This window comes from Musca autumnalis, unplaced genomic scaffold (genome assembly GCF_047663935.1).
Source record: "Musca autumnalis isolate F117 unplaced genomic scaffold, ASM4766393v1 scaffold_1, whole genome shotgun sequence".
NCBI lineage: Eukaryota > Metazoa > Arthropoda > Insecta > Diptera > Muscidae > Musca > Musca autumnalis.
In genome coordinates, this window is record NW_027411644.1 from 182217200 (window position 1) to 182289288 (window position 72089).

A 72089-nucleotide genomic window follows, 5' to 3' on the forward strand; every position below is an offset into this window, starting at 1 on the left:
AGCGATGTGTGTCCGTCCATTAAAAATTGAAAACAAGCTTAAGGCCGCAATTATGGAATTTTTTAAGGAGGTTGGGTTCGGGCCAGTATAGAAATGATTAGTTTTTGGTGATGATCGTGAAATGTTCAGGGCATGAAATGGACAAAAAACTAAATTTTTACCAATTTTGTAGCGGCTCTGTAGGTCAAAATAATAACCCGCAAAATTTTAAACAAAGTTTGAGTTTATGATGAAGAAGAAGCGTACAAACCAACGTGAAGATCTGATAATACTTAGCGGGTTAACGGACTGAAACTTTTGTGTGAAACTGGTAAAAATTTCAATAACGTAGCGGTTATACAACGGAAGTAGTAGTACTACATAAGTGGGTTTCATTACATTTTAGTTTGTGTAAATTAAATTTTGCTTTCCTGCTAAAAAAATGTCTTTGTCATGCTAGATAACTTTTTGGTTTTGGTCATAAGTATTATACATTACATCTCTGATATTTGATAATTAAATTTTCACAATCATTGAAAAGAAGTTCCGTTGAGAGCGATTGTCCAGGAATAGTGGTATAGGGTATCCCATGGTCGGCTCCGTCCGACTATAGACTTTTCTTACTTGTTTTTTTTTTTGATTTTTCTCGTCTACGAACATTGTAGTTTCAGAATCCGCATAAATTTCCCAGGTGTAAGCACTTTCCATTTAAATTTGGTTCAAGAGCACAGTGTGCTATTACCCAAATAAATATTCTACTCGTTCAGTTTACAGATTTTAGAGAAATAACAGATGCTACCTTGGCTTAAGTAAGCAGTTTAAAAACAAAGCCCCATCTCGTCAAACAAAAATAACGCTTTACAAAACACTGATATTACCCGTGCTGATGTATGGTTCCGAAGCCTGGTAAGCTGACAAGGCAGTGCTTGGTTTGTTTTAGAGAAAATTTCTTCGAAAGATCTACGGTGAATATCGACGTCGTATGAACCACGAGCTATATCTGCTATACAACGACATCAGTATTGCGTTGGCTAGGCCATATCATAAGAATGAGCGATAATGAACCCACTAAAAAGGTAAATAAATATTCCTTAATCAAAACTCTTACTTCGTGCCAGAATGCTTCAATATTGAACTATAACTGTGACCTCTAGCTTTATTATGGTTACACTAAACACAATTAAAACTCTGGAATCGCTATATATACTACGCTGTAACTCTGTTATCTGACCACGTATGTACATTAACATACTTTGCATCAATGGAAAGGCCAAGAGTTCCTCTTCTAAATACAAATTACGTGGTTGGAACATATTTTCTATGAATAAAAATATAGTCATTATACTAAAAGTATTACCAATTTTCACACAAAAGTTTCGGTCCACTTCACCCGCTAAATATTGTCTGATCATCATGTTAAATCGCAAGCTTCTTCTCATATCATACTTAACATTTTACGTCGACCAAACCATCATCATTGCGATCTACAGAAGCGCTACAAAATCGGAAAAAAATTAATTTTTGGTCCATTTCACCCCTAAATATTTCACGACCACCACAAAAAATCGTTTCTATTCTGGAACCCGACCTCCATACAAAATTTCGTGACAATCGGTCTATAATTTCGGACTGAAGTTTGATTGCAATATTTACCGGACGGACACACAAAAACAAAGTTATACCCTTTTCAGATTGTGGCGTAGGGTATCAAAATAGTTAACTTCGGCCGGGTCGAACTTTTTACACTTTTCACCACAAACTTTTTTCGACCACGGATACCCCAAATGCCTTAATTATCTCAGAAAATGTATCTAATAATGTTTTCAATCGGATGGCACCTTTATATGGGTCCTTATCAAAGTGTGGACCTATGTTATCACATTTTGGTAAATAAGTTTTGTAACCTCAGGGAACCTCAAATGTTAAATAACAAATAGTTCGGTCAAAAAATATAGCTAAATTCTCAAATTACCGAGGTACCGATATATACGAGGCTATATCAAAACATGGACCTATGCCGGCAATTTTCTGTGGAGAAATTTCGTGACTCAGGGAACCTTAAATAGCCAAAAACCGCTATGTCGATAAAAAATATCGCGATTATCGGGCCATAATTGTGCAGAGGGACTACAAAATAAGACAATCATTTTGTTTGGTCCACTTGACGCGCTGATATTTTCTGATCATCACCAAAAACTATGGAGGTATAATCTGGTTGGAATTTGACTTCCATTCAAATTTTTACGACGATCCGTCCATAATTGATGTCTTAAGTTTGTATACAAATTATAATGAAGGGACAGGCGGACACACAAAACTATATTGGTTCATATAGTCGAGGTATGACAAATGGTATACCACAATAGGGTTTTAGGAGGAATATTTAACGTTTTTTAGTTGAATTTTGGACAGAACAGACTTATAATTAATACCCTTCCTACCCAAAACTTAGTTTTACCCAAAGGGATGGTCCTTTTCTTAGGGTTATTATATTTTTATTCCAAGGCTTTTAAAATTAATACAACCAATTTAAGCAGCAACAACATTCTTCTGAGAACTTCATAACAACGTTTATATGCAATAAAACCTATTTTGTGGGTTGGCAAACCAAACAAATCAAATTATTCCCAATTTAAACCATAATATCTTTACCATTGTCATGGTCTTATATTTTTGGCTTTACTAAACAACCGTTTAATGTCATAAAAGAAAGCTAATGGCGATAGTAAACTGAAAATTTATGATTTTGTTAACAGCATCTAACCGCCCACATAGTGGTCGTCTAGAAGAGGCTTCGAAGGGTAAAGAATATGTTTCCTTTCCTCCTTCATTTGTTTAGCAGTAACAACCACCACTATAGACAATTTACATACAAATCAAGTTGCTGCTTTATTTGGCTTTTTTCGGTTTCTCTTCCATTGCGTTTTATTGTCAAATGGTGAGGCATTATTAGAGAATAAAGGACACCATTAGGTATTAAGAGCGTCATTAAGATGAATTTAGTGATTATGGTACAAATATGTTCAACAAACGTGACCTGTTGGTTATACTACGTGGGTAAGGAGGAGCGGTAACAAATTTATTATCATACAGACAACTAAATTTTGATCAACTGATGACTATTTCTGTATATTTTTGGGTGGAGAGTGTCTTTATTATAAGTTGGTTTTGGTCAACAAATTTGTTCTTTGTTCATAACTTACCTTTTGGCACATTTTTGGAGTCACCCTGCAGAGTGAGATGTTTTGTAAGTGCCTACAATTCAGCAAAATTGGGACACCTATACCTAAGGACGATGATCGAATACCATTGATTAGTAATAAGTTTTGGCCAACGTGCAACCGTGTTCCGATAATGTGATCATATTCCATCTTATCTACATGTGATAATGTGAAAATTTCTGAACTTCTGTGGGGGCAGTAGGCCGATATGACACATCTACGAACTTAAACTAATTTGGACAGCATATTATGAGGTCAAAAATTTGGATCAAATATGTCGATCTGTGCGAGAGTTATCCAAATTGTCTGGATCAAATTTTGTCCAAAACATTCTTGGGGTCTAAAACCATTATTTCGATGAAGCACGTTTCAATCGTATGAATGTGAATATACATTCTAATTTAAAGTCGGGCGTTACCGTTATAAATATGCTATACCAAAAAATTAGCCTATCTCCACAATTTTTGGTAGAGAAGTTCTTATACCCTCCACCATAGTATGGAGAGTATATTAAGTTTGTCCTTCCGTTTGTAACGCATTGAAAAAATCATTTGCCACCGTAAAAAGTATATATCAGCAAAAATGTCTAAAATCGTCTTTTCTATTTCAAAAAAATCAAAAAAAAATTTTGATACTACATCTATGATTTTTGGTACATAGATTAAGAAAAAAATCGTCATTCCAAATCTGTTTTCGTTACAAACTTTGATTGTTGCGCGCAAAAGATATGACCGTTTTAATTATGCTAATTAGAAAAAATTCTAAAAAAATCGCGGCTTAATATAGTAAGCTGTTATATCCAATTATGTTATTCTAATTTTATTTTTTTATGGTTTTATAGGAAAGGTTGAAAAAAAAATGTTTGAGTTCTTCGTCATTTTCATCCAAATTTCACGCAATAATGAAGATATTCCGTTGCAACAAATTTTTCGCTTATAGTTTTCCTATTAGCGAATACTTTTAGAACATTATATTAAATCACAAGGAATTCCAATTGTGGCATAACATTAAAATAATGTTATATTGAATATTACAACATTTGAAACGCATATAAACCGCGTAATAGTGAAAATGACATGATGCGCATCCGATTTTCCAAAACAGCGAATCAATCCCTCTTATTTGATATACACTTTGTGAAATTCCATTTGACGACCACGATGTAGCATCAGTTGCATGTTAGGGTGCAAAAAACAGTAAAATGCCCATAATTTCCACGAAGTACATTTGCATTTTATGCGCATCCGATTTCAATGATCACCATTAAAAAATACATCATCCTATGTCATTTCAATGCGATCCATCAAGAACCGTGGATGTAGCATCGCACTCAGTTTTTAGAAAAAATCTATTATATCTCCGGATTCGCGAACGTTTTTCAATATCTGTTTTCGCACATTTTAAATATGCGTTTCGCTCTATTTATCTAAGTAAGAATCACACATCTAAAACGCGTCTAAATACACGATATTTTCAAAAATATTTTTTGCATATTTTCGAAATTTGAGGGATTCATATCCGCCGATCTAGTGGATGGATTTAGACGCGCAAAGGCTTGTTAGATTCAGAACGTAAAAAAACTAAATTCACGCGGGTTTCCACTGAAATCGAAAGGCATTTGTAAGTTTTGAATCCAAAAAACTGGTTTTTTAAAAAAAAATACGCACAAAAATGTCGACTTTAAGCTGAGATTGTTGTGAACCTTTGAAGGCTACACGCCCTAGTTATACATCAAAAAATGCGTAATCGCGAGTACTACAATCTCATAATCAGTTTTTAAACGAGTACAGTTGCGCGTTCCGATTAGAGCAAAAATTCAAAAAACCCAATTTTTCAGTCTTCAAAATGTCAGCATCCGTTTGAGATTGATGCGGTGGTTATATTAAAAAATCATACATTAGAAACTTCATCTCTGAAGTGTATTCTTTAACTTCTTCTTTGAACATTATACTCTACATTGTATTGTAAAGCCACTAATTGAAAACTGACTTAAAAAAACTCGTTTCCTTCAACGATTTTTTTTCTATTTTTTTACATTAATATGACCACAGCTTCCGCTTAAATTATAATTTTAAGAAATCCATCGGCGAATCGTGGTAAAACAGTTTATTTTACCTAAATGCGTTCAAAAGTTATGGTATATTACAACAATTCGCGAGATACAATACCCCATACCTCAGTTTCAACAGAAGTAAATTTTCTACAAAAAGGCCGATATATATATTCTTGATCAGGATCAAAATCAGAGTTGATATAGCCATGTCCGTCTGTTTCTTAGTTATTTATAGGCAGGTGAAGTTCGAAGATTGGTTATGTCGGCCCAGTTTTTGGTACCTCTCGATTTTCGGTATTTTGCGGATTTTAGTTACATTTTTGGACCGAACTACCTCAAATTTACAAAACGTCATTGGCAACATAGATCCATGTTTTGGTATAGCTCCTATATAACGGTACCTCCCGATCTTCGGTATTTTGCGGATTTTAGCTACATTTTTGAACCGAACTACCAGTAATTAAACATTTGAGGTTCCCAGTGGTCACAAAATATCTCCGCCAAAAATTGTCAACATAGGTCCATGTTTTGGTATAGCTCCCATATAACGTTACATCTCGATTTCAATATCCCTGACACGATCTTGTAGGCAATCGGGAGTAGACTTATGCCCCTATAGTTAGAGCATACAGTCTTATCTCCTTTCTTGTGGACAGAGCACAGGATGCTCAGGTTCCAATCGTCGGGTACTTGTTCTTCCTGCCAGATAGTGCTAACTAGCTGATGAATACAGCTTATTAGGGTGTCGCCTCCGGTTTTAAACAGCTGGGCTGGTAAGCCATCGGCTCCTGCTGCATTATTATTCTTCAGCCGGTTCATTGCCGTCTTTACCTCATCTTGAATGGGCGGTATACATTCAATACCATCTTCGGGGATTGGATCCGTGGTATCTTCGTCGTCTTCGCTGTTATTTAATACCAACGGGTTTGAAAATTGTTCTTTCCATATCAATCATGACGAAACTACTTGTACCGCGCAATTTTCGATACTTTGCGAATTATATCTACAACATTGTCAACATTGGTGCATGTTTTGGTTTAGCTCCATGTAGAGGTTCCGACCGATTTAAGACATTTTTATATGCATTTTTTACTTTAGTTAGGTATCAATGTTCACCAAATTTCTCGGCCTAAATTTGTACACAGGAAATCACAAAGCAAATGACTTTTTCCCGCGTAGTGACAGATAGGTGGCTCATAGAGTCGGTGGTAGCTAGATTTGTTGACCGTAATCCACATCTACAGACTTCATCTGCATTTTCGTTTCCAATAATGTCGCTATGTGGGCTAACATTGGGCAACGACATAGTATGTGTGTTCCCGTACTTTTTTAATGGTAAAGGTAGTAAAAGTGCGAACTGTGAAAAATGAGATACACATACAACTTTATTCAAAACTTACGGGATCGGAAAATGGAGAAAATGTCAAAAACATTGGAACAAATGTCAACAACAACAACTTGACCAAAAATCATGAAAAATTCAAATGTTGTGTAGCGTTACGTAAAGCTATTCTAAGGGGTTATGGCCACTTATAAGCATGAGAAAAGCCATTTTCATGCATTTTTTTATAAAAAATCTATTTTTTTTTTGAAAAATCTTACATTCAAATGCCCGCTTATAAAGCAGTGTTTTTACTAAAGCAGTTTGCGGTACCCACTGTAGTTTGAAAAAGAATAAACCGATCAGCATATATTTTTGTGGAACAAAAACAAAACACTGTACAAAATTGATATTTTTCTTAATTCCGTCAGCAGTTTTTTTAAAGACTCTCTCGGTTAAGCACATATTTTATGTGCACAATAGTCCCACAAAAACATATAAAGTGTCACTTCGAGGAAAAGACGTTTTTAGTTTCTATGCTACATACAAAACACAATAAATGTTTCCCTTCGAAAGCTCATATCTCGGTAAATTTTTGTCTGATGGACTGGAAATTTTGGCACATATTCTATTCTATATTCTATTCTATATTTTATATGAAATAATGGTACAAAGTATATAAATTCAATAGAAAGAATTCATAATATTTAGTCCCAATGTACATTAGGCGAGTTTACTTGCGGCAAGTCTCAGTTTGTAGGAGAGACACGTAAGGGGTATGGAAGTGGAAAAAAATTGCTCGTACCGGCAATTTTCAGGCAATTCCTTTTATATTTTTCGTTTTTGACATTATTTTCATTGTTTTGAAAACAAAACTTGCAGAAACAGAATTGCCTGTATAAACGCAAGAGGCAAGTTTAAAAGAGAACGAGAAAAATGGTCGCAAGAAAAATCGTTTAATGTAAATTGGGACTAAGGATACAATTTTAAATATTTACAGAGTAGGATATTTAGAATGGAAAATAGACAATATCGGGCCACGTTCGGTAATGTCGCCATGTAAAATTTATTGAAGTATATTGAAGTTTTTAATCATACAGGTCCACGTTATGGTTTATCGCAGAATTTTACAACCACAAAGAAATGCCGTTGTCTTTGCTATAGCAAGATTTTCACTATTTCGATGATCTTAGCCTAATTTTTAAGAATATCGGCTGTCGTTGATATGTTTCCAAATGAAAACATTAAGAAAAATTTAACAGTTTTGGAGATATGGTGCGAAATGTATACAAATTATGGAATTTTTAGATATATTATAAAATTTATTATTTTTTTTTTTTTTTTTCATTTCTCCAAATATTTTATTTTGGCCCTTATCTACAAATTTGCTGCAAAGGTCAGAAGAAGATTTGCATTGGTTTCAGAGATATAGCCCCGAGTTGTTTAAAAAGTCGATATTTAACAATGTTTAGATGGGGCCATAAAATCCAAGCTGTATCTGACTCAACAAAACGGAACTAGGGCTTTTGTACTTTGGGTCTGTACTTTCAAAAAATCCTCACTTCAAATTATTTGCACAAGATTACCTTAAAAATGTTGCACAGTGTTATTTACCGAAAGAGATAGATTCTGATACTTTTAATATTATGTTACAAAAGAAGCGGTATAATTTGTTTTCTTAATTGTACGATTAGAAGTTTTTGGACTCGATGACAAACACTTTGATGGACTTAGTTCTATATAGTTTTGACAAATAACAATCGATGCTTATTGAACCCCACATAATTATTCACTAATAATTATTTGAGAGACATTCCTCTCGATAGTTACCGCGCCCATAAGCTTTTTAGTTGGCCACCGTAGTATTTAAAGCTTTGTCAGGAAGCATAAACTTGTCCACAAAAAGTAGGATATCGCTGTAAACAAGACTACAAAATGTCCAAAGAATCATCGAACAGACTTTAAACTGTAGTTATGTTAGACTTGTATAAGAGACCTGAAGATATTGTCCAAACATATTCTCTTGGACCTTGATGTACTTTTAGAAGTAATCTTGCGAACCATATTAGGTTCGATTTTAGACCGAATCGGTTAGTCCCATCGACCATTTTAGTGAACATTTTTGAACTTTTATGGCGGAGGTACCGATATGACTTAAATTTAATTTGGACAAAACATTACGAGATCCATAACTTGAACCGAGAGTTATCATGAGTTCCAACTTGCCAGACAAACAGAGATACAGACGGACGGACGGTGGTAAGTACTTCCATCTTGGCTGAAACGAATATCGTCCAAACATATGTTAAGTCTTAAATCATTATTTTGATGAAATCTATACGATACAATCCTAGTGTATATAATCTCGTAATCTAAAGTCTGAGGTTACAATTATACTTCGCTGATGGTAAGTAAAAACCAAGTGACGCACAAAAATTCATTTGTCTTCATTATTTTCTCATACTGTTTAGCAGCAAATTTATCTAAAAGAAAATAACAAAATTTTGGCGATGGCAGTAAAACAAATTTCTAATTGGCTTTCAATATGTAGTCCACGAAGGAACGACCCTTCATACATTTTATTCAATAGATTTTATTTATATATGTTTCCATTCCCACAATACTGAACTCGTTATTTTTGTTATAACCGGATGAGTTTTAAGCCTCGAGAGCTCTATACAGTTCGAATAAATAATAGACATGGGGTATATTCATTAAGGAATTAGCATTTGATAGTGGTATGATATGACATGAAGAAGTAATTCAGATTTCATTGGAAGTTTCTCTCAAAAACAGCTTACAAACAAACATTTTTAAAATATTTTCTTACAAAACTTGTTAATGATGTACATTTTCTGTTCAGAAACTTAAGAAAATATAAGTTTTAATTTGAAATCTTCAAATATACAAACATTTTTATGAGAAAAAAATATAATAACTAGTTACAGTAGCTTAAAAAATTTTGTTCGACCAAACCATTTCGTACCCTGCGTACGTCCCTGGTAGGTACTGTTATTGCACAAAATTATTTTAGGTGTATCTGTAGGAAAAAGTGTCCACGTTTAAATAGGGACACTGGTTTTAAATTTTAAAATTTTCCATTTTACATGTCTACCTCAAATTTTAGATATCCTGACAGTTTTAACCATAATTATTTTGGGCATTCGTGTTAACGGTTCTATTTAACCCACATATTATGTTATTATCTCAGTACCTAACAACAATTTGCTTCAATCTCTACAAATGAAACCCATGACTTAGAATAGTTTTAGTCCTTATAGTCTAGGTTTTTTATAGCAGTTCTTTGAAGAATTTCACAACAACAACAAATGATTCCAACTTGTGACAAACATAAATTAATTACTGTAAATATATAATTATACACATTGCATTTGTTGATGTGTTCTATAAAAACTCAAAACAACTCATTATATACCTATCCGACCGAACAGATTGCATATTATTAGCAATATAATCTATCACGTACAAACATCACTTTCCTTATGTCGCCTTACCGAATATGTTTATGTGTTATTTCATCGCTTTATAAGCAGACATGACAATGCCATTTTAATTTGTTTGACTATTAAGACACCATAAAAAGGCATCACAGGCATATGATGACATTCACTCGACACCTAATCATGAAATAGCTGGTGGTGGTGTTGTGGTGGAAGTGGTTCAAGAACGAAGCCTAAGAATCATGTCAGATAAAAACATTTCTGTGAAAATTTATATTCATTGTGGACGACAAGAGAATGAAATCCTAAATCAATAGAAATGATATCAGGACAGTGTATTGAATGTTAATGAAAAATCTGTTTTGTAAATAAGATTTGATTGGTATCATAAAATAAGACGTGTTGTCTCGTAGTGTTTACGGACATCTTGTGTATGTGGAATGAAATACATGAAACCAACCTATTTGGTATGGGTTTAGAGCTCAGGCGGAGGGTCTACTTTAATTATGTTGGGCTTGAAACATCGTTAAAAAATTAAAATGCCTAAAATCGGGCGATACCGTTATATGGAGCTATTCCAAACGTGAAGAATTTTTCTAACCACTTTACATTGCATCCAAATTGAACCGAAAACGTCGATAAAAAAACTTCTTCAAAATGCCTTAACGGCGGCTATTCTATTGGTTCGGATGCATCACTGTAAAGCGGAACTTTTTCTCTCTCTCTTTCGAGTTCGCTAGGCGACATCACACAAAGCCATGGGTCTGTCTTCCATCTTCATGCGATACGAAGACCCTGAGCCCCCAATTCAAGGCTGCGTGAACATCCTGGTGGAACTCTCTGGCAGTTGCAGCATCATTATGGGATAAGACGGAAATGCCCACCATTTCCACTTGGAAAGTGGCAACATCACTGTTCAATTTTATTTTGAAAAATATTCTCAGAATTTGTAACAGTGGAGCACGGCTACCTTCCATAATAGGGTTAGCGACCATGTCATTGACATAACCTTAACTTATATGGATGACTCCGCTTTCAATCACTACCTTATTCCTGTAGGGGAATAAGGGAAAACCTCATAGGAATCCGAGGAACAATTGTTTACAGTTTACGTATCCGGAAAAGAAATCTGAACCAGTATGGAAACGGGAACTGTTGCAAAACTCGCCGAGGCTTTCAAAACGCTATACACCAATAAGCTTTTCCTCATTTCCCCTAAAGACCTTCGAAACATTTTTGGACCTTGTAATTAGATCTTAGTTTATGCCAAACGCAGATCCGCAAATCACAGCATGCTTATACCAAAGGAAAGTCTATCGAAACCGCTTTACATAATGTATTGGGGTACATCGACAGTAATCTTGAGGGATGGTACTTCACATTGAATGCCTTCCTCGTTATTGAAGAAGTGCTTCAATATAAAGGGTGACGTAGGGGATGAAAGATACCAGGGAACGGTCCTGAAAGGCTTTAACATGGCAAATCCCAGGATTTATCATGTTCCCTCTTCCATCTCAAGTGGACACTGACCTCCTCGTGGTGTCACCTGGGGAACTGCCTTTAACACCCGTTAAAGGTAGTGAGCTAAAATGTGCCGCGCGTTCACCCACAGGAACGTTAAAAACTTGGGTTTGGGCGTCGGGCTAGTAACCCTCCCCTAGAAAAAGCAGCCTACTATGAAAAAAAGAAAGAAAAGAAAAACAAACCCCTCTAAAGTTGACGACCCCCGCAAACGCTTTGAGGACCATGATTTGCGAATCTGTACCTGGAATGTTCGCACTCTTTATAGAGGAGGTGTAGTTTACGTATTGACAGATGTACTTGAAAAGTGCAAGGCCGACATTACTGCCGCTTAGAAGAAACATATGACCATTGTCCTGCCCATGACGTTAAAATTATTCTAGGCGATTATAATGCCAAAATTGAAACAGTCGGCAAATTCAGTCTCCATATTGAAACGTCGAAGAATGGAATGAGGCTGATAGACTTCGCACCGGCAAAAAACATGGTAGGTAGCAGTACCACTTTTAAGCATCTCGATATTCATAAGGGCACCTGGCAGTCTCCAGATCAAAGAACAAGTAATCAAATTGATCACGTTGTGATAGATGAAAGACATTCATCGAGCGTGTTGGATGTGCGATCGTTCCGAGGAGCCAATATATACTCGGACCACCACCTTGTTGCAGAAAAGGTGCGTACCAGATTAAATGTAGCAAATAAGGTACGAACAGATACAACTCGGAAATTGGACATCGGTAAGCTGCAATCACAACAGATAGCCACAGCATATTCCACTCAACGGGCCCAATTGCTTAATCAAAGCACTCCTCGTCCCGATAGCATATCAGCACAATGGCAAATTATTGCCCACTCCATGCAAACAGCCTCAAAATCCATACTTGGATTCCAGAGAGCTCCACAAAGAAACCCATGGTATGACCAGGATTGTCGTGCTGCTACTGAAGAGAACAATGCGGAATATAAAGCTACTCTACAATCAGCTGCAACACGTAGAGCACGAGAGAGGAATCGGGAAAAAGGAAAGAAGAGAAACGTCTTTTCCGCAGGGAAAAAAGAGATATGGAAATGAGGGAGTGTGAAAAAATCGAATAAAGTGAAACATCAAACTGATGGCTTTGGTACAGGCACATCCTTCTGTACGAGCCAGCAAGGTAATTTGGTAAATGATACAGATGATACAGGTTATGGAAAGAGCACTTTTCTAAACTCTTGGTATCCAATAGTACCGAAGACGACGAAGATACCACAGATCCAATCCCAGAAGATGGTATTGAATGTATACCACCCGGCCAAGATGAGGTAAAGACAGCAATAAACATATTGAAGAATAATAAGGCAGAGGGATCCGATGGCCTACCACCCGAGCTGTTCAAAAACGGAAGCGACACGCTGATAAGGTGTATGCATCAGCTAGTTAGCACCATTTGGCAGGAAGAACGCGTGGAACATGAGCATCCTTATCCCGTCCACAAGAAAGGAGATAAGACTGTATGCTGTAACTATAGGGGCATACGTTTTCTTCCTATAGGCTGCAAGATAGTGTCAGGGATATTGTTCGAAGGACTAAAGCCTATGGTCAACGAAATAATTGGACCGTACCAATGCGGCATTAGACCTGGCAAGTCCACCATTGACCAGATATTTACCCTGCGGCAAATCCTAGAGAAGACCCAAAAGATGTATACCGACCGACACCTACCACCTTTTTGTCGATTATAAAGCAGCCTTCGACAGCCCCCTGTGTTCAAAGGCATGTCTGAATTTGGTATCCCAGCAAAGATCATTCGGCTTTGTAAAAAGATTTTAAGTGACACTCGAATCTCAGTTAAAATAGGAAAGAACCTCTCCGAACAGTTTAATACCAAAAGAGGTTTCAGACAAGGAGACATCCTTTAGTGTGATCTCTTCAACATACTGCTGGAAAAGGTCATACGAGAGGCAAACGTTAAAAGAAATGGCACAATCTACACCAAACCATATGTTACTTGCTTATGCTGGCGATATAGACATCATAGGACGATCAGTAAAAGAAGTAACTGATACCTTTGCGAAGATCTAAGTTGGCTCCTATAATTTTGAGGTAGTAAAAGACTTTCTCTATCTCAGCACCATCGTAAACACAAGAAACAACATCAGTTGTGAAATAAAAAGAAGAATTATATTGTCTAACAGATGCTACTTTGGCTTAAGTAAGCAGTTTAAAAACAAAGCCACATCTCGTCAAACAAAAGTAACACTTTACAAAACAAAATTGGAAGTTTTCGATAATGCACAATTAAGTCTTTGACCACCAATTGCGATAGAGGAGAAACCAGGAGGAGCACACAAAGTTTTAAGTGCATTTTACTACTGTAAAAATTTAATAGGTAAAAGTTGGAGGGTTTAAACCTTAGGTAATACATTGAATTAATATGATGGTGGTTTGTCCGTCTCGACATATGGATGTCTTGTATGTTAGTATGCGTTCCTTACCAAGTCAAACGAGGCATAACTAGATAGCATTTAACGCAGAGCTTCGATCCTTATCGCTGGCGCTGTCAGAAGCACTAATCAGGCTGCGCTAAACGCAATGATGGATATCAACCCTTTGAATATTTGCAGGCAGAAACGCTCTTAAGCTCAGGGAGATTCTATCCAACACAAATGAGTCCTTTTGGAGATCAGTGATTACTTCTAACCAACAGCCAACTTCGGAGTGGCTACGGTATTGATTCCAACTAGGAATGACTGGACCCATGGAAAACACTTCCACAAATTTTGGCCATACATACGTACGGATGGATCAAAAATCGAAGAGGGCACTTTGTCAGTCCGAGATCTTGATGAAATCGATCTCTGTGTTCATCACTAAAATCTCCCAAAAATGTATTTTTAGCGACATGTTTACAACCATTTTTCCAAAACATTCGACGTACCACCAAACCAGTTTCATCGTCGGTTATAAAGCATTGGTCGAAAGTACGCAACTTGGAACGTTTCAGCAAAGATGTAACACAATACTCTGATGAAACTAGTTTCCATTCTTGCAATCGCGACGCTAAAAGTTCTGATTTTTCTTTAGATATTCCTAAATCACGTACTAGATAATCAAAATCACTCTGCGTTATTAAATGAAATTTTTCACTTCCCAACTGACTTCGGGTAGCTGAAAAATTGATATATTTTCATCATTGTCTTGGTATTCCAAGCTATCTTGATGTTCATCTGGATATTTTAAATGTCCTTCAGATGGAGCGAAGGGGTTTGATTCAGAACGCAGTACAGCAGGCTTTACAGTTTCACAGCAAAAGTAATTAATGTCTTCTCTGTAATAATATTTGACTTTCTTAATATGCGAGCACGACTGAAAAGTAGCAAGACTCTTCTAAATGTTCACTGCGATGTAACGTTATTACTGGATATACATATTTTGTAGAATTATATGCTTCTTTATCAGATTTTGAGCGAAGGATACCTCTATAACAATATTTGCACACTATTTCGGGAACGTACCATGCTTTAAGTAGGTTCAATATAAAATATCATTCATAGCAGTGTATAAAACCTGCCGTGATATTGTGTTTTTGATTACGCGGAATATAAAATCCACATACATGACAGAACTTGTTCCGATTAGAGCACTCCATAATCACACTCACTCACTTTTCCAACTTCCAAACCTTAGAATATAGTTTGTTATTTGCAGATAACAACTTATGACCTAAGCAAACTACCGTTTGCGAGTTATGATGCTAATTGTGTTGTAGGAATATTCTAGTGACAGCAGCAAATCGTTTGGTGAAACATCTATAGGGTTTAATGTTTTATTGTTTTATGTTTTCAATAATTTATTAATGACACATATGACCCAATAAAAGAAAATGCCAGCTTATTCCGATGTCATTAACATATATTTTTTTGAAAACATTGCAGGATGTCTTCAAAGGATTTTTTTATGATTTAATTTTTCAAGGACATTTTTGGAATGCAATAATTTATAATTATTAAATAAAGCCTATACTCTTCCTTTTAATATGACACCAACATCAGCATCGTACGACGAGTAAATGTATTTAAAATATGTTTTTGAAAAATGTTGACCTTTGAAATTTGATTGTCCTCTAAAATGTCAAAACGATGATAAAACGAAAAAATAAAAATGCCATTTACTCCATTTGCCCCTCCCCAATAAAAAAATCGCCCCCATCCAAAAAAGTTGGCAGACTCTACAAATTGCCCCGCCTCCCTCAACTCCCCCCCAACTTGCCCCCCTCTCAACTTGTCCCCACTCAACTTCCCCACCCTCAACTTACCACCCCCTCAACTTGCCCCCCTCAACATGCCCCCCTCAACATGCCCACCTCAACTTGCCCCCCCACAACTTCCCCACCCTCAACTTGCACTATACAAAATTTTTTCCAAAAATATATCAATTCATTTTGATATATGTTCATTTTCAATTCATTTTGATATTTCGCGCATTTTCACTCCAACTCTTATTTTAATACCCAGAGTACTCGCGAGTGCTCCCAAATAAAACAAAAGTAAACTCCTTTTAAAACTCGCACTCTTCGAGTACTCTCACTCGCAGGTACTTTTCACTCGCGAGTTAAAACGACCAAATCGGACTTTTTGCTCGCACTCTTCGAGTACTCCCACTCGCGAGTAAAAACTAGCAAATCGGAGCTCTGCTTTTCGGTATTTATGAGTTCTCGTCTGTCCCATACCTATCAGACATGGACCCCGCAGTTATTGTCCTTTTCTCAAGAAGTCTTAGATGGCTATGTGGAACGTACTCTGAGCGTCTTCAAGCTTTACATTAAAATGCAATTAACTGACGATTTCTTCGTTGAAGTTCTATCTATCTTTCCTAACTCCTCGCCATCTAACATTATTTATTTTTATATCAATGAAAAGGTGAACAATGGACCTTTGGTCTCCGTGTGAAGCGGCTGCATTTATTATAGTGCGCGTCCTTAAACCTAAATCTATTGTCTAACATATGATAATTTCCACTAAGTAAACAATTACAAAAATAACACTTTACAAAACACTAATACTACTAATACACTGTTCCGAAGCTTGCTCAAGCAGATAAAGCAGTACTCAGTGTGGTTGAGACAAGAATTTTTTTCGAATTCTATGGGCCAATTAGCGCTGACGGTAAATATTAACGTCGTATGAACCACGAGCTGCATCGAATATAGAACTAATAAATCCAGACATTAAACTACACTTACATGAAAAAAAACTTTTTTGGGAGAGGTACCCAAAGGAGTGGATCCATGTAGTCTATATTCGAACCTTATATAAGATTCGTAAAAATTTTACTATGTGCAAAGTATTGACCATCTTGGTTACTGCCTTCGATAGTTGTCGTGCGCACCATTTTAGTTAAATTTTGAACTTTTGTGGGAGAGGTACCTGAAGGAATAGTCCGATATGGCTCATCTTCGAACTTAAACTAAGGTTTAACAATCGGTTCATCCGTTTAAGAGTTATCGTGCGCCCTAGCCACTTTAAATGGTGCCAAAGGGATTTTCACAGTTGTCCCTGAAACAAAATTTTGTACCGTCGTAATGGCGACACGAATACAAGTTGCTGAAAATCAAAGCGAAAATTTGTGTGGGAAGTAGCCGAAGGTGGAGACCGATCAGTTCCAAATGTCGACTATGTATGGACAAAATCGGTTACTGTATTCGAGAGTTATTGTGTACACCATTTTAACACAAAGTTTTGAACTTATGTTGGTGAGGTACCCGAATGAGTAGACCGATATGACCCACCTTTGAACATAAACTAATATGGGGAAAATTGCAAATGTCAGATTTGGGACCGTATTGGCTGATCCGTTCGACAGTTATCGTACGCTCCAGCCAGTCAGACGAACGGACATTGCTAAGTCGACTTCATATTGTCTGAAACGGATTTCGTCCAAACATATTTGGGGTCAAATACCATTATTATCAAAGAGGCACATTTTTAGTCGTCAGCCAAAAGGCTGAAGGTATAAAATCCTCAAAATACATAAAATAGGAAGGTAGCGTTATTTAGGGGATATTCCAAAACATGAACCGATGTGCAAGAAAATTAGGCTGTTTGTACACCAGCAAAATAAAACACAACAAGTAAAAAAGCATTAAATTGCGTTGTTCTGAATTTGTATGATATAATTAATTTTCATAATTTTATGTGGAGATTTTTTGATCACCGGGAACCCCAAATACCTAATTTTATCTAATTCGGTCAGGTAAAATCGGCCGGGGGCTGTGACACAACGTTTACCAATGTTCACAATTTTTGATAGAAAAGTTTTTACCACATATGCCAAAGGAATCCAATCTTGCCCGAAAACGTAGATAAAAACTAAAAACCTAAAATCGGTGCTGCACTATAAAAAGCCTTACCCAAACATTGAACTATGTTGAACATTTTTTGGAGAAATTTTGTGACCACTGCAAATTCAAATGTCAAATTAAAGAAAGTTCGATCAACAAATTTAGCTAAAATACTGAAATGAAATGATGTGCTATACAGAAACATGGACCTATGTCGATAATATTTGGTGGAGAAGTTTCGTGACTGAATGACACATCAAATGCAAAATTCAGTTAGAAAATGTAGCTAAAACCCTTAAAATACCGAAATAGGGAGGTACTATTCCAAAACATGGACCTATGTTGACAGTTTTTGGTGAATAACTTTCGTGACTGCAGGGAACCTCAAATGTCAAATTCAGTAAAAAATGTGTAAAAACCCTCAAAATATCGAAAATCGTAAGTTACCGTTATATGGGGGCTATACCTAAACGTGGACCTATTGTTGACCATATTTGGTGGAGAAGTTTCACGATAGCAGAAAATCTCAAATGTCAAGTTATCGGTAGTTCAGTCAAAAAATGAAGATAACACCTCAAAATACCAAAATCGGATGGTACCGTATATGGGGGCTATATCTAAACATGAGCCTATGTTGACAATTTTTGGTAGAAGTGTTGTTACGCATAAGAAACTCAAATGTTAAATTATAGCTAGTTCCGTTGAAAATTTTAGCTAAAAACCTTAAAATACCGAAATTGGGAGGTGTCATACTATATATGTATGTGGACCATTTTTGGTGGAAAAGTTTCGTGGCCACAAAGAACCTCAAATATCAAATTACAATTAGTTCTGCTAAAACCCTCAAAATACAGAAAATCGGGAGGAACCGTTATATGACGGCTACACTAAAACAATGACATATATTTTAAGATTTTTTGTGGAGAAATTTCGTGGCCACTGAGAACCTTAAATTTCAAATTACAGCTAGATCGGTTAAAAATTTTATTTTTGAAATACTACAACACCTAAAATTGGGAGGTATTTTAGTGGGGAAGTTTTGGAACCACTAAGAACCTTGAATATCAAATTACATCTCGTTTGGTTAAAAATTGTAGCTAAAGTCATCAAAATACCGAAAATCATGAGGTACCTTTATATGGTGGAGAAGTTTTGGAACCACTCAGAACCTTGAATGTCAAATTACAGCTAGTTTGGCTAAAATCCTCAAAATACAGAAAATCGAGAAGTACCGTTATATGGGGCAATGCCAAAACGTAGGCCGATATAGCCCATCTTCGAACTTGACCTGCTAATGGAAATAATACACTCTGGTGCAAAAAATATCGAGAATGCTCAATTATTGTGGAAGCTAGAGTGATTACAACAGACGGATATAGTGACTCAAAATTTGTATCCTGATCAAGAATATATCGCTCATTTACTCAAAGAGTGGCATAACTATTTTTGACGACTTCTACTTTATCTTAAGTCAATTTTTCATGTCGATATTTCTAAAACTCAACAAGTTACAGCCACGGTCGCCACCGAATAAAACAAATCTACCAAAAATTTCCGAAAATGTTTCCAAAAAGTTACCAAATTAACCACCATAATATGGAAGGTGTAATTAAATTTGTCAATACGTTTGTAACGCACCGAAATATTCATCCGAAACCCTATAAAGTATATATCTCTCATTTACTCAAAGAGTGGCATAACTCATAAAATGCGTTTTCTGAGTTGGCAATTTCTATTTTTTTTAAAGACTTCTACTTTATTCTTGATCGGCATAAAATTCAAGTCGAAATAACGATGCCGGTCTGTCTGTTGAAATTAAGATACAGCTCGTAATATCTAAAAAAGACAGATTTGATTGTTTTAACTCCCCGCGAGTGGGAGTACTCGAAGAGTGCGAGCAAAAAGACCGGTATTTTTTGGGGTCGGTTGCAAATATGGACCCCTCCCTTCAAATATAACACTACACAAAAATGTTTTTACAGTGTTTTATTTAGGCAGTTCAATACTGTTCCTATTCAGTGCAAAACATAACATTAATTTTGTCATCTAAATTACATTCTATCATCTTGATCTCAAAACAATATTTGAGTAACAAAACAATAAAACGAACCATCGTTTTTAGTTCAAAAATATGAGTGAGCGTAATGCTCCAAGCAATTATTTTAAAAAAACATTAAATCCAACATGTGTTCTTGAAAGAAAAAGAAAAAACTCCACAATGAATGATAATAATCATAGCAAATATGCAAGAAGTGAAAACTATTATGCACCTCTTGATACACTCGATAATTTCGAGTGTGAAGAAGAAATTCCAGCAGCACGTGCTCACAACAGTTGCCCCAAAAGCAAATAAAAAAATAAACAATAATCGAAGAGAGCAAACAACAACAACAAATAGTGTTTCAACAGAGAAAGCAAATAGTTTAACAAATAAACAAAACAAAAAAGAAAAAATCCCACCCATAATTACATTTGATATTGACTCAAATGAACTGATCTCATTTATTAAAAATGGACTCAAAATTAATGAGTTCAATATAAAAGAAACTGGTCGCAAAGACAATAAAATTATAATTTATCTCGATAATTTAGTAAATTACGCTCGCGTAAGAAAGCACTTAGAAACAACAAAAGCGAAATTCTACACTTTTACACCGAAAAGTGTAAAAAATAAATCTGTTTTATTAAAAGGTATCAAGGCTGAAACTACACCTGAAATTATATTATCTGAACTAAAAAAATTAGAAATGGATGATTTGAAGTTCCTCCAAGTTTCTAAATTTGAAACATCTAAATCTAAAAGAAACGGCTATAAGCCTTCAACTTTTATAGTTCAACTATCACCTGATAGTAACTTGCGACACCTCAAAAATATAAAGGGGATATTGCACAGGTTTACTTACTGGGAACCTATTCGTAAGCCTGAAATTCAACAATGCCGAAGATGTCAGGGGTTCTTGCCGCCAATTGTTACCGCCAACCAAGGTGTGTTAAATGCAATGCTAGCCATGACATTGGGAAATGCTCAGTTAACAACCTAGATGTTAATGAACGAGATAAACTCTTTTGTGTGCTTTGCAACAAATATGGCCCCCCAGCCTCCTATAGGGGGTGTGAAAAATATAAGGAGCTCCAAAATAAAATCAAACAACGGAGATCTGTACTCAAAAAAAATCCTCGTGTTAATCCCAGCAAGGTTGATCACAATGTTAGTTATGCTAATGCAACTAGAGGAGAAATGAATCCATCAGCTACAAATAATAATAATAATAATAATGTCAACCTAAATGATTTAAGCTCAATTTTTAATGATCTTAAAAATACCATTACGAATCTATCAAATCAAATAATAAATCTTGAGAAGCAATTACAGTTACAGTCTACCAGGATAGACACACTATTTTCCCTTAATCACGAAAACTTAATTCAAAATAAACTAAACATTATACATATAAATGTTAACTCACTTATAAGGCTAGAAAGACGCTATGATTTGTCAAATTTCATAAATAAAAGCAAACATGATATAGTTCTCTTGAATGAAACTAAGCTTAATCACAAACATAAGTTAAATTTTGAAAACTATAATTTTATACGAAAAGATAGAAAAAACGCTAAATGTGGAGGTAGTACAGCAATACTCCTTAATAGAGATATCAAATATGAAATTGTGAACAAAACACCTATTAACACTTTTAAACATCTTGAAGCATGTGTTATTAAAATTCCAACAAACTCTAGAGAAATCCTTTACATAATTTCCCTTTATTACCCATCTGGTAATAACGACTCCTACTTTAAAACTGAAATACATAAACTTTTTGAATCATTAAACTTGGACAATTTACACAATTTTTATATTCTAGCTGGTGACCTGAACGCTAAGCACATAGCTTGGGGTAACCCGATATCAAATCATATAGGAACACTATTAAATACATGGTTGGAAGAAAACCAAATTATTTACAAATGCAAATTGTACGCTTGATGTTTGCTTGGCCGATCATCGAATACATATTGCATGTTTAAACTCAACCACAAATTGTCTTCAAACTATTCCCTATGACAGTGATCACAATGCTATACAGATAATAGCACAAAAAAATGTCGGAAGAGAACCTTTTTCATTCTTCCGAGCGGTAAATGAAAACAAATTTAACTACAGAAAAGCAAATTGGAGAATATTTCACGACAAAATTCTTAATATTTGGGAACAAAATAACAAAGTACCTGACAACAAAAATCTCTCAAATGAAGAAATAGATATGTATTTAGAAATACTAGATAGTATTATTTTAAGAGCTATTAAGGAAACTATCCCATCACAGCAATCAAAGGGTAACTCAAATATATTACAGTCGTGTATTCTTAACATGCTGCATAAAGAAAAAAACAAAATCCTCAATACTATCAAACGATGCAACCGATTTCAGAGTTATTTATCAGAAAATGAACTAAAAATTCAAAAAACGAAACTGAAATTAATAAAAAAGCTTATCCAGGACAATATCAAAATTTTAATAAATAAAGATCACGAGAAAAGATTAAAAAAAACTGACCCCAAAATATCCTCTTCAGATGTTTTCTGAAGCTAAAAAACATTATAGAAATAGAAACGATCACATCGAAATGTTAAAAATACCAACAACTGAGGTGAATCTTTTGGAAAGAGTAGATATAGACTCTGCAACAGTAGAAGTTGAAAGCAATACCAATTCGTTCTTAGTCAGGGACAGAGTTCAAATTCTCGACCTAGAGTCTGTATATGATAATAAAGAAATATATGAGGGAAATGTAACACATAGTGATGTTACGGAGAGTTTCTCCCGATTTTTAGAAACAAAATCGGAGTTTGACAACAATCCAACAACAATTGTTAATTTTTCAAACAATCTAAGATCAAGTGTAATAGATTCAGATATATTTGTATTAAAAGAAGATCTAACCTATATTTTTAGAAACTTAAAAGGTAAAGTTTCCTCAGGAACCGACAAAATACCTAACATAGTCCTTAAAAATATATAAAATAATTACACTTCCAAAGAAAAATAAGGTCCCTAACCATCCTCAAGACCTGCGTGCAATTACCCTCCTACCTAATATCAGTAAAGTTTTTGAAGTTTGTATAAATACTAAAATAATTAAACACCTGGAGGGACAGCTTAAAATAAATGATAATCAATTCGGGTTCAAATATAACCACTCTACAATAAATGCAGCACATATATTAGTATCCATTATACAATGGAATTTAAACAATGCTCAGTGCACTGGAGCTTGTTAAAAGATTTTCGAAAAGCTTTTGACAACATATGTATTCCAGGCTTACTTAATTAATTTTGTAATTAAAAGGTAAAATTTTGACTTCAGATTTATAAATCTATTATATAACATGTTAAGCGAACGATGTTTTATAGTATATAGTCAAGATGTGACGAGTTCGAGAAATTTTCAAATCATAAATGGCTTACAACAGGGTACTGTTAACGCTCCCATATTATTTAACATGTATATATATGAGCTACTGCAAATAATACCAAATTCAATCGGCTTTGCAGATGATATAATTATTTTCCATGCTGATGAACGTATAGATCAGATAAATCTTAATTTACAACACAAATTTAATACGGTCGTCAAATATGCAAAGGACTGGAATATGTCAATTAATTACGACAAATGAGAATCGATACTTTTTCGTCCCCCAGTGCAAAAATGCAATTCCAATGTGAAAAAAAATTGAAAACATTTTCTGTTAAATCTCCGATTGATGGTCTTAACATACCGAACAAAAATGTCGTAAAATATCTAGGAATTCACCTAGATAAATTCTTATACTTCCATGATCATGTAAAAACACAGATATTAAAAGAGAAAAAAGCGTTCATGTCCTATAGTCATGTATTTTATTCAAAACACATTGACCCAAATGTAAAAGTATTGTTTTACACATCACTTATATGACCAATCCTATCATATGGTTGCCCAGTTTGGTTCAATATATCCCCATCGTATATGGAAATGTTAAGGAAATTGGAAAGGAAATGTCTAAGAGTTTGCATATCATTACACAGATCTGCTAAAAGTGGCTGTACAAAATATGTTTCCAATAAAAAACTATATAATATTTCCAACATTATAAGAATCGACAATTTCATAATAAAGCTGATAAGAAATCACGTTCTTAGAAGCACAGAGTGCGACACAAATAACTTAATAAAGGCTCCTAATCACGTTGATTTCAACTTTATTAAAAATTCTTTGGCTACAGGTTTTGTACCCCCGGAAGCTTTCGTATACCTGGACCTTATAGGGTTTATACAAAATAACTTAGGTATCCCTATTTTTTACCATCTATTTAGGACATCGAATATAAAAGCCGTTGACAATAACCTGGTACTGAATGGTGATATGCGGTTTGAAACCAGTATATCCAAAAAAGATTTACTTGAAACTAATAAGAGCATAAATAAGTATTTGTGGCTTAACAACTAAACCACCTTTTCTCTTTGTTTTACCACCTTAACATTTGTTTTATCCTCTCTATTAAAGATGTAATGTTTTTGTTAAAAATTTTTCATTACATAAAAATATAAAATAACGTTATTAAAATGTATACAAAATTTTACGATAAAAGCTTTAAATAATATTAATTATATATGTTATTTGAGTTCCCTTTTTAGGGCTATATAATATTTGTACATATCAGTAACACTTTTTTGGTTTATTTATTGTTTGTAAGTATTGTATATAAAATGAAGAAAAATAAACTACTACAAAAAAAAGTGTTTTATTTAACTTGCTTTGGTGTCCGTTTAGTTCAAATCTATTAACTCATTTTTAACACAGTTGCTGTTGACCAATCGAATTAAACTTTGCACATTTTTGAAATTTGGATGACAATGTTTTTACATTGTTTCATTTATCTTGCTTTTCAAATCTGGGAACTCATTTTTGACACAGTTGCAGTTGTTTAGGTGGGGGAGGGGAAATCCATAGGTTTTTCTTCAATAGATACCTCAGTTACCGAATGATGAGCAGTGGAGAGAGAAAAGAAACCAAAGAAAATAAAAACAAAGCTGTATCAGTTTTAATATTAAAGATATGTTGGTTTGTTGGTGAATATATTTCTTTTCTCATACAACAAAGATTACCTTGTTATCTGAAGTGGCGACAGAGGCCGGTTAGTATTAATGCGAGACGGTTGGTTAATACGCGACAAGTTAACTATTCAACGGTTGATCGACAAGTGAACGCAGTCCAGGAATTTCTCAACTAAAAATTGTGGACATAGGTCAAGGTTTAGTTTAGTACCCATATAGCGGTACCACCCGATTTAATTCAAATCTAGTAACTTATTTTTAACACAGTTGCAGTTGACCAATCAAACCGAAACTTTGCACACTTTTCAGATTTGGATGACAATACATGAATATGAAACCAAAACCAATATGGGTCCATTGTTTCCTATAGCCCCTAAAAAAATCGTATACCGGATTTCAGGTGTTTTGAAGATTTTGTCTTCATTTTTAGTACGAATTGGCTGTAACTTGGCATTTGGAGTTCCAAATTGTACAGAAACTTACCCACAAATAATTGTGGACATTGGTCAGGTTTTAGTGTAGCCCCCATATAACGATACAACCCGATTTCAGCCAATTTAGAGTTTTTATCTACATTTTCGAACTAAATTGACAGAGTCGGCGAAAAAGGGAACTGATGAAGTTGTTTGGTGACAACTGAAACTATAGTATTCCCTACCCTTCGCCCGCAACTAATCAATTTCGTATCCACTTTAAAATATTTTGTTGTTATTCAAACAATTGAATTACAACAAGATATGGACTCAAGCTGAAATAAACACAAAGAGATAAAAGATAATTTAAAAAATTAAGTTTCAGTGTTTTATTTATAAATGCACTTAAAACTAGAAAATAATTTGTCGCTTAGCCTCAATAAGTATATTCTTCCCCATGATAGAATCCCTCAAATAAAACGGCCTTACGAAATAAGTCCCCAATGAAATAACTCCCAAAACTGAAAATGAAATAAGTCCCCAAAATTTTATGCACAAAACAACAATAACTATAATTTCAATTTTTGAGGATTTATTTCATTTTTCTGGGGATTTATTTCATACAAAAATTTGTGGACTTATTTCATTATGAAATAACTCCCCAAATTTAGAAATGAAATAAATCCCCAGAAATTAATTTGGGGACTTATGTCATTTTTCTAAAATTGCATATTATTTAGAAATTGCATATTATATTCCACTGGACTTACCACGCAGTCGTTGTTCTTTCTCATGTAGTTATTGCTTATCAAGTAGTTTTTTGAAGACCGTCTACTGATCAGTATGGAAGTCGAAATTATTGCCGCTGAGAAAAAAGTTCGAAGGTATTATATATTCCAAAAATGATTAACACACAACACCTGCACCTGCATTTGCAGCAAATCAAGAGTGAATGTGGAAGATGGAAAGTTTTTTAACAAATATAATATGGAGCTTAATATAATCATTAGAATGAAGAAGGAATATATATAACTAAAAGCATAGGGAAATATGATTGTGAAAGTAAATCGTTTTCGATGAATGGTAGTACGAGTAGTTGTTTGTGGGAAAAAGGAAGTGTCTTGGTTTTAGCGCGAATTTTTAACTTGAAACCAAGACACGTCCTTTTTCCCACAAACAACTACTCGTACTACCATTCATCGTATCTGATCGTAAATTGTTTTGTTGTGAAAATATCAGCCTATTTTCAAAACAAAACAATTTTTATTTTCAAATTCTTAATATTTCATAGCAATTCAATATGTATCTTTATTAAAAATAGAAAAAATATTCCTATGAAAGACAGTGAAATAGATAAGTCTACAGAGTTATTGGAAAACGGTAAGATAACGGTGAAAATTTTTTAACTTGGATAATATATGAGAGAAACGGCATGGGTACAAATGTGGTACCAAAAGTAGATATTTTCCAAGAGGAAATTCGAAAAGTTTGTTTTTCAGATGAAATGAAATCGTTAAAAAATAACTCAATTGCAGAACAAAAATAACGTCCTCAAGTGGTCTTGTTGCCTAGAAAATTTGTATCTAAATTGATGTTGTATAACTGTATATGTTATCAATTACTATTTTTGCTGTATACGAGCAAAAAACCATAACAATCGATGAAAGTTTTGGGGTATTATTTAATTTTTAAAATTGGGGACTTGTTTCATAATGAAATAAGTCCCCAAATTTGGGTTCTTTCACTTCGTTGAGGAGTTATTTCATTTAAATTTTTGGGGACTTGTTTCATTGTGAAATAACGCCCCAAATTTGGGACTTATTTAATTTTCAGTTTGGGGACTTATTTCATTGGGGACTTATTTCGTAACGCAAAAAAAAAAAACACATGGATTTTAATTAACCAGTAAGGAAAGGATCAAAGTCGGGCGGGGCCGACTATATGATACCCTACACCACTGTGAATATGTAAAATATAAATATATGTAAAATATAAATATAGCTATATCCAGATCTTAACCGATTTTGGTATAATTTGGCACATTTATTTCCAGACCGAATTCAGTCACACATTCCAAATATCATTGAAGTCGGACTTATATATCGTGTTTGGAGCAGAAAATTCACGAAATCGGCCGAAAATATATATGGTGCTATATCCAAATCTGAACCGATTTTGGTATAATTTGGCACATTTATTTCTAGACAGAATTCAGTCACACATTCCAAATTTCATCCAAATCGGAAATATATAGCGTGTTTGGTACAGAAAATACGTGAAATCGGCCGAAAATGTATATGGGAGCTATATCCAAAACTGAACCGATTTCGATATAATTTGGCACACTTATTTCTAGACCGAATTCAGTCAAACATTCCAAATTTCATCAAGATCGGACGTATATAGCGTGTTTGGTGCACCAAATACGTGAAATCGGGCGAACATACACTAGCGATCATCTGAATAGGTTTGATTTTTTTTATTGTGTATTAGTTAAGCTTTGTCGACCTAAGTTTGTGTAAATAAAAATTCGTTTTTATTTCATTGGTCCCGACGTTTCGTCAATTTTTGTTGACATCTTCAGGGGATACGTCTATTTAATTAAAAAACATCAAGTTACAATCTAATCATCATGTCAATATAAATAAACTTACAATAATTTTGAATATATTTACATGAAGGTTTTCGTCAAATGGCACAATGAATGGCAACACATATTTAATTAAAGACAACTTAAATTATATCACAGATTTCTATATTGCAACTCGGTAACTAATACTAATGTTGTTGGTGTCTTCCTTCACATTCATCGTCTTGTTTATTTTTTTCTGTATCCGCAAACTTTCGATTGTGTATCTTTTGTTTTCTTTATTTTCTTTGTCCAATATTTTGACGTTTTCGAAATTAGCTTTGTGCCCAGTTTTCGCAATATGTTGAGCTAATGCTGTCTTTTGTGTTCCTTTATCTATATCTGCTTTATGTTCACCCATCCTTGTTTGCAGTGATCGTTTTGTTGTTCCAATGTAAACGAGATCACAGCTATGTTGGTCATCTCCTTTACATTCCACCTGATAAACGATGTTGCTTTGTTGTTGTTTGCTGATTGGAGTTTTAACATTTGTAAATATGTTGTTTATTGTATGATTGGCTTGGTATGCGTAACATATGTTGTTTGTTTTGTGTATTGTCTTTCTCATGTTTCTATTATCCGTCAAACAAGGGATGTATTTTAGGCTGCAATATCGTTTAGTATTGTCCTCTATGATAGGGTTGCCATGTTCTTGACTTATTTTACGTTTGGTGTCCGTAATAAGTTGTGATATCAATTTTATTGGGAAACTATTGTTGATTAATATTTGTGTTATACCTTTGATGTTGTTGTTGTGAAATTGTTCATCGCTTATTCGTAATACTCTTGTTATGAAACTCTTTGCTGTGTTAATAATTTGGGATTTAGGTTGCGTAGTATGAAAGTTCATAATTCTGCCTGACGCCATAGATTTCTGGTACCAGTCGAATAAAATTGAGTTGCCACATCGTTTTAGTGTTGTGTCTAAATATGCTATGGTGTTGTTGTTTTCTATTTCGTAGGTAAATTGAATTTTAGGGTGATAATTGTTGAAAATATTCAGAATTTCTTTGATATCTTTCTTTTTGATTATAGAGAGAGTATCGTCTACGTATTTGGCAATATATTTGATTGTTATTCCCTTTTTACTCAATTCGTCGACAGCATTATCAAGAAGATAGTCTAGGACGATATCTGCTATAGTGGGGGATAGAGGGTTTCCCATTGGCATTCCAAAGATCTGATTATATATTTCGCCTTTATAATCGAAATAATTATTGTCTTTAAGACAGAAATTTAATATTTGTAAGAATTTGTTTTTTGGTATGTTTGTGTGGTGTTTGATAGTGTCCCATCTGTTCATTATTATTTTGATGGCCAGGTAAATTGGTATATTTGTAAAAAGAGAAACGACATCGAATGATATTAAGACTTCGTCTGGATCAATTGTTGTGTTTTTTAATTGTTGTTTAAGTTCTACGGAATTTTTAATGTTGTACGTTCTTGAAACAATATTTTGAAGAGTTTTCCCAATGAATTTTGATAAACTGTAACATGGTACATGTATGGATGAAACTATTGGCCTGAGGGGTGTGTTAGGCTTATGTATTTTCGGTAAACCGTATATCCTTGGTGCCGTGGCTGCCGAAGAAGTTAATTTTCTTTTTTCCCAAAGATCTATTATGTTCGATTTGTAAAGTTCTGCGATTATATTATTGTTCGATTTCTGTAATATCACTGTTGGATCTTCCCTAAGTTTTCTGTAAGTGTGTTTGTCATCAAGTAGTCCACGCATTTTATCTTCATATTCCTTTAGATACATTGCAACAGTTTTATTTCCCTTATCAGCATGAATTATTACTATGTCTTTGTGGTTTTTCAAGAATATTGACGTTTTTTTGTAAATAGTTAGAATAAACTTTTCTTTTGGGGAGTTTTTTATATGTCTTTTATAGTTGGTAACCCTGTTTCCTATTCTTGTTCTGCATGTTTCTTTTTCGCTTTCATCTGACATTTGTATGCATTGCTCAATATCGGCTATTATATGCAATGGTGAAAAGTTTTTCTTATCTACTGGAATCGCAAATTTTCTTCCTAGTGATAGAAGCCTCTTGCATTCAATTGGGAATTGGATATTTGTTTTATTTTCGAACCATTCATTGTTATAAATAATTCCATATTTGTCGAACTGTTTCTTCTTTAGTTTATTAATTTTCCCTTCGTGTGTTTCGTTTATTTTCTTTGATATTACGTTTGATCTTGCTTTTTGTTTCTTTATGAATGACGTGTAGTCGGAATTAGATAGTGAAGTTTTTATGCCAGTGTCTAAATTGTGTATTTTGTGTTTCGTTGATTTAATATCAGAATTTGCCTGTGATATTTCAAGATTTAAAATCTTCTTATGGAAGTTTTCTTCTATTTTACTTAATTTATATTTTATGTTGTTGCATTGGAAGAGTTGATTTACCTTCGTCGTCATTCTCTTTGTGTGTTGTGGAATAATATAAAAGTCGGCGATATCATGCCCCTTTGACTTAAATTTGAATTACAATTTTCTACTTTATTGTCGTCGATGAAACATTCTTCCAGACCAATTTTCGAACATTTATGATACATGTGGTCAACTATGGTGGATTTGTGAGCATGATAATATTTAAATTTATACTGCAAGGATAGTTAAAAAATGAAACTTGAACTAAAATAACAACTATTTTCAATGACCTTTCTATTTTATCGATCCTAATAATATGGCTACACTTGGTATTTGCTTTCAGACAATTTTCAAAGCTCAGAAGAGATCTAACGAAATCATAAAGTCACTTAAAGCAAGTTTATAAAACGTTTTTGTTTGAATATTTCTTGATTTTATCTGAAAGTTCTTGGTAACTTTTCCGTGTTGAGAATTGAACCCACGTTCCAGCTAAAGCGGTTCAAATTTGTTGTTGGATTTATCAGAATGTTCCATTTTACTAAACTAAACCAAAAAACTGCGCAGTATTTGCTTGGGTAGTACAATTTTTCAATTTTTTTGATTCAAACCTATTCTGATGATCGCAAAAATTGGGCACTTTTTTGTACATTTTTTATTATAATTGGGATATTTTCCGAAAATATGGCAACACCGTCAAGTTTTTTCTTGGGAATGTTGGCATAGTATTGGACTCTCAAAAACTAAATAGTATGGATCTCTAATACGAACACATCAGAAGATACCTTAACATATAAAAAGAAAAAAATCAAACCTATTCAGATGACCGCTAGTGTATATATGGGAGCTATATCCAAATCTGAACCGACTTCGATATAATTTGGTTCATTTATTTCTAGAGTGAATTCAGTCACACATTCCAAATTTCATCGAAATCGGACATATATAGCGTGTGTGGTACAGGAAATACGTGAAATCGGGCGAAAATATATATGGGAGCTATATCCAAATCTGAACCGATTTTCACCAAAAGCAATAGCGTTCTTCCTATGGCTAAAAAAGTTGTAGTCCCCAATTTTCAGCTGAATCGGACAAAAAATGCGACCTGTATGTTGCGAACAAAAATACATGGACAGACGGACAGACAGACGGACGGACACGCATAAATCGACTCAGAAAGGGATTATATGTATATCCCCAAAAGGAACTGTGGGTCTATTTCGTTTCCCTTTGTATGTTACAAATGCACAAAGACATAATACCCCTTACCACTGTGTGGTGTATGGTATAAAAATGGTGGCAAAATGAAACGGCAAACGTTTTATTTGAGGGATCCATCATGTGGAAGAATATACCTATTGAGGCTAAGCGAGAAATTATTTTCTAGTTTTAAGTGTATTTATAAATAAAACACTGAAACTTATTTTTTTAATTACCTTTTATTTCAAAAAATATGTCAATTATTTTTCACTCGATTTTACTCTTCGAATGTACTAGTACTCCCACTCGAACTCGTTCGATTTTCACTTGCGAGTAGAATTCGGGCGTGTATTTCAGAGTTCTTAAAATATAACTTTATAATTTTGTACGGAAGTTTCTATTACTCCTAGGATATTTGGTATTGAAAATGGCATATGGCCACCTCGTAAAACGGTACATCCCGATTTTCTGAATTTTAAAGGGTTTGGCCTCAATTTTGTATTTAGGCTTTGTTTGGCTACAAAATTTCCCCCAGGAATTTGTCAATGTTGGTCAACTATTTGATGTAGTCCCCATAGGACGCTGCAGTCCGATTTGCGGTATTTTCAAGTTTTACGTGCATTATTCTACCATCCAATTTTGTGACTTTTAAAGGTTTTTGTCATATTATCCAACTTAAATAGAATAATGACTGAAATTTAGTATTGGCTCGCCGTTGAGCCAACAAAACATTCTTGCCGAGAACTGTCGCTATAACAGCTTGTTTTTTTACCCTGCACCATAATATGGAGGGTATAATTAAATTTGTCATTCTGTTTATAACACATCGAGACCCTATAAAGTATATATATATTCTTGATCAGGGTAAAATTCTAAGTCGATAAAACCATGTCCGTCTGTCCGTCCGTTCGTTTGTTGAAATCAAGATACAGCTCGCAATTTTTAAGATAAAAAGCTAAATGTGACAAATATTTAAATTGGCATTAACATCAATAAAAGTTAAATATATACGCTATTTAAAGATATATTTCTCAACTTCTGATAATTAAAGCAGCAAAGAACAAATGGTGTGAATGGCAACAATAACATTTCTCATATCACCAACCATAGTGGCACCAAAAACAAACAATTAAAAGAACTTTAAACAATTATTAAGCAACATTTTGTTGAAGTATAAAAGTTGCCATTTATTAAGAAGTGGAAGGGAAACAGTGCCTGAAAACTTCCATAGAATGACAATAAAAAAGCATGCCACCACATCATGACATTTATAGAAAATGTTAATGGCAGAAATGTTGTGACGGCATGACGGCAGACGACTGAATGCTTCTGTTAAAAAAGAAAGAAACAATTATTTTTTAGTAAACAGCGCTAGACAATTGTTTTTGGTATTTAAACCTTGTACAACCAACTGTTAAGATTGCATAATCATTGTTGTTTAAATGATTTCAGTTGATGTGAAGTTTTGACCTCTTTTGTTTGTTTCTTTAAATGGAAGATAATTGCCATAATAACAACAGTCTGGTTATCGCACCCACTCCCCCAAATATGCTCGCTCTCTAATGGTTTTAGCATCACAGCATGTTCTTGTTGTTTCCTAATTAAATTTAGCCGGACAACCACAAAACAAAAGTATGAAAAATGTCTTGGGGTATGCCAAAACTGAGATTTTCATGATGTTACCAACAACAGCAAAAATAACTTTAGTACCATAAAGTCATAACAGTTAACCCTATTTTTATGTTTTAGAATTTTAACAGTAACACAAAAACTGCGGCAACAAATTAGGACTATAACTGCAGCACTCCAACATAAGGAGAACAAAAACTAAACGGAAATCACGTTATCTTAATGAGTTTAAACGTTAATCAGTTTAAGCGAAAAATTGTTTTGGTCACCCTCACACAAAAAAGGCAGAAAAACCATGGAAAATCTAGACTGGTTAAGTAATTATGGTGAAAATCTGAACTCCTACAAAATTGTGAGTATGTGGTGAGGATACGAAATATGTCAAATGTAAATTTATTTATATTTTGATGCAAAAATTGTATGTGCTTAGTTCAGTCAAAATAGATATTGAAAAGGCAAAAGTTCCCACAGAGCTAAGTTTAGCTGGAGAACTAGAATTTACAATTAGAAGCAATAACATAAAATAAAAATAAATAATCATTGTCAAAGATCAATATTTGGATTTTTTCTTGGTATTTAAAGTCTTCTAAAATAAAAAATAATTTAAAAAATTAAGTTTCAGTTTTATTTATAAATGCACTTAAAACTAGAAAATAATTTGTCGCTTAGCCTCAATTAGTATATCCTTGCTCGTGATGGAATCTCTCAAATAAAACGCTTGCCGTTTAATTTTGCCAACATTTATAATTTAAATACAAGCGTTTTATTTGAGAGATTCCATCATAAGAAGGAACATACTTATTGAGACTAAGTGACAAATAATTTTCTAGTTTTAAGTGCATTTATAAATAAAACACTGAAACTTATTTTTATACCCTCCACCATAGTATGGAGGGTATATTAAGTTTGTTTTTCCATTTGTAACGCATTGAAATACTCATTTGCGACCCTATAAAGTATATATATTCTTGATCAGGGTAAAATTCTAAGTCGATCTGAGCACGTCCGTCCGTCCGTCCGTCCGTCCGTCTGTGGTAATCACTCTAGCATCCACAAAACTAGAGATAGGACGCTGAAATTTTGGGAAAATGCGTCTTTTGTTTGCAGGCAGGTCAAGTTCGATGATGGGCTATATCGGTCCACGTTTTGGTATAGCCCCCATATAACGGTACCCCCCGATTTACGGTATTTTGACGTTTTTAGCTACATTTTCAGACCGATTTGGCTATAATTTGACATTTAGGGTTCTTAAGTGTCAACAAACATATATAACAAAACTTGTGGACATAGGTCCACGTTTTGGTATAGCCCCCATATAACGGTACCCCCCGATTTGCGGTATTTTGACGTTTTTAGCTACATTTTCCGACCGATTTAGCTATAATTTGACAGTTAGGGTTCTTAAGTATCAATAAACTTATATAACAAAAGTTGTGGACATAGGTCCACGTATTGGTATAGCCCCCATATAACGGTACCCCCGATTTACGGTATTTTGACGGGTTTAGCTACATTTTCAGACCGATTTAGCTATAATTTGACATTTAGGGTTCTTAAAAGTCAATAAACTTATATAACAAAAGTTGTGGACATAGGTCCACGTTTTGGTATAGCCCCCATATAACGGTACCCCCGATTTACGGTATTTTGACAGATTTAGCTACATTTTCAGACCGATTTAGCTATAATTTGACATTTACGGTTCTTAAAAGTCAATAAACTTATATAACAAAAGTTGTGGACATAGGTCCACGTTTTGGTATAGCCCCCATATAACGGTACCCCCCCGATTTAAGGTATTTTGACGTTTTTAGCTACATTTTCAGACCGATATAGCTATAATTTGACATTTAGGGTTCTTAAGTGTAACTAAACTTATATAACAAGAATTGTGGACCTAGGTCCAAGTTTTGGTATAGCCCCCATATAACGGTACCCCCGATTTACGGCATTTTGACGTTTTTATCTACATTTTCAGACCGATTTAGCTATCAATTGACATTTAGGGTTCTTACGTATCAATAAACGTATATAACAAAAGTTGTGGACATAGGTCCACGTTTTGGTATAGCGCCCATATAACGGTACCCCCAGATATACGGTATTTTGACGTTTTTAGCTACATTATCAGACCGATGTAGCTATAATTTGACATTTAGGGTTCTTAAGAGTTAATAAACTTATAAATTAGAAGTTGTGGACATAGGTCCACGTTTTGGTTTAGCCCCCATATAACGGTACCCCCTGATTTGCGGTATTTTGACGTTTTTAGCTACATTTTCAGACCGATGTAGCTATAATTTGACATTTGGGGTTCTTAAAAGTCAATAAACTTATATAACAAAAGTTGTGGACATAGGTCCACGTATTGGTATAGCCCCCATATAACGGTACCCCCCGATTTACGGTATTTTTACGGGTTTAGCTACATTTTCAGACCGATTTAGCTATAATTTGACATTTAGGGTTCTTAAAAGTCAATAAACTTATATAACAAAAGTTGTGGACATAGGTCCACGTATTGGTATAGCCCCCATATAACGGTACCCCCCGATTTACGGTATTTTTACGGGTTTAGCTACATTTTCAGACCGATTTAGCTATAATTTGACATTTAGGGTTCTTAAAAGTCAATAAACTTATATAACAAAAGTTGTGGACATAGGTCCACGTTTTGGTATAGCCCCCATATAACGGTACCCCCCGATTTACGGTATTTTGACGTTTTTAGCTACATTTTCAGACCGATATAGCTATAATTTGACATTTAGGGTTCTTAAGTGTAACTAAACTTATATAACAACAGTTGTGGACCTAGGTCCAAGTTTTGGTATAGCCCCCATATAACGGTACCCCCGATTTACGGCATTTTGACGTCTTTATCTACATTTTCAGACCGATTTAGCTATCAATTGACATTTAGGGTTCTTAAATGTCAATAAACTTATATAACTAGTGGACATAGGTCCATGTTTTGGAATAGCCCCCATATAACGTTACTGCCCGATTTCAGGTATTTTGAGAATTTTACCAACAAGTTTTAACCGAATTATCTGTAATTTGAACATTTGACATTTGAAATTCTTAGTGGTCACCACACCTCTCCACCAAAAATTGTCAAGAAAGCCCCCATATAACGGTACCTCCCGATTTTCAGTAATTTGATGATTTTAGCTACAATATTAAACCGAACAAGCAGTAATTTGACATTTGAAGTTCTTAGTGGTCACAACACCTCTCCATCAAAAATTGTCAACATAGGTCCATGTTCGGATATAGCTCCCATGTAACGGTACCTCCCAATTTTCAGTAATTGGGCAATTTTAGCTACAATTTGTAACAGAACTAACTGTAATTTGACATATGAAGGTTGTAGTGGTCACCACACATCTGCATCAACAATTTTCAACATAGCCCCAATATAACGATACTTCCCAATTTTCGGTACTTTGAGGATTTTACTTAAAATGTTTAACAAACGTAGGTCTATGTTTTAGTATAGCCCCAAAACAAACCTCCCGATTTTCCGTACCTTAGCTTTATTTTTTGGACGAACTTTCTGTAATTTTAAATTTAAAAGCCAACATTCTGCAACAAAAATTGTTCATTTAAGTTCATATTTTCGTATAGCCCACATACCTCCGAACTAGCTGTTAATGACATTTGAAGTTCTCATGTTATGTACCGATTTTCGGTATTTTGAGGATTCTACCTACAATTTTTAACCGAATTGGGAGTTATTTCACATTAAAGGATCCCATCAAAAACTGTCAACATAGGACCATGTTTTATTATAACCACTATATAACGGTACCTCCCAATTTCTAGCCCACCAAAAATTGTCAACATACATAGTCAGATATAGGCACCATAAAAAGGGACTCCCGAATGAAGCATTTTATGTACATTATCTGACATTTTAACGTACCCACTAAAAGTTGGGGACAGGAATGAAAACTAATTATTCCATTTTAGTTCAGAATATTTTATGGTGGAGGGTATGAAAAGTTCGGCCCGGCCGAACTTAACGCTTTTTTACTTGTTTTTTAAATCATACAGACCATTATTGTAGACAATTGCTAAATCTACAACTTTTATTTTAGCCTGCTTTTACTATTTTGACTGGGTAATTCCCAGTGGTCACAAAAATTCTCCACTAAAATTTGTCAACATAAGTGCATTATATTGCTGTACACCCTTATAACTGCACTTCCCGATTGTGGGTATTTCGAGGATTTTAGCTACTATTTTGACTGAACTAACTGTAATTTGGCATTTGAATTTCCGAGTGTTCAAAAACTCTTCTAGCCAAACAATTTTCGACATAGGCCAATGTTTTGGTATAGCCCCTGTATAACGGTACCTCCCGATTTTCTGTGTTTTGAGGAGTTTGATCGACCTCCCTGTAATTTAACATTAGAGGTTCAAAGTGGCAACAAAACTTGTTCACCAAATATTGTCAACATACATAGGACTGCACTTTGATATGGGCCATATGTAATGGTGCCGTCCGATTGAATGTATCCGTGGTCATCAAATACATCCATATAAAATTGTGGACAGGAAAGAAAACTAATTATTCAATTTTAGTTCAGAATATTTTACGGTGGAGGGTGTAAAAAGTTCGACTTAACGATTTTGTACTTATAATGACTGTGGTAGGAAACTAATGAACTCCCCTAAATTTATGCTAGATAGCTCTCCGGGTACTTTTATGGTAGCTCCTCCCTTTACATTTAGTTTGAGATGGGAAATATATTTTTGTTGTTGATTTTTTTTTTCATTGCTTACTTCATTTTTTGTAGAAACCGATTTATTAAAGCCCCATTTAAAGCTTAAAGCATTATAAAGCAAAACATTGAATTTTCCGCATATCCGGAATTTACTTGAGAACATTTTCGTTCGATAATTGTTCACAAATTTCGACGTGGATAATCAATGCACAAGTGCATCGATCAAATTAAATCTTTGTATGTCGATAAAGGACCATCTTATAGTATTATAAAAAACTGGTTTAATGAATCCAGGTCGAGGATCATCCAAAAACGGCCGTCGGGCCAGAAAAAAATTATGCCGTGCGTGAACAGATAATGCAAGATCACCATGTTATTTACCGAGAGATAGATGCATCCTTGGGAATTTTTTCCACCAATTAACATTAAATATTGCATGAACACCTGGCCGTAAAAATGAGATTTTCTCGTTAGATCCATCTCAGCCGCTTAAAAAGGCTCTTGTCGATTGGTGTAAAGAAATTGTGAATAAATACGATCGCGTTGCTTTAAACGACGTTTATAAGATCGTCACGGACGAAGAATCTTGGATCTACGCGTATGAGCCCAAAACAGCAGTCGACAGTGTGGTTTTTCGAAAGTGAGCCAAATTCAACGAAAGTTGTTCATGGAGGAAGCACTTCGACTAAACAGACCATGTGGCTACTGTACGGCTTGAAGAACGTAGGACGGTTGATTCTGAGTGGTGTACTACAATTTGTTTGCCTGAAGTCTCCTGAGAAATTCGAAAAACGAACAAGAGAAACAAACTCGAAAATGTTTTACTCAGGCAATCTCAACAAAACCCATATGAATGGAGTTGGAATAATTGTAACAGACCGCATAGCTAAAAATGTTTTAGGATTTATTCCAAAATCCGATAGAACCATGATTATAAGAACTGAAGCGAAACCTCTTAACATCAATGTTATTTAAGTTTATGCTCCAACGGAATACAAACGGACCAGATGAAATTCCCGCTGAATTGCTATTTTATCTCCACTCCTATTTAATATTTTATTTAATATTCTATTTAATACTCAGAGAGAATTTTCCAAGAATCCACTACAAATATCCGGGAAGGAATATAAATAAACGGCACCTTTATAAAAAACATTATATATGCAGATGATACTACTATAATCGCTGACAGTATATCCGGACTCCAAAAATTAGTAACCCAAGTCACCTCATTTAGCGAATGATTGTTAGTAAGAAAAATCGGCATAATGAAGTAAAATTAAAACTAAATAATGCATATGTCGAGAGAGAGAACAAACCTTCAAATACCTGGGTGGACTGTACGATGTCGAATAGAAATGGCAATATATGCATTTTTATACCCTACACCACTATGTGGTAAGGGGTATTATGTGTTAGTGCATTTGTATGTAACATACAAAAGGAAGCGAGATAGACCCATAGTTCCTTCTAGGGATATACATAGAATCACTTTCTGAGTCGATTTATGCATGTCCGTCCGTCCGTCCGTCCGTCCGTTCGCAACATACAGGTCGCATTTGTTGACCGATTTCGCTGAAAATTGGGGAATACCATTTTTTTAGCCGTCGGAAGATCAAGTTCGAAGATGGGCTATATCGGTCCAAGATTTGGTATAGCCCCCATATATATTTTCGGCCGATTTCACGTATTTTCTGTAACACACACGCTATATATGTCCGATTTCGATGAAATTTGGAATGTGTGACTGAATTTGGTCTAAAAATAAATGTGCCAAATTATATCGAAATCGGTTCAGATTTGGATATAGCTCCCATATATATGTTCGCCCGATTTCACGTATGCGATGTACCAATCACGCTATATACGTCCGATTTTAATGAAATTTGGAATGTTTGACTGAATTTGGTATAGAAATAAGTGTGCCAAATTATATAGAAATCGGTTCAGATTTGGATATAGCTCCCATATATATTTTCGGCCGATTTCACGTATTTTCTGTACCAAACACGCTATATATTTCCGATTTCGATGAAATTTGGAATGTGTGACTGAATTCAGTCTAGAAATAAATGTGCCAAATTATATCGAAATCGGTTCAGATTTGGATATAGCACCCATATATATTTTCGGCCGATTTCGCGTATTTGCTGCTCCAAACACGCTATATAAGTCGGATTTCAATGATATTTGGAATGTGTGACTGAATTCGGTCTGGAAATAAATGTGCCAAATTATATCAAAATCGGTTTAGATCTGGATATAGCTCCGATTTATATTTTACATATTCACAGTGGTGTAGGGTATCATATAGTCGGCCCGCCCGACTTTGATCCTTTCCTTACTGGTTATACCCTACACCACTATGTGGGGAGGGTATTATAAGTTGGTTTTGGCCAAAAAGTTTGTAACGCATCGAAATAATGGTCGTAGACCCATACTTATATATATCCAAATGAATGTCCCGACGAGCTGAGTCGATCTGGCTATGTGTGTCCGTCCGTCCGTCCGTCTGTCCGTCTGTCCATCTAAACCTTGTAATCACGCTACAGGTCGCAATTTTGATCGGATCGTCATGAAATTTTGGATGTTGATGGAGGTCCCGGAGGGGAAGAAGCCTATTGATTTTGGTGATGGTCGGATAATACTTAGGGGTCGGAATGGGCAAAAAACTTATGTGGATAAAAAGACAACGTTTTTTCCAAAGCGAATATCTCAGCTTCTATACGCGGTATACCAAAAGCAAAACCTGACAGTAAAAGTAGAAAATATCACCTTTCTAATGATTTAAAGTAGGTTCTCGTAGGTGATCAAACAACGAAGATATCACAATAGTCGCAAATAAAACCCAAATTTTCATTTTTGCGATTTTAATTATAGTGACAAATATCACAGCTTTGGTTGGGGACTTTCCAAAAGCAAAGCCTGGCTATGAAAGTAGAAAATCCCATCTTTACAATGATGTAAACTAGGTCGGCGCAGGTGACCAAATAACGGAGATATCGCAATAGTCGGTAATACATCCCATTTTTCCACTTTTTTGGAAATCACGCTACAGGTCGCAATTTTGATCGGGTTAATGGGGGTCACACAGATGAAGAAGCCTATTGATTTTGGTGATGGTCGGATAATATTTAGGGGTCGTAATGGGAAAAAACTTATTTGCAGAAAAAGACAACGTTTTTTCCTAAGCGAATATCTCAGCTTCAATATGAGGTATACTAAAAGCAGAACCTGGCCATGAAAGTAGAAAATATCGACTTTCTAATGATGTAAAGTAGGTTCTCGTAGGTGATAAAACAACGAATATATCGCAATAGCCGCTAATAGAACCCAACTTTTTATTTTTGCGATTTTAATAATAATGACGAATATCACAGCTTCGGTTGGGGATCTTCCAAAAACAAAGTCTGACTATGAAAGTAGAAAATCGCATCTTTACAGTGATGCAAAGTAGGTTGGCGTAGGTGGCCACATAACGGAGAAAAAGTCAACGTTTTATTTCAAAGCGAATATCTCCGCTTCTAAAAGTAGTATATCAAAAGCAAAACAAACGTAGAAAATATCACCTTTGCAACGATGTTACGTAGGTTGTCGTAGGTGGTCAAACAACGAAGATATCGCAAAAGCCGCTAATAGAACACAACTTTTCATTTTTGCGATTTTAATAATAATGACGAATATCACAGCTTTGGTTCGGGACCTTCCAAAAGCAAAGTCTGGCAATGAAAGTTAAAAATCCCATCATTACAATGATGTAAAGCAGGTTGGCGTAGGTATCCAAATAACGGAGATATCGCAATAGTCGGTAATACATCCCATTTTCCATTTTTTTGGAAATCACGCTACAGGTCGCAATTTTAATTGGATCGTCACGAAATTTTTGGGTGTTATTGGGGGTCCCACAGAGGAAAAAACCTTTTGATTTTTGATAATGGTCGGATATTATTCAGGGGTCGGAATGTGAAAAAAATATTTGGAAAAAATTTTTGAATTGTCAAGCATAAAGTCCATAAAAAGTTGTCACTAAAACTCATTGCGACGGTCCAGCAGCGCGGACCGGGGTCAGCTAGTTGTAAATAATTTATAAATTTATAGTACTAAATAATATCAAATTTAATTTGTATATAAATAAGTTAATGACATGTACCTTGATATAATTGTATGGTCGCTTACATTCGAAAATCGAATTATCAAATAAAAAAGAAGAAGAATTACCAGAAATTATTAAAATACCACCTTCAATATTGCAACAATATTGTTCGGGAAAAACATAATTACTATTACAATATTGTTCGAGATAAGCATTATTATTATCCCTGTTTCCTCCGCTGATAACAAAAACAAAAAATAGAAAAAAAGCAAAACATATTTTCTAGCCTTTTGGGAGGATGTATTTAAAGTTCCATTTTTGTTAAGCAGTCACTTTTCCACTATTGTGGATGTTTTTGTTGCTGTTGTTTAAAACAAACTTTTGGTCATAAACTTTCTCCCCATTTTTCGCTGTTCTTACACGTCTGGCTAACAGTCATGCTTTCAAATTACCCAGCAAAAATTGTAAACGCCGAAAACGACAAAAAAATGCATGGCCGAAAACTAAAACCGGCAAAGCAATTATGTATTTTATACCCATTAACGCTAAGAGCAAGGAGTAAATCCCGAAAACAAAAATCAACTATTCAGAAGGGAAAGAAGCACTCTCGATACGGAAGTAAAGCAGCGGATGCATATTAATTTAATAATTTTTTACCAACAACAAAATTTTTCTACCCTATTTTTTGGAGGAGAAAGATGCGCTGTTGACTTTCCCCAATGGGATTTTAGCGCTGTGTTTGGTTTTTTGCCGATAGTTTTGCGTCTGGACGTTGCGGACCGAAAGAGAGTTTATTTTTATTTACTTTTTTGTTGTTGGCTACGTATTGAGTAATGAGTTAACTGTTTTGAGTTTACAACTGTTCAATGGTTAATGAGATTGGTATTAAGAACTTTTGAAATGAGCGACAGGTATAATTAGCTGAAATCTCAGGTAATATTGGCCAACAGTCAATTAGGATTTGTAACGGAAATTGTAAATAGTTACAAAAACAACAACAAAAGCACGTACCAGTTTATTAACTTTGTTGAACTTGAAGTGATTGTTGAAAATTAAATTTGGGAAAATGTATAAAAATTTAAAAGTCACAGCTATTTAATTTTTTCCAGTTTTTAGAGAGACGTCTATAAAAAATCGGTTGATAAATATGGGCACTGTCTTAGTATGTCAAAGGGTATTATATTCATTGCTTTTTGTCTCTATTATTATTTGTATGTATTTATATAAACAAAAGGTTTGTAATCGTCCGATTCAAAATATTTCCTTACTTTCCATTCAACTTCTATCAAATTGTTGCATTGTCAAAAATAACAGGACAGCAAAACCATTAAACACAATAAATGAGAAAGGCTAAATTACATTCTGACAACCGCAACTATAGCACACAGAATTGCAAATGGATTTTCAGAAAACCTTAAATATTCATGTAAGCTGCCTGAGGAGCAATTAAACCACTAAAAATTACTCAGAATGTCATAGAATACGACGGCAACAGACATTTATTTGTAACCACAAAATTATATTTCAAATGTTACCACTGACAAAACTTGTGTTTTTTATAGCTGAACTGCACAGTAGGTTCTAATACTAGATGCAAAATTAAACAAGTAAGTAAAAAATAAAGTAATCGCACGGTTCGACCATGTGATAACAGACACCAATACTTTTGTGCATTAGCTTTCTACAGAGAAAAAATTTATCAGATCCTCATACATATTAAGACAATAGCAATCTGACTCAAACAGATTAACCGGTTCCCTAACAAAAGTATACAATTATTCGCTAAAATTGTGCGCACGATAACTCTAGAAGGGAGTAACTGATTTGGTCCATACAAAAAAAAAATAGATAAGGTTAGAATATCAGTCCACTCCTTCGGGTACCACCAACACCAATTTTCCGAAAACAGAAGTTGTTTTTGTTTTGCACAAATTAGTTCTAGAGGCCCCCATTGCGTCACATTTTTCAGAGGCAAGCCTATAGTTCCTGAGAAAATGGTACAAAAGGTATAAATTATCCCTTTGGCCACAATGTGTAGTGGATGGCGCGCACGACAACTTTAGTACCGGAGACTGTGTTGGTGCAAACTTTGCATATCGAACAAGTAAGAAAAGTCTATAGTCGGACGGAGCCGACCATGGGATACCCTATACCACTATCCCTGGACAAACGCTCTCCACGGAACTTCTTTTCAATGATTGTGAAAATTTAATTATCAAATATCAGAGATGTAATGTATAATACTTATGACCAAAACTAAAACGTTATCTAGCATGACAAACACATTTTTATAGCAGGAAAGGAAAATTTAGTTTACACAAAGTAAAATGTAATGAAACCCACTTATGTATTACTACTACTTCCGTTGTTTAACCGCTACGTTATTGAAATTTTTACCAATTTCATACAACAGTTTCAGTCCATTTAACCCGCTAAGTATTATCTGATCTTCACGTTGGTTTGTATTATTCTTCTTCATCATAAACTCAGACTTTGTTTAAAATTTTGCGGGTTATTATTTTGACCTACAGAGCCGCTACAAAATTGGTTCAAATTTTGTTTTTGGTCCATTTCACTTCCTGAACATTTCACGATCATCAACAAAAACTAATCATTTCTATTCTGGCCCGAACCCAATCTCCTTAAAAAATTCGTTACAATCGGTCCATAATTGCGGCCTTAAGCTTGTTTACAATTTTTAATGGACGGACACACATCGCTAAATCGCTTTATCTGGTCAAGATATGAATTTTGGTCTAGGACGAATATTTCGTGGTGTTACATAAACTTTTGGAGAGACAGTATGTAGCATGGGATAAAAATGTGATTCTCTACAAAGAACCCATTATATATTAGGCAGTAGGCCCGTTTATTGCAATTTACATCAGAGGAAAGGTCAGTAGTTTTTTTCTCATATGCAGGCTACTTTGCGAAATATATATGTCTTCAAGGAATTAAAATATCGACCAAAACTAAAATTTGTATATTTTTCATACAAAAGTAATGGTCCATTTCACGCGCTAAAGAATATCAGATCATCATTCAAAATTGTAGGCATCTTTTTCGACCTATACGCTTACCCGGTGCAAAATTTCGTGACTATTGATGTATAATTGCGACTTCTAGCGAGTTTATTATTACACTACAAACAAATAACGGAATATATTAGGCTGTAACTCTGTTATCTGATCATGCACACCAACATAATTGACATCAATTGAAAGGTCAAGCGTTTCACTTTCAAGTATATCTCACTTGTTGGGAATGTCACTTCCAGGTATATTAAACATTTTCACAAAGGCAAACATGTTTCAAACAAATTCAAAACAGTTCGAGAAGAGCTGTTAAACTATACTTTCCCCAAGGAGTGGACCGATATAGTCCATATTCGAACCTGATGTATGCATCGAAGTAATATTTCCACATCCCTAGTTTGGAACAATTCGAATAATCTTAGCGAAAAAATTTGAACTTTGTGGGGGTAATTAACGAAAGGTGTAGACCGATAAAGTCCATCTTGGAACTTAAACTAAGTTTGGACAAAATTTTAAATGCGCGCCAACCAGACAGACGGGCGGACATGGGTAAATCGACTCCAAATAGTCTAAAATCGAATCGATCAATGAAAAAAAATAATATTTCGAGGTACTATTACATTAGTTTTTACCAAAGGTATCACAAAAACTTCAAGACTCCGAACACCATTGTAATTTGTAACAGTTTAAAAACTTTTCAATCGTGATTGCGACATTTTGTAAAATGGAATGTAAACCGCTTATATGTTAGGCAGCAGTTCAGTTATCTAACCGCTATATTCATGTTGGTTTTCAAGTTTATTTCCCGAAATATGTCTTCTAGAAATAAAATATAGACCAAAAATTGAATTTTGGTATTTTTTCCACAAAAGTTCATCCGCTAAGAACTATCCGCTCATTATCCAAAATTTTTGACATCTTCCTTGAACAAATTTCTTACCTCGTGTAAAAATTTGTCAGTATTAAACTATAACTGCGAATTCTAGCGTGGTTATGGTTACTATACACACAATTAAAACTGTGAAATTTCTGTACATATTAGGCTGTAACTCTGTTATCTGAGCACGTACATCAACATAATTAGCATCTATGGAAAGGTCGAGAAATCGTCTTTCAAAAATAAATCACGTGGGCGGAATGAGTCTACCAGGAATAAAGATATAAATTTTCACACAGAAGTTTCTGTCCTTTTCACACGCTAAAAACCATCTGATCATCATGTAAAATTGCAAGCTTCTTATCTGTCATAAGATCGTACCTCATTTACAATTTTGCACTGATCGGACTATGATTGCGACCTACAGAGCAGATACAAATTCGAATAAAATATTGTTGTTTGTCCATTTCACCCCCATTAACAATAGCGATCATTTTGACAATTTTTTGGCTCAAAAATGGAAAATGACGATTTGACGATTTTATAACTATATTTTAACCAAAATTTAACTAAAGAATTTAAAGAAAACAAACTTGGTTTTATGAGCTGTTTTCAATGTTCTCAGCAATTTCCAGCTATATCTAACTTTAAATGAAACCTGGGAAACTTTTGAGAAAAATCAAAAAACAAAAAATTTGCCGGAGGGGTTTTAAATAAATCACGGTCAGAGTTCACATTTTTAGGTTTTTTTTAGTTTTCACTAATTTGCTTGGAAACCGCAAGTCCTATCGTAATAGAACTAAAGACAATTTTGTAGCAGTGAAGAATCTCCATAAGGTAGACGTTTATGACTTGTTCCTTATACAACAATGTAATGCATGGTGCGCCTTAACTAATTTTTAATAAAAACCGCTTTCACCTGAAAAGTATTTGCGGATTCTGAAAGAGCAAGGTTTATAGATGAGAAAAATCCTAAAAAAAAAATAGCTGGAGGGATTTTTAAAAAATCGCGGTCATAGTTCTCATTTTTAGGTTTATTTTAGATTTCCAGGATTTTGCTGGGAAGCAGCAAGCCCTATCGAAATGGGACTAAAGAAAATGTTGTAGCAGTAAAAATCCTCTACAATATATTCCTTTGTCTCATTTCGATACGACTTGCCGTTTCTAAGCAAAATCATGAAAGCCTAAAAACCCTAAAAATGTGAACTGTGACCGCGATTTATTCGAAAATACACCAAGGAGGCTATATATCAATTCGAACTTTTATATCTAAAAAATGCTACAACATTTTTTTAGTCCCATTACGATAGGACTTACGATTTTCAAGAAAAATCGCGAAAACCTAGAAAAATCTAAAAATGTGAACTTTGACCGCGATTTATTCAAAAATTCCTCTGTCGATTTTTTTTGTTTTTTTTTTGATTTTTCTCATCTATGAACATTGTAGTTTTAGAATCTGCAAAAACTTCCCAGGTATAAGCACCTTTCATTAAAGTTAGTTAAGGCGCACCGTGTCGAATTATATCAGTAAAAAATATTCGTGTAGGAATGTTAATGGATGGAAATCGTTTATGTAGGAGTCCAGCTTAATGCTCTCTTTAAGAGGGCAGTTAGTCAGTCATGACCGAAAGACATGGACGGTCACACTGTCAATCAGGCGATATCTGAGAAAAGCTGTCATTCAAAACTGGCAGTGTATTTAGCTTGCTTCATTGTTGCAAACTCGAAGGCCATAGGGGAATCTCTCATCTGGTGAAAGCTTTTTTAACTCGGTATTGAAGTGACATTAACTTAGCTTTACTGCTGTGGGTATATATGTATATATATATGGCGAAAAACAAAAATTTTTTACAATCGATGAATCCGAGTTTCACCCTTTCAGAATTCGCGAACTGTTAACATATTCTATATAGTATGATATACATTCTTTAAACTGAAGTGTTTTAGGAGGAATCCCATAAGGTCGACCATTAAAATTAATTTACGTGGAAGCTGTGTTGGCATCAATGTAGAAAAATAGGTAAAAATGGGTTGAAGCCAACAAGTTTTTTTATGCTCCCTTCCGATTTTAGGCTTAACCTTACATTTTATAGACATATGCCCAAAGAAAGACTCAAAGAATACTTCATGGGCAATATGATACTGGTGTATCATTTTTCGATATATCCACTGCATCCACCTAAAATTGATGCTGACATTTTGAAGCCGGAATATCGGGGTTTTTTGAATTGTTTTAATAATTCGGACGCGCAACAAGATAATATTCAAAACTCACATTAGGATTATAAAACTCGTGATTCTACGTCGTTTAATGCATATCTCATGAGTGTGCTCCTTACAGCATCCTAGTAATTGGAGTCTAAAGGCCAATATTTGATGCGTGATTTTTTTTAAAAAACTAATTTTTTGCGTTTAAAATTTACAAGTGCCATTCAATTTCCTTTGTACCCCGCGTGAATTTAGTTTTTTTACGCGACGGATCTAATGAGACCTTCCGCGATCGAATCCATCCACTAAAACCGCGGATATAGATACCCTGAAAATAGGAAAAGCAGCAAAAAATTATTTCGACAAATCCGCGTACTAAACCGCGATTTTCTTGAAAATTTTTTACGTAAATTATAATATTTGCGAAAACGCGTGTCATAAATTACAGAGATTCGCGTGTAATATGGGTTTTTCACCAAAAATAGAATGTGGAGGCACATCCGCGGTTCTTGAAGAATCTTATTAAAATTGGTATATTTGGACGTATTTTTGATAGGCGCTGACGAAACCGGATGCGCATCAAAATCGTATGCACATTGCGCGACTTTTACCAACTTTAAGGTTTTTTGCAGTGTATGATGCAACTGGTGGCACACAATGGCCCCTGAGTGAAACATCGAAATATGCATAAATTTTGACAGAGATTGATTCGCTGTATCCAAAAACGGATGCGCATCAACCGACTTTAACTAATTCGCGAATAACAGGCTTTTTAATTATAATATTAATTGAATGATTGTAATTTCAATATTACTCTTAATTTCCTACCCTTACAAGTTATCACAGCAATCAGTTAAACTCTCGCGATGGTAAACCATATGTTTTGATGAAGTTTTAACTGTATACATTCATTATTCTATGGGATTTTAGCAAAATAGTTGGAGAACTCCCAAATATTTTTTTCTAATTTTTAGAATCAAACCAAAAAAATATTTGCAACAATATTTTCCAACAATAAGTTTTTCTCTTTTTATAATATGCAATTTATGTGCCCAATCTCTATAAATTTGGTATCATATTTTTCTACGCATTGTCTAGATTCCGAATATATTCTTTAATTTATTTTTTGAGGGTTTGTACGGATTCTGGGACAGGATAATTTGGATTTACTTCAAAATTTTTTTATTATTTGTTGACTTTCCGCGAAAATAATAATAAATTTAATAACTATTTAAACATCAACGAATAGATATGGACTGCTGTTAACGATTTATGCATACATTTTCTCATAACAACCAAAAAGATATTTTTAAATATTTTTTCTTTATATGAGAATAAAAACCGCTATAACTTTTGCGCGCATTGGCCAATTTCGTGAACGCGAGCAGATTTGACACCGGATTTTTTTCCTTTACCTCTGTACCAAAAATCGTAGATGTGCTCGTAAAAAAAATTTTTAATTTTTTTCAAATGGAATTGTAAAGGAATTTTGTTATTCGCCATATATATATCTTATGTAGTCAGCCTCATTGTCATAACTTTAAGCAAAAAATTCACATTTTAGTTGTGGACTATGTTGACGATTTTTGAAGATTTTCCAAATTTTATTGACGACTTGATGATTTCCGATCAAAAACTGTCGGCAACGCTGCCTCCATACCAACGATCGGTCCATAATTGCGGCCTGGAGTTTGATTACATTTTATTTATAATGGACAGACGGACACACGTCGCTATATCGCTTTATCTCATCGAGATATGAAAAATGGTATATAACATTGGGCGTCTACGACGAATATTTAGCGGAGTTACATGAATTTTTAGCAAAACAAACTTAGCTTAGTGTATAATGAAATGTAAAAGTGTTTTCTTTTAAATAAATAACATAAATAAAAAATAAAATATCTCTCCGAATCTTTGATAAATTTCGAAGATGGTACTCATCGTTCCACCCCTCAAAAATTCAAAAAATTGTGCTAAAATTGTACGTCTGATATATATTAAACAGAGCATTCGATTTGGGCTAATGAGCTAATTCGGTCCGCAACTAAGGGTGCATACTTCTTGATATAATAGTCCAAATGCTCTAAATTATACGATGATCAAGTGAAATTACTGGTGGGTCCGACAAAACACTGAAAACCTTCTAAATACATAATTAATGGGGGAAAACGATTTGGTAGTATAGCCGGGTTCAATTAACACGGGCTGAGATTATATATTAGGGTTATGACCTTTTTACAACCTCATATCCCAGTATTACATACATTTGGATGAACTTTTTCCTAAGATTAAAATAATAAAAAAATAAAAATAATTGATAAAATCTTAATTATAAGGTGATTTGATTACAAAAAGTTCCTGCACAAAAAGCTTTTAAAGTTTTTATTTTTCAGACCTTTTCAGAAAATGCTTTGATGTCACTAAAACAAAATATATCACTAAAAACAAGCATTAGGGATACACGACATAACTAAAATGACAACCGTTTGTTTCCTACTAATTTTATCATTTTTGCTATATATATCATTTAATTTTATATCATATATAGTTTTATTCCATATATCATATCGTTTGAATGTGGTTTATGTTTGACGTTTTTCAATATTTAAATCGAATAAAAGCTAATTTATTCATTAATGGGAAAAAGGTCATTCGTTCGTGCAATAGGAAATCATTTTTTGAGATTTTTTCATATCTTTTTTCACAAATATATTTTAATATAATCACACTAGCGTCCACAGTAACTTATTTTGAGGATTTTAGCTAAATTTGTTAATCGAAATACCTGGGGATCCCACAGAGGAAGACGCCTATTGATTTTTAATAACCAAAGGGTAATACATGCAATAGGAAATCATTTTTTGAGATTTTTTTCATTTCGTAGTATTTGTTCACAAATATATAATTTGAATGTGGTTTGTGCGGAAAGTTTTTATACCCTACACCACTATGTGGAAAGGGTATTATAAGCTTATTTTGGTAAAAATTCATGTAACACCGCGAAATATTCGTCGGAGGTATAAGAATCTTCATATCTCGGCGAGATAAAGCGATTTTGAGATGTGTGTCCGTCCGTCCGTGTGTTCGTCTGTCCATTATAAATTGTAATCAAATTCTAGGCCGCAATTATGGACCGATCGTCACGAAATTTGGTATGGAGGTCGGTTTCACATCAGAATAGATCGCTATTGGTGATGATCGTGAAATATTTAGCGGGTGAAATGGACCAAAAACATAATTTTTATCAGATTTTGTAGCTGCTCTGTAGGTCGCAATAATAGTCTAATCGCCTCGAAATTTTAACTAAGGTAAGAGTATATGACGAAAAAGAAGCTTGCAGTTTGAGATGGTGATCAGATAATATTTAGAGGGTTAAATGGACCACAACTTTTGTGTGAAAATTTTTAATATACAGCTTATATGTTTTTTCCTGGAAGAGACATTCCGGTTAAGTAAGCTATACTTGGAAGAGGAACGCTTGACCTTTCTATTGATTTCAATTGTGTTGGTGTAAATGATAAGATAACAGAGTCGATGATGATCTGATATTATTTAGCGGGTGAAATGGACCATTACTTTTGTATGAAAAATACAAAAAAATATTTTTGGTCTATATTTTATTTCCAGTATAGGAGTTCTGTAACTTTTATCGATTCAAAAGTTGTTAAAATTTCTTTTGTTTTTGTAGCAACTACAAAACAAACAAATGAAATTGTTGTAAAACAAACAATGAGTAAAGTTGTTAAAAAGTTACAGAATATGCCTACTGGAGGGCATATGCCGGCAAAGTAGACTACATATGGAAATAGAACTACTGATTTTCCCCCTGATGCAAATTGCAATCAGATGTCTGCTAGATAACGGGCCTACTGCTTAATAACGACATTTTCCTATTCCCAGTTTTTGCATTATTGCAAATTACATGGTGCCCTAACGTTTTAATTGTCCAATTGGATTTTTATACATACACATACATTGCAGCATGAGTCGCTTTGCCACCTTCTTGCAAAACGATTCCCCAGCCAGGCAAAATCAAATTTTCAACGGTGGCAAAACATCCTTCAGTAATAGAGCTCGATTAATTAAATTAATTAAAATCCTTCACTAAGGTTTGCGACATTTTCTGAGTATTTCAGTCATATAAAACTTCTCTACAAGTGGTGTCTCGGAGATATCCTGTGGGTCCCATATCATTGAGCGAATATGAATCGGGGTACACTCACTCATTGATATAAGAGAAGTCTCCCTTGTCCCTTCTAAGATGTTTGTGAAACAATTATTATATTATTACTTAGGCTTGATGTGATACGGTACCAGAATCCACAAAGTTATTTCTTACAATAAAGAAATTTTGATTTGTGAAAAGTTAATTCCCAGAGGTAAAGGTGTAGGGTATCACATGGTCGGCCTCGTCCGACTATAGCCTTAGCTTAGTTGTTTAATTCTTAAATGGAATGAACCTTATATTAGACATTAATAGGCAAAAGTTCAATCATTCCCGCTACTGCAAATCGTTTTTGAAAAAAGATCGTAACCTTAGTATATATGGATCTTTTTTTGGCAATGGTAACTAATACTTTTTTTACTTGTTTTTATATATTCCACCATAGAATGTAGGGTATATTAAGTTTGTTTTTCCGTTTATAAGGCATTGAAATAATCATCTACGAGCCTATAAAGTATCGCGATAAAATTCAAGTGTTTTATACCCTTCACCACTATGTGGGGAGGGTATTATTATTTGGATTTGGCCAAAAAGTTTGTAACGCATCGAAATAATGGTCGTAGACCCATACTTATATATACCAATATGAATGTCTCGACAAGCTGAGTCGATCTGTCTATGTGTGTCCGTCCGTCTGTCCATCTAAACTTTGTAATCATGCTAGAGGTCGCAATTTTGATCGGATCGTCACAAAATTTTGGTGGTTAATGGGAGTTCCTCAGGAAAAAAAGACTATTAATTTTGGTGGTAGCCGGATTATATTCAGGGGTCGGAATTGGTAAAAAACTTATTTTGAGAAAAAGTCAACGTTTTATTCCAAAGCAAATATCTCAGCGTCTACAACTGATATATACATCCCATTTTCCATGTATTGATTTCAATTCTAATGCCGAATATCCCAACTTTGCACCTACGTAGTCAGAGGGCTGCCCTGACTTTTATTGTTTGGTTCAGTTAGCCATATGTCATTTGGGCTGATAACTTCAGTATCGCCTAAAAACGTTTAACAGTAAAAAGCCTATGCACAGAGTAGTGGTGTGGGTATCACATAGTCTCCACCGTCCCATCTATAGCCTTTGATCACTTGTTTAAATATTATGAAGTTTTATAATAACCTTCAGCAACAATATTGTCCCACTGTGACCCGCATACAATTGTAGCAAATGTTACACTTGTGTTTTGCGAATATTATTTCATTTTCATTGTGGACTGTTGATGTTGTTGTTATTGTCCACGTTGTTAAACACTTCATAACATTCTCAATTGTTATCACATACAACATGGAAAGATTGAAAACAAAAACTACATACATATTTTAAACATAGTTTTTATTTCTCATCCGCTGTCATGTTTAAGAGTAGAGAGTGCATTCATACATATAAACTTTGTGAGAAGACCATGAATTCAAAGTTAGTTTTGTAATGTTCATTTTCTACACCAGCCACCATAATATAGAGAGGTGTATAAAGATTGTTATTCCGTTTGTAACTCATGGAAATAATCATTTGAGGACCAAAAAAGTATATATCTAACCTCCTTACATACTGAAGTAGGTGGACACAGCTTCTTTTGAAATATAATTTAATTCAGTAGAATTTTTGGTATAACCCCCCAAATAAAGTTTGGTACGTATTACTACAACTCCTATATAGCCTCTTGAATGTGGAAAATAATGCGATTTTGATCCCACCATCTATGATGTAAATTTAAGGATACGAGCAACAACACCAAGCTTACCTAAAGGAAAAGACGCCGGTGTCGATGATATACCTGCCCAATTATAAATAGCCGATATAAATCTTAGTGCAGAAATCGTTCTCCCTTTGATTTGTTAAGTCTGGGAGCAAGAGACCTTTCCAAACGAGTGGAAAGATGGCATAATTGTAAAAATTGCTAAAAAGGGAGGCTAAAAGGAATGTGGAAATTGGCATGGTATTTGTGTGCTACCGTCAATAGCAAAAATAATTGTCAAAATTATCCTCAACCGTATCAAAATTAACTGGTGGATTCCTTAAACTTAGTCCAAGCCGGATACCGAAGTTGGTGCTCATGTGAGGACAATATAAATACCATCTGGTTAAGTGTTGAATTTATTTCAGAGTTAGTTTTACTTTTAATCGATTTTGAAAAGCTTTTCGACAGCATTAACCGTGCCAGCATTTGGAATTCACTGCTGAAGAGAACTATTCCGCTTAAGCTTATAAAACTCATAAAAGAAAGCTACGATGTCGAAAACTACTACGTTTAGCATAAAGAAAAATTTCTCAACATTTTCAAGTTGTGAGTGGAGTAAGACAAGTTTTCATTCTCTCACATACCTTATTTCTACTTGTCATTGAGGACGTAAAATTTGAAACTCAGTTTGATCTGAAAGGTATACGTACAATGGCGTATTAATGGCACCTTTGCCAAAACAGACCAGAGACCTAACAGAATCTGACACAAACCTCCAAGATAACCTGAGAGGCACTGGCCTACAAATAAATTCAACCAAAACCAAATTCATGAGTATTAAGACTAACACCGTACAACAGTTACACGCAGGAGGTCAAAGCTATGCCTCAGCAGATCAATTATGTTATTTGGGAAGCTTGGTGGACCCACCGAAAAAGATCTATCGGATTGTAATCGGCTACTGTTAGCGTCCTATACTCCAATGGGACTTAAATGACACCGCAGCGTGATAGAAGAACAAAAAAGAGAAGACACGTGTCTCGCCGTTCTTTCCTATCTCATCAAATAGAACAAAAATTGCGAACACATAAAATCCATCAAACCTTAGATCTCAGTAAACATCTTTCTAGAACATATGAACTCTGTATAAATGATTCTTAAAGGTCAAAATAGCAAACAAATGTGATTATCATTATGTTTCCTCTATTTCTGTTTTCTCCGGTCAAAAGTGCGATAGTTTAAATCGATGTGTGAGAGCAGATTTTGTCATTTCGAATTTCTCAAAAGACTTCAGGCACCAAAATTGTAGTGTACCACTACTTTCCTCAAGCCGTATATTCGCCACATGGTCAGTTTTTTCGATCAAACACGCGAACATTTGCTTCGAAGTGTTTCCATGCTGTTCGTTTGCTGTTTAGTTACGGGCTAATACGAATAGATCCATGATTCGTCAACTGTGACGATTTTAAAAACGTTTTTTGAAGCATCATGACCGCGATTTTATGCAATTTTTTTGCACCAATCGACAAGATTCTTTTTTGAGCGATTGTCCCACTTTGCGGGATTTAACGAGAAAAATCCATTTTTGCGGCCATGTGTTCGTGCAATATCAAATATTAGTTGGCGGAAGAAATGCCCAAGGATGCCTCTATCTCACGGTATATTACATGACATTATCCGTTCACGCACGGCTCAATTTTTTTCTGGCACAACGCCTTTTTTTAGACTACCCTCACGACCTTCGTTTTTTAGCGAGTGTCGGCCATGATTGAATTAATTAAACCAGTTTTTCATAGTGCTACAGAATGGTTCTTTATCAACATGCAAATAATAAATTTGATCGATGCACTCTTGCCGTGATAATCCACGTCGAAAGTTGTGGAAAATGGTAGGACGAAAATGTTCACAAGTAAATTCAATTGTTTTTTGGAAAGTGATTTTTTCAACTCGCTGTAAGCAACACAACACATCGTCGTATGTATGTCAAACTGTCCTTTCAAACTTAAAAAATAAATGTCAAATGGCGCCTGACAACACGCAGTGTTGCCTAGGAAATATTCTGAATGATTTCGAAGGTTGGTACCATTTGACTTTGTATGTTTATCTGGTGATGGAGCGTATTTAAAAGTTCGACTCGGCTGAACTTACGAGTAATGCCTTTTTACATTTTCGTTTAATTGTTGTCAGCATAAAAATACATTCTTGTTGGTGGTGTTGGTTTTTTTTTCAATAGTTATCTTCTATGAAATTGTTGTGAATTTATGTTTCTATGCGCAGTTTAGATGGAACATAATTTACATTGCAACAGCAAATACTTGTCGGAATGGCTAATCGAAAAAATACATATCGTTAGACATACTTAACTTTGTTCCATCAAGGTGTAAATGAGGCGACTTCTTCATCGAATTTTCCCAGTTTTTACTTTATATATATGTATTTTCTTGTCCAAGGAGCAATCTCAATTGATTTTCTTGAGATTTTTCTCTGTAAATCCGACTAAAGTCTCATCAGCTTTCACCAAGTGACTATATCTCTGAGCCATTATTCAACATTTACAAATAAGTGTTTATATCGATTGATTTTTGTTTGTCCTGAGGTTGTAATTGTCATCTACATAAGATATCAATGTTAGTTCTATATATTACACATCCACTGTACCCAAGTGTTGTGCACATTATTGTGGTTTGTTGAATGTTTATGGTTTCAATATATTGCAAAGTCCTTCTCTTGTCATTTTTTTGTGTATTTCCGCCAACGTTTCAACAATATATGGGGTTTCTCTCTCAAACTCGTGGCAAACTAATGTGCATTCATAAGTTTATATGTATTTGACTATGTGTTTATTGTACTTCATAAACAATGAAGATATACAAGGGAAATATTTTTTTCCAATTACATTCAATAACGAGGATGTTGTCTACCTTTTGACAAAACAAAATTTCAATATCAATTCGTTTTTTTAATCTGGGAAGATATTTTCTACCCAATTTGCCACAAAAATACAAATCAAATATTATATGGTTGAAAAATGTATGAACCCCTTAAAAACAGACTTTTATAAAATGTAAACCTACATTGACAAAATAAAGTATATAAGGGTGAAATTCTGAGTCGATCTCTGCATGTCCGTTCGTCCGTCTGTGCTAATAACTTTAGCATCCAGATAAATTGATATAGAACACTAAAATTTTGCCCAGATGTCTCCCTTGTTTGCAGGAAGGTCAAGTTCGAAGTGTTTCGCTACATTATCTGACCGAATTTACTATATAACGGTTGACCACTGGGACCCCAAAATAAAATAAAATAAAATAAAATAAAATAAAATAAAATAAAATAAAATAAAATAAAATAAAATAAAATAAAATAAAATAAAATAAAATAAAATAAAATAAAATAAAATAAAACAAGTAAGAAAAGTCTATAGTCGGACGGAGCCGACCATGGGATACCCTATACCACTATCCCTGGACAATCGCTCTCCACGGAACTTCTTGCCAATGATTGAGAAAATTTGATTATCAAATATCAGAGATGTAATGTATAATACTTATGACCAAAACCAAAAAGTTATCTAGCATGACAGACATTTTTGTAGCAGGAAAGGAAAATTTAGTTCACACAAACTAAAATGTAATGGGACCGACTTATGTAGTACTACTACTTCCGTTGTTTAACCGCTACGTTATTGAAATTTTTACCAATTTTACACAAAAGTTTCAGTCCATTTAACCCGCTAAGTATTATCTGATCTTCACGCTTGTTTGTACGCTTCTTCTTCATCATAAACTCAAACTTTGTTTAAAATTTTGCGGGTTATTATTTTGACCTACAGAGCCGCTACAAAATTGGGTAAAATTTTGTTTTTGGTCCATTTCATCCCCTGCACATTTCACGATCATCAGCAAAAACTAATCATTTCTATTCTGGCCCGAACCCAACCTCCTTAAGCTTGTTTACAATTTTTAATGGACGGACACACATCGCTAAATCGCTTTATCTCGTCGAGATATGAATTTTGGCATACCAAATAAGGGGTCTAGGACGAATATTTCGTGGTGTTACATAAACTTTTGGAGAGACAATCTGTAGCATGGGATAAAAATGTGGTTCTCTACACAGAACCCATTATATATTAGTCAGCAGGCCCGTTATCTAGCAAACACTTTATTGCAATTTAAATCAGAGGAAAGGTCAGTAGTTTTTTTTCATATGTAGGCTACTTTGCGAAATAAATATGTCCTCAAGGAATTAAAATATCGACCAAATGGTCCATTTCACCCGCTAAAGAATATCAGATCATCATTCAAAATTAAAGGCATCTTTTTAGACCTATACTCTTACCCGGTGCAAAATTTCGTGACTATTGATGTATAATTGCGACTGCTAGCGAGTTTATTATTACACTACAAACAAATAACGGAATATATTAGGCTGTAACTCTGTTATCTGATCATGCACACCAACATAATTGGCATCAATTGAAAGGTCAAGCGTTCCACTTTCAAGTATATCTCACTTGTCCGGAATGTCACTTCCAGGAATTAAGATATAAGCTGTATATTAAACATTTTCACAATTTTCACACAAAAGTTTTGGTCCATTTAACCCTCTAAATATTATCCGATCGCCATCTCAAATTGCCAGCTTCTCCTTTGTGATATACTCTTACCTTATTTAAAATTACGCGTTGATCGGACTATTATTGAGACCTACAGAGCCGCTAGAAAATTTGATAAATATTATGTTTTTGGTCCATTTCACCCGCTAAATATTTCACGATCATCACCAATAAGAATAGGGATCTATTCTGATCTGAACCCGACCTCCATGCAAAATTTCGTGACGATCGGTCCATAATTGCGGCCTGGAGCGTGTTTACAATTTATAATGGACAGACGGACGGACGGACGGAAGGACGGACGGACACACATCTCAAAATCGCTTTATCTCGTCTCCGACGAATATTTCGCGGTGTTACATGAATTTTTACCAAAACAAACTTATAATACCCTTTTCCACATTGTGGTATAGGGTATAATAAAATAAAATAAAATAAAATAAAATAAAATAAAATAAAATAAAATAAAATAAAATAAAATAAAATAAAATAAAATAAAATAAAATAAAATAAAATAAAATAAAATAAAATAAAATAAAATAAAATAAAATAAAATAAAATAAAATAAAATAAAATAAAATAAAATAAAATAAAATAAAATAAAATAAAATAAAATAAAATAAAATAAAATAAAATAAAATAAAATAAAATAAAATAAAATAAAATAAAATAAAATAAAATAAAATAAAATAAAATAAAATAAAATAAAATAAAATAAAATAAAATAAAATAAAATAAAATAAAATAAAATAAAATAAAATAAAATAAAATAAAATAAAATAAAATAAAATAAAATAAAATAAAATAAAATAAAATAAAATAAAATAAAATAAAATAAAATAAAATAAAATAGTCTATGTTGCTGGTATAAAACATTCCCCCAGAACTTTGTCGGTATCGGTCCATGCCTTCATATAGCCCCCATAGAACGGTACCTCCCGATTTTCGGTATTTTGAACGTTGTGGCCTCAATATTCCACCGAAATGGCTGAAATTTGGTATTTAGACTTCGTTGGGGGTACTTAAACTTCCCTTTTACATTTGTCGGTATAGGTCCACGCCTTCATATAGCCCCCATGGAAAGGTACCTCCCGATTTTTCATATTTTGAAGGTTGTGTTTTCAATATTCCACCAAAATGGCTGAAATTTGGTATTTAGTCTTCAATGTGATATAAAACTGTTCGCCAGAAATATGTCTGTACAGGTCCACGCTTTCATATTGCACCATTTCTGAATAAAATTCGTCGGTATAGGTCCACATTTCGCTATAGCCCCCATTGAACGGTACCTCCGGATTTTCGTAATATTGAAGATTGTGACGTCAATATCCAACCGAAATGGCTGAAATTCGTTATTTCGTCTTCCAAGAGTTATAAAATATTCCAGAAGAGTACTATCAGTACTGGTACACGTCTTCCTATATCACCATAGAAGCTTACTTCTTGATTTTCGGCATTTTTTAATTTTAGCCACATTCTCTTACTGAAATATAGGAAATTTGGTATTTAGTCTTCTTTGAGCCTAAAAACTTTTCGTCAGAAAATTGTCGGTATAGATCGACGTTTTGAAATAGCCCCCATAGAATGGTGGCTCACATTGTTTTACCGAAATTGCTGAAATTTAGTATTAAGTCTTCTTCATACACGAAAGGAAACAAATTATTCCATTTTACTTCAATACAACTTGTGGTGGAGGGTATAACAAGTTCGGCCCGGCCGAACTTAACGCCGTTTTTACTTCTTTTCTCATGCATTATGTAGTAGAAAATATTGTCAAAATCTATAGGAATACTTCCTTCATTTTGCTTAAATCTCCCAATAAAATAGACGGATTTTACTTTATTGGCATTCATATTAAAGCTTTCCCATTAGGGAGGGTAATTGAGTTGATGGGGATATATCTCAAAGCTTCTGAAGTGGAAATACAGGTCAAATAATCCATTTTAATTTATATTGTTAATGCATTTTAATTTATATGCATTTTAAAATACGTGTAAATCGCGTAATTATCAAAATCATTTTGTCCGCATGTGATTTTCATGTACAGCAGGGCCATATCTACTAAGTTGTATATATTTTTCGAAATATAATTTTGACGCTAAGATGTAGCTTCGGCTGCATCTTAGCATTAAAAAACCTATAAAACATCGCTAATTTGCGCAAAGTTCATACAATTTCGTTCCGCATCCGGTTTTAGTGTCACCATGAAAATCTGCATCGATATATACCTATTTCAAGGCAATCAGTCAAGAACCGTGGATGTAGCATCACACACTATTTTTTGGGATAAAATGAATGTAGCTTCCTTATCAGTGAAGTTTTCAAATCTCTGTTTCCGCTAAAACGAAGATGCTGCACTAGTTTTTTCATTGCAGTGAAAACGATCCGCAGGAAACGCGATAAAATACGGGATATTTTAAAAACAATTTTAGGCGATTTTTCTACTTTGGAATTTCTCGTAACTCGCGTTTTAGTAGATGGATTTTCACGAGGAATGATTTATTAGATCCAGAACGTAAAAAACTAAAATGTGCAATGGAGTACGAAAAATATGATTTTTAGAAAAATGTTCGCACAAAATTTCCGCATTTGGATGCAGATTTCTATGAAGCTGTGCTGACTACATTCACAATATACGTATCAAATAACTCAGAATCGCAAGTACTACAATCCTATATACATATGATTTTTTGAAAAACCTGTTTGCGGAATGAAGTTAGAAGAAAATGTAAAAAAACACTGTAAATCTGGCTTCAAAATGTCAGCATCATTTAATGGTAGAAGCAGTTCAAATTTTGAAAAGTAATACATTAGAGAGATGGCCTTATTTAGTTTGCTTCTACTTTTACTTTGACAGGAAAGTCGAGAGAAGTGTGGTTTACTCAACCCATTTTTACCCATTTTTTAACGTAAATATAGCCACAGCTTCCACGCAAATTATCTTTTATGGCCAATATTCTTTGCCACGTCCAAAAACATTTCATTTTATCCAAGATATTTAATTTCGTCCAAGATATTTAAAATGGGTAAACCTTGGCTTCAGCTATGTTAAATTTTCAAAAATATTGGTGATATACCATCGTTAGCATAAAAGCTGAGGATATAAAAATATAGTTACCTACTTGGACTTAGCCGAACTAAAAACATACTTCCTCTCCTCTCTATTTGATCATTTTCTTTCCCGTTTTGGAATTTCGTGTTTTGTGATCTCGTCTTGCACTTGTTTACTCCATCTAACCCTTGACTTTCCACTTCTACGTGTGCCCATGCGGTCCGTCATTATACGCCCATTCTTACGACATGACGTCAGCCTTGTAAATCGATAACTTTAACTTAGATGTGGGCGCGTGTCGTGTCGTGAGTAGTGCGTGTTCGTGCCTTCTCGAAAAACGCCGTGTTTGTGCGTGTCGTGCCGGAATGCATTTTTGACCGTGCTGATCGTGTTTTTTGTTTGGCACGGTTTTGCACGACACGACTAAACCCGGTCTGCACTATGTGACACGATCGTGCTAAATTTTTGGTATCCCTTTAGAAGTCGTGCAAGATAACTTACTAAACACGAACATCGAACAGGAATATAAAACCGACCAAAATATTCCTAAAATTATTTGCTTCGGTTTTGTAGTCTGGTACTTATTGCCGTTTTGTTATGGAGAGGCCAGAGTATGAGTGAAAAAAGATGATGATTGTTTGCCATTTGTTTTGTTCATGAAAGAAGCAAATACAACAACTACTCTGAGGGTTAACGCAATATATTCTCTTTGGATGATGTTATTGAAAAACATCCTCTTCCCGAATTGAGAAAACTGATTGACTGCCCAAAAAACGTTGTAAGATATTTTAAACACTCGGAGCTAAATAACAAATTGTCGAAAATGTTCAAACAAGATATAAGAACACGTTGGAATTCAACATATATTATGCTTGAGAGCATATACCAAGCCAAGAATTAGATTAAGAGTATTTTGCTAGGAAAAAATGAGTTGGACCGTATATCTGAATTAAAGTTTTCATTTCTAGAACTTTGGTTTTCATAAAATATTAAAAGATACATTAAGCTCGGAAAAGTACCCTACTATGGACATATTTGCCTTTTGGTCAAAAAAAACTTTTGAAAGTCTGCTCAATTGATACCATTGACTCTTAATTCATGAAAGTTTTGAAAGCTAAAACAAAACAATGATGCCGCATTTACACGAATTACACTGTGCAACAAAATGGAGATGAAAGTCTGGGGCACGAAAAATTCCTCTTGAGGAAGAAAGGCCTTGGTGAGTATATTTAGAACACCGAAGGACAGATCCGCCTTGAGTGGAACTTCCGCGTTATGGCGTGATGAAATGTTTGCTAGAACAGGGTCTCTAGCCGCGAAAAATCGATCAATGAGAGCCGTACCTAAAATGTCTTGAGCGACATTTTTGGAGAACATTTCGACTGAAGACATGTCATCCCAAAAATAAGCTAAAACAACAGTGAACAAAGATATAACGCTAATTCCAGATGCCTAGCAAAAACTTCATCACGCCATAACGCGGAAGTTCGACTCACGGCAGATCTGTCCTTTGGGATTCTTAATATACTCACCAAGGGATTTCATGTCCAAAAGGAATTATCTCTGCCCCAAAATTTGTGTTCACAGTAATATTAGAGTTTTTGGATAAAAATGGGAAAAAGACGAAAAATGAAAAACTCTCCAATTGATACAGAAATTGATATATATTACACGGTGCGCCTTAACTAATTTTAAATTGAAGGTGCTTACACCTGGGAAGTTTTAGCAGATTCTGAAACTAGAATGCTCTGAATAGGTTTGAAATTTTTTCTTTGTATGTGTTAAGGTCTCTTCATCTGTGTTTGAATTACAGGTCCGTACTATATAGTTTTTGAGAGTCCTATACTAAGCCAAGATTCACAACAAAAATCGTAACGATGTTGCCATATTTTTGGAAAACATCCCTGTTAAAATAAAAATGTAACAAAAAGTGTTCATTTTTTGGCTCATCTGAATAGGTTTGAATCAAATAAAACTGAAAAATTTACTACCTGTGCAAATTTTGTACAGGTTTTAACTTTATGTTAGTAAAATGGAATATTTTGGTAAATCCTACAACAAGTTTGACCCACTTAATTAGGTATACGGGTTAAAATCTCAAGAAGGAAAAGTTACCAAGAACTTTCATAAAAATCAGGAAATATTCCAACAAAAAGTTTTTATAACCCTGCTTAAAATGATTTTTTGATTTCGTAAGACCCCTTCTGAGCTTCTAAAATTATCTGAGAGCAAATACCAAGTGTTAGCTATGATATTAGGGTCGATAAAGTAGAAAGGTCATTGGAAATATTTCGTATGTTGGCTTAAGTTTCATTATTTAACTAACCTTGCAGTATAAATTTGAGTATCACAAGTGCTCGAAAATCGGCCTAGAAGAATGCCTCTTTGACGATAAATAACGTAGAAAACTCTAGGATTTCATAATGCTTTTTTATGTTTATTCGTGTTTCTTTTATTGCTTGGGAACAGAAAAACACTTTTTGACCTGACTGCGCAGGTACTACAGCAGTATAAATGCTGGTGATATTTTTATTTATCGTCGAAGAGATATTATTCAAGACCGATTTTCGAGCATTTGTGATACACATGGTCAACTGTGGTGAAGTTATGCGCATAATAATACTCAAATTTATACTGTAAGATTAGTTAAGTAATGAAACTTAAGCCAAAATACCAAATATTTTCAATGATATTTGTACTTTATAATTGTTCCACAAACATCCTATACGGGACAAGGGAGACTTCTCTCATATCAATGAGTGTACCCCGATTCATATTAGCTCAATGATATGGGACCTACTGTTTATCGCCGAGTCCGAACGGCGCGTCTTAAGACACCACTTGCAGAGAAGTTTTACATGGCTGAAATACTCAGGAAATGTCGCTAACATTACTGAGATGTATTTTGCCACCGTAGGAAATTTTGATGTTGACTGACCGGGGAATCGAACACACGACCTTCAGCGTTCAAGGCGGGTGTACATACCATTGCACCACGGTGGCACCCGACATTTGTACTTTATCGACCCTAATATTATAGCTAACACTTGGTATTTGCTCGCAGAGAAGTTAAGAAGCTCAAAAGGGGTCTTACGAAATTAAAAAGTCATTTAAAGATGAATTATAAAAACTTTTTGTTGGAATATTTCCTGATTTTATATGAACGTTCTTTGTAACTTTTCCAGCTTGAGATTTGGACCCACGTACCTAATAAAGTGGGTCAAACTTTGTGTAGGATTTACCGGAATATTCCATTTTAGTAAATTAAAGCAAACAAGTAAGAACAGACTATAGTCGGACGGGGCCGACCATGTGATACCCTATACCACTATCCCTGTGCACTAGCTTTCCGGGCTAGCTGTTATAAGATGTGCATTAGAAATTTTACCAATTTTCACACAAAAGTTTTGATCAATTTAACCCGCTAAATATTATCCGATCATACCGTTGACTTGCACGCTACTTCTTCATCTCAAACCAAAACTACGTTTAAAATTTCGCGCCGATCGGACTATTATTGCGACCTACAGAGCGGCTACAAAATCGAGCAAAAATTTTGTTTTTGGTCCATTTCATCCCTTTAACATTTCACGATCATCGCCAAAAACTAATCAGTTCTATTCTGGTCCAAACCCGACCTCCATACTAAATTTCGTGACAATCGGTCCATAATTGCGGCCTCTAGCTTGATTACAATTTTTAATGGACGGACAGACGGACGGACTGACGGACGGACACACATCGCTAAATCGCTTTATCTCGTCGAGATATGAAGTTTGGTATACCACATGAGGGGTCTACGACGAATATTTCGCGGCGTTACATGAATTTTTGGGAAAACAAACTTATTATACCCTTTTCCACATTGTGGTATAGGGTATAAAAACTGGGCAAAATTTGTATAGGCAGTACCTTTTTCAATTTTATCTGATTCATACCTATTTAGATGAGTCCAAAAATTGAGTACTTTTTTAGTACATTTTTATTATAACAGGGATATTTTCCTAAAGTATGGCAACGTCGTTATGATTTTTATGCCCTCCACCATATGGAGGGTATATTTAAATTTGTCATTCCGTTTGTAACACATCGAAATATTCTTCGGAGACCCTATAAAGTATATACATATATTATTGATCAGCATAAAATTCTATGTGGATTTGACCATGTCCGTCTGTCCGTCCGTCCGTCCGTCTGTCTGTCTGTAGAAATCAAGATACAGCTCGCAATTTTAAAGATAGAGAGTCACAATTTGGTACAGAAGTTTTTATTACTTGCAGGATGGTTGGTATTGAAAATGGGATATATCGGTCCACGTTTTGATATAGCCCCCTAAAACGGTACCTCCCGATTTTCTGTATTTTTAAGGTTTTAGCTTCATTATCCTACCAAAATGGCTGAAATTTGGTACGTAGTCTTCTTTAGGGGTACAAAACTTTCCCCTAGAATTTTGTCGGTATCGGTCCACACCTTCAGATAGCCCCCATATAACGGTACCTCCCGATTTTCGGTATTTTGAAGGTTTTAGCTTAATTATCACACCGAAATGGCTGAAATTTGGTACTTCGTCTACGTTGGTGGTATAAAACTTTGCCCCAGAACTTTGTCGGTATCGGTCCATGTCTTCATATAGCCCCCATAGAACGGTACCTCCCGATTTTCGGTATTTTGAACGTTGTGAAATATCCGAAATATCCTATTTTCAATACCAACCATCCTGCAAGTAATAAAAACTTCTGTACCAAATTGTGACTCTCTATCTTTAAAATTGCAAGCTGTATCTTGATTTCAAAAGACAGACAGACGGACGGACAGACGGACATGGTCAAATCGACATAGAATTTTATGCTGATCAATAATATATATACTTTATAGGGTCTCCGACGAATATTTCGATGTGTTACAAACGGAATGGCAAATTTAAGTATAAAAACAAATGCTGTAGGTATTTTAAAATAAATCGTGGTCAATGTTTCTATAGGGGTGTACTAAACGCAAAACCTTACAATGAAAATAGAAAATATCACATTTTTAACGATGTAAAGTAGGTTGTTGTATGTGGTCAAATGTGCAAAGTATGGTTACTCCCTTCAAGAGTTATCGTGCGCACAAATTTTCCGAACATTTTCGAACTTTTGTGGGGGAGGTGCCGGAAGGAGTGGACCGATATAACACATCTTCGAACTTAAACTAAGTTTGGACAAAATATTACGAAAGCCCATTTTTGGACCAAATGGGTTTATCCGTTCGAGAGTTATCGTGCGCACCAGCCAGACAGACAGACGGACGGACATTGCTAAATCGACTCCAAACATACTTGTGGTCGTAAACTATTATTTCGATGCGGCACATTTTGCCCGTATGAAAATGTAGGGTAGGTAGGGTAGGTAGGGTTAGCAGAAATGCTGAGGATATAAAAATCAAAAAACAAAAAAAATCGCATGAGCGGTGAGTTGACATTTTTAAGGGTTTTTTAGGTTTTCACGATTTTGTTTGGAAACCGAAAGTCATATTGAAATGGGACTAAAAAATTTTGTAGCTATGAAAAAAGCTATTTCTAGATGCGTTTGGAAATTTTTCTTTCTTAATACAAATTCATTATTTTTTGAGGAAATACGTATGTATATGTAGCCAAAATGGTTCATCTGTCCATTACGAAATAATGAAAATAATATGTAACGTGTCCCAATCATACACACATATATTCCCACAACATTCCCGAAGGAACAAGGGAGACTTCGGAATAATTTATATAAATTCCGCGGAAAAATTTTTTTTACTTGTTTTTACCTGTTCTTGGTATGTTTCATCGTAAGTCATATTTAAGGCAATCAGGTGCGTTGCAAGGCATCTTCCACTTCCTCATCACAGTCTGGCCCAAAACATGAAGTTGCTTTTATAATTCAATCTCACATTTTTGTAGTACACCACAAGATTGGGACAATTCAACGTACGTTGTTGAAAAAAAAAAGTTTCGTTGTAGCCAGTCAAGAAATTTATAATAATTATTCATTCATATTCATTTTAATAATATAATAATTATTATTTGTTTATATATCGCCCATTACAATATTATTGATGTGGATGGAGGTACTTCAGAGACAAAACAAATAAAACGTACTACAGTACTAATGTACAAACGTACTATGATAGCATCATAGTGCTAGCAATAATTTTTGCTTTCATTCGTCGAAAACATGTCATTTTCACACACACACAAATATAGAACATTTACCTTGAACTAATTTTGTATTTACCTAAAATTGATTACGCATGCAAATATTAGTACATAGTAGGCAAATACAATCTAATCAGACAGAGTTTTTTGGTGAGCAAATATTTGTTGTTAGTCCAACCAATATGACCATCAGCGAGATAATATCTCTCCGCTTCATATGATTTTATTTTGGGTAATTATATTTTAGTCAGTTGGATTGCCAAATTGCCTGAGGAAAGTTTACATACGCCATAATGCTTTCAGCAATGAACATGTGGAAATGTTGTTTTACCAATACAATACATATTTACCGTAAACAAATTTTACCAAATTATTGACGAATGAACGTATGTGATTCTTAGTAGTGGCTATTTAAATTAAATAATTAGGTAATCACAAATTGAAATGAAAAACTTGAATCGGAGACCATTGGAAATTAACAAAAGTTTTGGGTTTGGGTTTATCCTAACACTTGATTATAGTTTCTTGACCTTGAGTTATAAGGGAACACAGCCAAAACTTGAACCTAGAGCTGAATTTTTCTTGCTCTTTCGCATTTTCCTTTCTTTCTTTAGAAAAAGAAATTAAAAAAAAAATAGTTGTGATGGCGACTTTTGGAACAACAAATTGTAAAGTTTGGCTGGTGTTAAAAACATTGATTTTTATACACTACTTTTAGCTAAAACTTATCAAAAATGTAATAGTTCAATAATTTCAATAAAAAATGAGTTTTAAGCTAAATTTGCCATGATTTGAAGTACACACGTTGTGGAGTGTCGACAACTGGGTAATAGTTGCCGACTATTGGTATGAACTATTTTTTTTAAAAAGTATTTTTAAATTTAATTACTTTCTGAAGCGAAATCAATAGAAATGTATATAATAAACTAGAAATATATAAATGACGAATGCACAAACTATTGTCCTTTCAAATATTAAAGAAAAAATGACTATTGGAACATCTCATGCCGACAATTGGGAAATGGTGCCGACTACTGGTGAAAAAGCAGCATTTCACTAATATTGCAATTTTTGCATATTGAACAGAAATAATTACAAAAGATGGTTTTTATGTAATCTAAAACTACACAAAATTGCGAATCATAAGAACTTAAATTCAATTTGATTGGACATTTACACTCAGAATGACAGAATAAATACTGAAGATAATAAAATCCATAAAGTGCCGATTATTGGTGCACTTACCCTATAAGGTCAGAATATGTATCAAAAAATGTCTTCAAGCGGGCGCCACCTTTTTATGGGGGCTTTATCAAAGTGTGGAACTATGCTGACAATTTTTGGTGGAGAAATTTTGTGACCACCGGGAACCTCAAATGTCAAATTACAGATAGTTCGGTCAACACATGTAGCTGAACTCCTGACAATTGGAAACTTTTGGTGGAAAAGTTTTGTGACCACGTCAAATAACAGGTAGCTCGATCAAAAAATAGATAAAATTCTCAAAATACCTAAAATGGGTAGGTATCGTTATATGGGACCAATACCAAAACATGGGCATATATTGACAAATTTTCGTGGAGAGGTGTTATGACCGCTAGGAACTTCAAATGGCAAATTACGGCAAGTTTGGTTAAAATTGTGGCTAAAATATCCAAAAAACGAAAATCGGGAGTTACCGTTATACCAAAACATGGATCTGTGTTACGGTGACCAACCGTACTCTATTATAAAGGACAGTACTCTATTTTAGGTGTCCGTACTCTATTTTTCCAACGTACTCTATTTGTACTCTATTTTCATCATATGTACTCTATGTGCTCTATTTTTGATTTGTTTTACAAATACATGTGAATACAAAGGTAATACAATGAAATCCGAGAAACCTAGGCAGAAATTTAACCAAATATTTGCTTTGTTCCTTTACTTTTTTAATGGTAAGGGTGGTAAAAGAGAAAAGTGTCAAAATTGCTTTCTCATGAACATTTTTACCACAAAAGTAAAGGAACGGAAAAATGGTAGATCTGGCAGCAATATCAAAAAGAAACATAAAAAATCAATTTTCGTCTTTTATTTCACAGTTTTTAATTTAGTTATAATTAAGTTTTTGTCGACCTTTGATCATTTTATTATTTTTGTACTTTTTGTTCGGCTTTAGGTCCTCTTTTCAATAAAACAAAATTCTATTTGCTTTTATTTACTTTGTTTATTTCCAATATTTCGGACGTCTTCGACGACCATCATCAGAGATCTTTTTTGATTAACATAAAAACAAGAATATTAATTATATAAATTAATAACAAAATTACAAAACAATATTTACTTTTTGGTTTTTATTCAACTAACAACAACTTTCATCCTATGTCACTGGTGGTGTTGAACTGAAGTTTTTCTCATTTTTCTGATGTTTTTGGATGACGTTTCTATAAATTTGTGCACAGTGTTCTGTGTCTGACTTATAGTTTATTCTTTTTTCTGTGGGCGTATTTATTATATGGAGCATTTCCAATATATATCGACGTTTATAATTGTCCTCCTGAGTCAAGATTTTGACGTCCTTAAAATTTGGAGTGTGCCCTGTTTTGGAACAATGTGCTGCCAAAGCAGTTTTTTGTTCAAGTGGTTTGTTTTTGGACTTTTGATCAGACTTGTGGCCACTGAGTCTGGTTTTTAATTTAGATTTTGTTGTGCCAACATATACCATTTGGCATATGTTGGACTTGTCTCCATCACATTCTATCTTGTACACTAAATTAGATTTTTCATCGTTTGATATTTTTGATTTTGTGTTGCTGAAAAACTTATTGTTTGTGTTAGTACTTTTTAAAGCTATTTGGTACTGTTCTTTGTTGTACAAATTGGACCTGGAAAAACGTTCTGAAAATCCACGTACATATGTGGCTCTTTTGTATGTTTTTGCCTCTCTTTCTATTTTGTCAGGCTTTTTTGTTTTTGATTGTTTTATTAGTTGATTAATGGTATGTAGTGGGAAATCATTCATTTGTAGAATTTTCCGAATATTTTTCTCATTTTTGGTATGAAATTTATGATCACTAATATTGAAAACTCTGTTTATAAAGTTTGTCGCCGTATTTATCCTTATTCTTCTTGGATGTTTTGAGTTAAAAATTGTTTTGTAATTTTGTTATTAATTTATATAATTAATATTCTTGTTTTTATGTTAATCAAAAAAGATCCCTGATGATGGTCGTCGAAGACGTCCGAAATATTGGAAATAAACAAAGTAAATAAAAGCAAATAGAATTTTGTTTTATTGAAAAGAGGACCTAAAGCCGAACAAAAAGTACAAAAAGTTTTTAATTTAGTTTTGTCAGCGTTCGGCTTTTTGTTCTGTTTTTCGTCCATTTTCTTTTTCATTGTGAAATAATCGTCAAACAAAAGTCGAAAAATCAGTTCTGCCATTTTTTACCTGCAGAAATTTTGCTGGTAGCCTGTGGTAGAAGAGAAAGCCATATTCGCTCTCTCTCCACTCTCACTCTCTTAAAAATTGCTTCCAGTTTTGCCACTTTTCGGGGTTAAGGAACGCTTTGCAGGTTAAAAATGGTAACAAATGGCAAAATTGGTAACCTCAGGTAAGTAAAGGAACACAGCTATTGTCGTTGTTGAAATGAAATCAGTCGTTTCAAATCACTGTTTATTGATTTAAACACTTCTGCACGCGCTCAAACCAATTATTGAAACACCTCCAAAACGTGGTTTTTGAACGTGTCAACAGCATGTTTTGACGATTGCTGTTTTGTTTCGGGCTTATACGCATCGTATATGGTTTATACAGCGGTCGTATTTTTTTAAATTTCTTGCACCAATCGGTAAGGAATCCATCGATAAGAAACCTTTTTACGGCCAGGTTTTCATGCAGTATAGGATGTAAGCCGATGAATTAGCGGCATGTGTCAAAGACTTAACCATCGTGTCACCTGGTCTGACAAATGATGTCGCTTCTCTTGGACGTACAAAGTTTGCCGTAAAATATATTGAATGTTTGGTAGAGAGCGGGAAGGATAGAGCTCCTCTACAATCAATTTCACAAAAACTCAATTTACTTTACGGAAAAGCTTTTACGTGTGACTACCAAAGTTTCCAATTTTTTTCCTTTATGTAGGCCATTTTCTGCGGTGTTCCTTGAAAATAACTTTTGTGGAATATAATACACA